We start from the raw sequence: 60,948 nt of genomic DNA, 5'->3' as shown, positions 1-60,948 counted from the left end.
GCAACAAATGTAGAGGTTGATGAAGTTATAGATGGATTGGAAGACAGTGTGGATGATTTACCAGTGAGAGGCATAAGGTCACTTGCTGAAATCTATGAAAGAAGCAATGTGGCAATGCTTGAACCATCTAACTTTGTGGAAGCTAAGGAGGATCAAAGGTGGATTGCAGCAATGTAGGAGGAGATTGCAATGATCCAGAAAAACCACACATGGGAGCTTGTTGACAGAACATCTGATAAGAATGTGATTGGGGTTAAGTGGGTGTTTAGAACAAAACTTAATCCTGATGGTTCTGTCAATAAACACAAAACTAGACTGGTGGTGAAAGGCTATGCACAAATATGGGGAGTAGACTATTATGAAACATTTGCTCTCGTTGCACGACTTGATACAATAAGGTTACTGTTAGCTATTGCAGCAAAGAAGGGGTGGCCTATATTTCAATTAGATGTCAAGTCTGCATTTCTGAATGGAGAGCTTGAGGAGGAGATTTTTGTTGAACAACCTGAAGGCTTCAGTATCAAAGGGCAAGAAGAGAGTGTATACAGGTTGAAGAAAGCTCTATATGGACTGAAGCAGGCTCCAAGAGCTTGGTATGGGAAGATAGATTGATATTTGCAGGATTTTGGCTTTGTAAAAAGCTTAAGTGAGTTCACTCTTTATGTCAAGAAGGTGAATCACAGTGTTGTAATTCTGTCACTTTATGTAGATGATCTATTAGAGACGGAGAATGATATGGAATTGATAGAGAAGGTGAAGCAAGATCTATTTGCAGTTTTTGAGATGTCAGACTTGGGAAAGATGTCTTATTTTTTGGGTCTGGAAGTCAAACAGGCTTCATATGAGATCTTCATCTGTCGAAAAATACATGAAGGAAATTCTAAAAAGTTTTAGATGGAAGATTGTCGAAGTGTAAGCACTCCTATGGCTGCTAAAGAGAAGCTGCAGAATAATGATGGAACAGATGCAGTAGATGCTTCTATGTATAGAAGTCTGATTGGGTGTCTCATGTATCTTACAGCAACCAGAGCAGATATTTTATTTGCTATGAGTGTTTTATCCAGGTTTATGAGTAGTCCTAATCAGTTACTAGCAAAAAGGGTCTTGAGATATCTCAAAGGAACATTGTTCTTTGGTGTGAAGTTTAATAAATGTCTGAAGTTTAATTTGCAAGGATTTTCTGATAGTGACTAGGCTGGTTCAGTAGATGACATGAAGAGTACGTCTGGATATTGTTTCAATTTTGGTTCTGCTTGTTTCTCCTGGTGTTCTAAAAAGCAAGAGATTGTAGCTCAGTCTACTGCAGATGCTGAGTTTATAGCAGCTACTGCAGCTGCAAATCAAGCTTTGTGACTGAAAAAGATAATGAAGGATCTGTGGTTGAATTCTAGTGATTGCATTGAAGTTAATGTGGATAATCAGGTTGCTTTAGCAATATCTCAGAATCCAGTTTTCCATGGCAAAACCAAGCATTTCAAAGTCAAATTTTTCTTTCTGCGTGAGGTGCAACAAAATGGCAAAGTTAAGTTGGTCTATTGCAGATCTGAAGATCAGCTTGCAGAAATGTTCACAAAACCACTTCAGGCTGGAAGATTTGAGCTGTTAAGAGAGAAAATAGGAATTTGCAGCAGCAACTGATCCAAGGAGGAGTTTGTTGGAATTGTTCAGCTGCTGTTTTCTGTAATATTTTCCTCTGTTTTACTCTGTTTTTTTTTATTTATTAAAAAACAGCCAAGTTCGTTTAGTTATGCATTTAGTGTTTTTGTTATTTTCTAGGAAGTTAATAGCACGTTTGTGTGCAGTTATGTGTTTTACGTACGTGATCAGTTTTTGTTTTGTGTTTAGTGGTTGTACTTGACAGTTTCTTTAGAAAACCGACGTACGCAAGTTTGTGCTCTGTTTTTTCTGTGCTTCTCTTCCTCATTCAAAAACTATAGCTTCTGGTTTTCTGTTTCTAGTTTACTGTTTTGATCAGTAACAACAGGCTTGCCAAAATCTGTTACTAATTAGAACACTCCGAAGGATTATGGTACAAAAATGTACTAGTACTTCAATTCTGTTATTGCAATAGTCTAAACAATACAGATTACCAGCCCTGACGATACAAGGAGAGAGAGGGCATTATGATACTGTCCATAATCCTAACTGACTATTAGAGAGGATAATAATGGACCCATCTCATAAACATTTCGTAGCATTCTCTTCTATAATATTCTGGAGCTGTGTGTCCAGCACCCTACAAAGGACGCAAAACCAAGTTGCTTCAATTATTCCATCCACTTGTGAAAGTAGATAATAGACATCAAAACAGCAGAAAAGGAAACAAGTAAAGCAACCCAAAAATTGCATACCTTGACTGTAGCATAAGTTAATCGATATCCATGTTCTGAGTATTTCTTCGTGTATCTGCAGTTCATTGATCTAGGACTTCAGCTCCAAACACATTAAAGCGGCAAAGACTACATTGAAAGAGAGGACTCACCCTGCAACTTGACCATCCACGAACCACGGTCGCCAGTCATTTACAACCGTCAAATTGAGACGTTTTATCCATTCAACCGTACCCACAAATGGAACAACCATGTCACGATCACCACTGCATCAAAAGGGGTATATAAGGAGGGGAGAAGCTACAGGTACCTCCTTGTCAAACAAAATGTTTGTTAAGCTGTAACCTATGCATTGTGATCAACAACGTTTTCCCTTCCACTTAGTCATGCTGGTATTTGGGATGAAAACCGATTTCCTCGGTACAAGATGAAAGTGATAAATGACTATGGTATAGTGGTGCCATGACGCTTAGCAAGCATACCGGACAAAACTTATGAGTAGTTTGAGAACTCAAAGGGGTGCCAGTAATTACCACTCCACCAAGACCTCCAAACCCAGTGTGCTGAGGTTTTTATGAACTTCAACAACGCTCTGAATGTCTTTTGTGTATGCTAAGCTTTTGTTGCACCTCTTCCAGTCCATTACTGTCCCCTGTGTTGATTATAATATAGACGTCTAAATTTTTGCAAGAATCAAATTGTCACTACTCCTATGAGTAGTCACCCAACCAAATATTTTAACTTACCGGTCTAACATTTAAAGCTTTCTGGACCCTTAGATCATTTGACCACGTATAGGACAAAGCGTAGTTAAAGGTCTGCAAAAAGAATCAAAATTATAGCCTAACCACACTCTTGATTTGTGAACAGAAAGAGAAAGTCATTTGCCGGAACATGTAATCAACTGATAAACAATACGACAATCTTACCCGGCACCAATATTCAGGAATTCTTGGGGGCGAAAGAATAAATTCCGTCGTATCCTCTTGTACAGATCGATGACCAATTTCTGGGTTCATTTTAGGGGATGCGAAGACACACTTTGGTTCCAAAATGTCATTCTTGAAAAGATCTTTAACACACTGTAATTCAAGAAAACAATTCAGTCTGATGCCTGATTAACCTTGAGAAAGTCTCCAATTTTGTAGGTCTTGATTTGCATTACCCTTTTGATTGCCCCAAGAGCAGTCCAGCACTCTGTATTTGATGGATCCACATTAACATAGGTCTCATTACAACTTATTTTTGCTGCCTGGAAAGCATAGATAACAGAATAATTCAATTAAGCTAACAGATGACTTCACTGTCAACATGGGAAACTATAGTCCATACCATGTGGCAAAGAAGGGAAGATACGTAGGAATAAGACATCCTGATAACTGAATTCATAAAAACCAAGCTATGATATGAAGCTTTTGAGAATGCTCATAGAAATTTCGAACCAAAGAGTCACTTCAAGACTGCATCAATGTAGGAGACAAGGAAGGTGACTTAAAGGAGACAGTTAAATCACCTCATAGAGTTCATCAGAGATAAGTGCCATCCTGTGAGCAAATACAATCTTCGAGTTTTCATCGACAACTGAATCTGTTCTTGGACTTCCAATGAGATAACCCTGAAGATCAACATCATATCAGCAGCTTAAGACCTCAATGCCATATAGAAGCTGGATCATGCAGAAGTGAGCACTGGAGCTCCAAAATTAAATTTTACCTTGAGATTCAGGCGTGGCGCCACACCATCCTTGTTAGCTAAAAGTCCATAGAAAGAAGCCAAAAATATTTAGCCTGAATTTTGTATGAACAGGAAAAAGAAATTGAGTGAAAGATGTACCTTCCACTACATATTGGGTGACAAGGGGAACCATCATGCCAGAGTAAGAATCACCACCAATGAATAGTTGAAGCTCGAGATATTGTGGGTGCTCAACCATCCACTGTGCATATAAGCATTGCTTGTTATAAGTCAGTTAGTTGATAATGAAAGAGTAAATTTAACTCGATTCAAATTAATGTGACAGAATCCTTCACAAGAATGGATAACAAGTTTTTTAATCACTTGGTCAGAAGCATCATATTGTTGCAGATCCTGTCTTACTAACCTCTCTGAGAAACTCATATGCTTGCTCTGCTGAACTTGAGTCTGAAGAATACCAACCTTCATCTGTCGTTGAATAAGAAAATCCAGTACCAACTGGCGAATCTACAAATATGATGCTAGCTGTCTGAAGAGCAAATAACTAGATTTATGACATCGTTCACAAAAATGCAAAGGAAAATGAATAGCTTGTGTGAGTATTGAGACCTTTGTCCAAGCGTACTCATAAGGTCGCAATTTCGGCAATCCTCCTTTATAATTCTCAATATCAAACTCCATTGGACCTGCACTTACATATAAGCTAATTAAGGCTATTTCCAGAGAGGAAGCCAGTGTAATGCATATCCTATTGTGTATCCAGCGTGAGAATGCAATGTCCTTTAACAATCAATTCCATATCTTGCTGATTTTTCTTTGTAATTAGGTCATGAAGAATCCTGCGATAGCTAAAACATGTTTGACTTGTCTAATTAGTTCTTGGGCATGAAACAAACTATGGGCAGTCACCATCCATAATTTGCATAATTAGTCAATAGACTTTGCTAGAGATCTCATGCAAATATTTGCAGATAATGAATGCTCGAGTGTGTCATTACCATGTTAGCAAGATAAATACCACCTTAAAAACAGATTTAGAACAATGTTAGCCATGTCCAAGAACAGAACACTGTTAAATTTTAGAAATTCGCTTCTTCCACGTAGTCTGGTAAACAGCATAAGTGAAGATCTGACAGCTAGCTAATCCAATGATTACATCCTAGCTAATATTATCGAGGTCCTGCTGCAAAAGAATAATTGAAATGGAGCTAAAACCTGCTTGATGATGTCTATGTGCTACTGAAACTTCTTAAAGACGACACATGGTCTAGTCCATTTAACACTTCGATTGCTACTTCTTCTTCTTTTCCTTTAATTTCGCTTTATTTCGTGACTAGTCAGATGGTTCATAAGCAGTTCTACATTTGCTTCAGCAGCCTAAAGCTGTTATGAACCTTCTCGATATCATGTCAGGTTTAATACTGTTGAAGTATCAGGTATGGACATATCATCCCTTCTTATAGACTTGATCATGGACTCAGTAGCCTGCAGGGCATAGCTAGGCCCTTGGATAAATAGGTGCACCTGGGAAAGTACTCTACATGTAAAAACCTGACTCAGAATCAAAATATTTCTTTTTTGAGATGAGGAGGGATTGTGTGACAAGTGAGGCCCAGCATACTGCTTAATTCTCAATCAAGGCTCCTTCACTGAGCTCTAGAGACTAGATACAACAATCACTACTGGCAATCAAAATCCCAAGAATGTATTTCCTTATTACTGCCCTGTCATATTCTAAAGTGCGAATAAATTTAAGAACTGTTATATTCTATCAACTTATCTACGAAATATCCACACAAGGAAGGGAATGACAATTCATTTCTCTTCTTTAGATGGTTGACTGTAGCTACAACCAAAACTGCTTACTTTCTCTGAGAAGTATTAGGGGAAGAACAAATAGATAGGTTGTTCTATAATATAATGACCGAGAAAGCAATTCCAAATTAAAAGTATAAAGGCAGGGGTCTCACTAGGAAATTGCACTCATTTAAACACAGCTTTACCGTCCATAATTGCATATCCAGGCACGTTCTCTTGAACTATCAAACATCAATACTTAAGCAAACTCAAACTAAGGAGAAAAAGAAAAGAGAACGCCTGAATTACAAATTATGAGTGAATTTTTTTGTAATTTACGAGAATTCAACTTGATCAGTCTACTATTTAATCTTTGGGCAAGGTGAATGGTCTTCTTCTGTGAATTGGGACTAATCTTTTTCCAATTCTCAACCGAAGAAAAAAAAAATTAGTACCCCGTGATCCAAGCTCACTTAACTCCAAGTTAAACCACACCTACCATTCTTCACGCTCCTCCTAACTAGGAAGGTCACACCTAAACGTAGACATCTCTCTAATCACGAAGATAGGAAAAAAGCTTCTCTCTGTGTCACATGCTCAACCCCAACCCAGCAAGAGTTCATGGTGACTCCCTGACAACAAATTCTTCCACGCTCATCTACTTTCGAGTTCAAAACTTAACAGTCGTCCAATTAGGCAAAATGGATCCTTTCTATGAAAAAAACTGGGTGAAAAATGGAAAAGGCAGATCTTTTTCGGCAACAGACCGTGTTAACGTCCCGCTCGTAAAGCACAGGTGAAATTGCAAGTTCCAAAAGAATTCATTATACGCGACACAAGAAAATGCGGCTCCGTCTGAAACCATGAAGGCACTCGTCAAAAAGAAAGCGTTTATGATAAGGAAAGAGACAGAATATGAAGACGTGCCTATCTCGTAGATGAGTCCATTGAAGGAGGAGCAACCAGGGCCTCCGGTGAGCCACAGGAAAATGGGATCCTCTTCAGGGTTCCCTTGCGATTCTATAAAGTAGTAGAACAGCTCCGAACTGCCCACCGTCAGGTACCTGACGATCATGACAGCAGGGATCTCCCCAAATTCAAATTCAAGAACGTCGTCCGCAAGAAGCCACCAAAAGGAAGCGTCGAGAGTTCAAGAAATATACCCGGTTTCGAGCTTGAACGGAAGCTCGCCCCCCTCGTACCCAGGAAGATACTGGACAATGGAACCGGAAAGGGCCGAACTTGCACAGGACAGCAGGATCAGCAGCGACAACGAGAGCACCCTCGTAAATGACTTCGTGGAAAACGATGATTTTGAGTGCGCGGCACTTGCCATGTTGGACATCACTGAGCACATGGCTGTTTTTACGGTTCTTCGGGCGTCTGAAAAGCTGTAAGTTGAAGTGAGTTTATATATAGAGTGTGGAGAAGGCGCAGAGAAGAGGGAGTTAAGTGGCACTCTTAAGTTCAGACAGAGAGTGGTTTTATTGTCCTAATGGAGAATTGGGTTCTACTTTTCGCCCCATATGCCCTTTCTAAATGAATCCCTATAATTTAATTTATCCAATCAAATACTTCTATTTATATAATTTTCTAATCAAATCCTTTGAGCACCAAATTCGACCAAAAATTAAACTAATGTGATCGTTGACAGCTAAAAAAAATGACGTGAATAAAACACATAAATGCTCAAGTGTATATGTGTGGAAAAATTTAGACATTTTAGATATGGCTGAAGTGTCATATGACGTCTATCTTAATCACAACACAATATCGTCCGATGGCAGTGCCTGCTGAATTTTATTGGATTTGGTGTCGAAAAATTCAAAAGATAAAAGGACTTGATGAGAATAATTAAAAGTACATGAAATTAAGTAGAAAATGTGCCAATGTAAGGTGGAATTTTTCTTTTTTAGAAGGATCAATAATAGCATATTATAACACACTCTCGTTGAATTTTTGTCTCTTAGTGTCTCATAATTGCATATTATTAGATGAGCATCCCCTTATTAGATGAGCATCCCCTCATCGCAAGAAAAACTATATCATTCCAAATGAAATATATTTAACAAATGCTCTAAAGACATTCATGAAGATGATTCATTTTAGCAAGAGAATGTATTTGAGGAAGAGACTGTGAGGAATTATCATAAATTGAATTAACATACTAGTTAATTTTTTTTCTTAAAAAATAATGTATATATGGGTTTTTAAAGAATTTCTTTTATTATTCTGGTATCTTGCCTAAAGTAAAGATTACCATTTGGAAAGAACGAGTAATGATTAGTATAAAGTATCAAGGAGTAAAAATTGTCGAATCTCAATGCACACATATATATAACAAAACTCGTGAACTTTGATTAGTTATGTGATCAGCTCAACCGATTCAAAGCTAAATACATTGATTTCTATAAGTTGAGAATTCTTTGGAATTCCATCGCCAATTCAATATCATCTGTGAAAAGAAATAGTTTGTATTAACAAGATGGTTTTAATAAAAGTCTGAACATTTGTAGGGTATACTTAATTTGGTGAGTTATATTAATAAACCAGTCTAGAAAACTAGTATACTGATACTAAGTACATTAATAAAGATTTTTAATATATATATGGGTAAAGAATGAGGGTAACAGTCTTGGTTCTCATGTCACTCGTTCCAGTTACATTCTCCCTCAGAAAAAAAGAACAATTTTAAATCTAGAAAGCAACCGATGCGGGGCTTAGAACCAAGTTACAATCAGGTTCAATTATATCTTCATCTTCCCCACCTACCCCTGGAGAAGCAGGTAACGGGAGCTTGGCAAGCGACACGTGCATCAATTCCTCGCCTATCCCCAAACAGTCAAATAGACGACAAGCTTAATCACTTCGTAGGTGTTCCTAACCATTTCTTGGGACGAATTCCAAACCTGCTCTACAATTGTTTATTCAAACTCACCCTTAAAACATTTGCTAAATCACGATTATAAAATGATTCAATGCCGTGTTCAAAGGGGCATCAGCACTAAGCACGAGAGAGCATCCAATTCCTTCTCCAGTAAAGATGTAATTCAATTTATTCTTGGACTTTGCTGTTTACATCACCGGTGAAATGATAAGATACTGAAAAAGAAAAAGAAGAGATTTTAATGATTGGAAGTAATGTCGACTTCAGTCCTATGTATTGCTTCAAATTGTCTGATTTCGGCCTCTGTCTTCATTCGTCGTACCATGTCGGGTCAGGACCATGTTGGTAGGTTTTCACGTGGTTGATCGACCAGATCCCGCGGGGGACTCACGCCATAACCGGTAGATACAACGGCATGGGATGCATCTTTGGTATCGAAGGTCACCGGTATTCACGTGCTTGGAGAGCTTACTGTTTGGTGAACGTTAAGGATGTACTATACACATGATAAAAATGCATGATTAGAAATTCTCTTTCCAACCCATCGTGGGAGTGAAGCAACAACTGTCAGCCGTTAAAATTAAGTCGAAATGAAAACTTTGGATCCTGCTATGTGTTTTTTATACTTTAACCAAGGCAGCTGAGTCAAACAAGGGTTTTTTTTATCTGTATAAAATCTATTCCTGCCCATCACGTTTTCAAAACGTCACTTGGGTACTGATCCTTTCATGCTAAGAGAATACATATGACAATTAAGTGAAGTCTAAGGAACCTTTGGGACGCAGCTGGTGCTTTAGCAAAAGAAAAAAGATTGCACTCTTTTAAACGATTGAGTGCATTTTGGCTGGTCTGAGTCGATAAATGAATACAGCGGCGGATTGATCTGGTTGTAAATTGCCAGCAATTTGTCGGTTTCTTGATTTGTTGTTTTTATGGCAGTTTGGACAAAATGCTGATAACAAGCCAATGACCCAATCCTTCAGACGATGTTGCACCAAATGGATTGATTATTGGTTTTAAGCAATCAAACCTCCAATTGCTTGACGTATGAACATTGCATTGTTGTAATATATTTATTATTCTAAATATGATCCCAATTTTATATTTCCCAATTAACTTAGATCTATTGCCCAATTTATTATCCGCGTTTATTACATGATATTTACTTGTTAATATGTTACAGTAATGGTCTTGATGGAAGACGTCGATAACGTAAGAAACGTAATAAAATATCAGGTCGTCTAGTTCAAACCCCATCACTACAAAAAAACACATTACCACGTTTGAGGGGTATTGACTAGTAAAACAGGACATACAGATCTAATTGTTCCATATTCGCAGATCGATCACGCTTCATACATCCGTTCAACGTTTGGAGATTTTTTGTATTTGCAGATTTTCATCAATGGCTAGAGGTATGTTAATTCTTACGTTTCCACAAATCATTCTCGAATTATGCACGTATTTATTTGACAATGATAGATCGGGATCATTAGGTTTAGTTTATATTTAGTCTTACAATTGGAATCAAAGCTTGTATATAATTTCTGTCTTGCTGAAAATTTTGAAATTTTTGCATGTTTTCACCAAATTATGTATGGATAAAATTTGGATCTTTTATAGCTTGGAACAGAATTTCAAATTATAGCCAAATTCGAGTGACCCACGCGTGATAATGGATCTGCATGGTCACATCATCATTAGGAAGAAAAATACTTAAATATTTCGACATATTACTGATTGTCGGAAGTAAAATGAGTGGTGAAATTTTGGTGGTTAGGATTTTAGGGCAGATCGTTTTATGCTTAATTTTGGTCAATATGTTAATCGTTTTTGCCGGATCTTGAACCTATGGGTTCATCTCAGCATTTTCTTCAAAACTCATTGATCAATTTGAACGGACATGGGCGGTGGAAGAAGACCCAAGCAGCCGAATCAAGGTAGTTCGCGGCGGAGGAATGGTGGAAGAAGAGAAGGCCGAAGAGAAGGCCGAAGAGCGTGTGCAAGGGGAGGCATGGGCGCGTGCATTGCACAAGCCTGAGAGCCGCGAATCGGCACATGTGCAACATTTTTCTGTTTTGTCCCCTCTATAATTGTAGAATTCTGATTCTACCCTTGTCCACATAAAATTCCGATTTTGCCCTTCCACATTAGGAAAATTGCGATTTTGTCTTGGTCGCATAAAATTCCGGTTTTGCCCTCCCTTTAGCGTGAAAATTTACTTTTTTGTCCTTTTGGGCGTAAAATTCATATTTTAACCCTTAAAAGTGAAATTCCATTTCTAGCCTTGCGTGTAACATTCAAGTTTTACTCCTTTTGCACGTAATTTTGCTGTTTTACTCTTACATGCAATTTTATGAATATTTTCTTATAAAATTAAATGTCTAGTGATCTGTATATATTTAATTAATTAAAGATTAGCCACATCATCTTTGATTATATTAAATTATATACATTAAGAGTTTTTGGATCACATATAATCAAAGACAATAATTGTGATTAGTCCCAATAATATTATGAATTTTATCTCACAGGAATTTTTAATATATTAATGTGATTAGTTAGGATGAAATATTATTTTATCTTTCTTAATTTACCTCCGGGGATTAAGGAATGAAATATAATTTGATAATTTCATCATGATGTATTATTAATCTATTTAAATTAGAAATTTTACCCACAGACAATTTTTGATGTTATGTGATTCATATTTTTATAACATATTTTACATTGATAAAATATGATTTAAGTTTATTTACCTCAAATATATTGAGACATAAGTTTTCTTTGATTATGATGCAGTTTTACCACTTACGATTAGTTCTAGTATAATTATTCACGAACTTGATGGAAATAACTATAAAGAATGAAGGGAATCGGTTATTCTCTAATTGGGGTGCACGCATCTTGATTATGCTCTACGGTTATATGAACCACCTGAACCTACTAAGAATAACACTCAAACTGAATATACTCTTTATACACAATGGGAGTGGTCCAACTATTTCAGTGTGATGTACATAAAAACAAAACTCTTTACTAGTATTTATGATTCAGCCATTCAACATAATAATGCTAAAGAATTGCCGGAGGCTATTGATGCACAATTTGAGTCTTTAGAGAAGGCATATGCTATGACCCTAATTTCTGAAGCTTACCAATGAAGGAGGTGTGCAGGAGCACATCATGGAGATGAGGGACATTGCAGCTCAGTTGAAGGATCTTGAGGTTGGGATATCAGAATCATTTCTCATATACCATATCTCGAACACTCTCCCACAAGAATATGCACATTTCAAGATCTCTTATAGCACACATAACATTGTTGACACCTAAATTTTTGCCTAAAAATCATTTCCAAAAACTGGAAACTTGTTTTTCCACAAAAATATTTCATGTCAAATTCTTACATGTAGATTATCAAGGTGTTTAGTATAACTTTTTTTAATGAAAAATGTTTTTCCTATATATATATGAAAGAAACAAAGAAACAAAGAGAGAGCAAAAAGAAGAAGAAGCAAGTTGGGGTCAATGATCTAAATATGACTAGCCAAGCCCAGGAGGTTAGATTAGAATTAGAATGACAAGTTGGAGCCAAAATGCAATTTCCAAAAGTTGAGGGACCAATTTCGCCCGAGCCCTTAAATCATTATCTTGGCCTTCAATTGAGTTGAAATTGAACTTGGGTCAAGTCTAATTAATTAAATCAGGCAAAAATGACCAAATTACATTGAATTGGATATTCTCGAGCAAAAAAATGGCCAACTTTGAGGAATTCTCTTGCAAAATTGGGTGGAGACAATTGCGAAAAATGGTCAAGATCTTAAACTACTATACATGAGCTTGCTAGTTGATAAAAAAAAAAAAAAAAAAAACATAGCCAAATTGATGGATTAAAGCACTCAAACTAGTTACCAAAACCCAGCTCACAGTTAGGCCTCAATTCGGAGTTGCTAAGTAAGCAACTTGGTGGCCCCACCATATCCTACTTAGCATCCCAATCAGTCTGATCTTTACACGTAATGGAAGACCATGATTAGTAGTGCAAGTGGAAAAAAATTAGCTAGGGATAAGCCGCTAAAAGCACTAGAAAATCACAGCGAATCTGCACACTCAACAGTTGCAAAAGTTGAAAATTTTGGCTAAGTCAGAAAGTGGGTGAACTAGCTCAGTTGGCAGGCTTAGTAGATGGACAAAAAACAGAACAAAAATCCATTAATTCAGGGAATAAGATCACTGAAGCAAGCTCTTTTGAGGCACGGAAATTATGAAACAAGGAGGAAAGAAGATAACTCACAATCGTCCCCCAAAGAAGCCCTCAGAAACAACTCCAAAAACACAAAAATCCAGAAATTCCAAACCGACCTTTGTAAAGAAAAGTGAAATTTTCATAAACTCACAGACAAAATTAACCAAAACCTTCAACTAGAGAGTGAAATTTCACTTAAAAATCTTTCTAACCATAGGTTGCACGTCCTAAATAGAGATCGGGAAGACCTCCTAAAGCCCCTTGAAACAGTACCCTCTTGGCGGGCCAAAAAAGTATGAAAATTTTTTCTTAAGTGTTGAGCCCGATTGGTCACAAGTGAAAGAAATCGAGTTTTTTTTTTTTTTTTTTTTTTATAGAAAAAGTAAGAGACAAATGAGGAAATCCATGAATTGTAACACAAAATAGAATACATATAGTTTGGTTCAGTGTTAATTTGGCTAACAAAGGAGGTTCTGAAGTCTAATTTTGGAGGTCAACGATAACCTTCGTTATCAGTTCTTTTCCCTACAGATCTCATTTCTAGTTTGAATGAGACAACTTCCACATGCCTAATCTAGGGCCGTTAGTCCGCCTCTTTAGGCAAATACCCCTAAACATTCTTCCTTTTCCCCCAGACGGAAAAAAGAGAGATCGCGACAAACACTAAATGGTCAATCAATAAATTCATAACCATGTGTGTTCAAGAAGAAGAGAGATTGCTAATGGAATTCATTGCAGGGTTTTTAGAACTAGTGCAAACTAACGGGAAGTGAACAGAACATCTATTCATAAAACAATATGTGATTGCACATGAAAACTATTGGGATATGCAGATTAGTTCTCAATAGTGGTTTGTTTTAATTTTATAAATGAATTTTTATATTTCTAATTTTTCTAGGAATTTAATTTCAGTTTCAAGACTTGTACCTTTGAAATACTTCTTTGAATTTTCAGGTTCAACATTCAGTTTATCGTATAAATCTGAAATTGTTGGGAGTGATATTTTGTCTGACAATCCCTTTCGAATTAACTTACAAGACAATGACATGTATAATGCGATGGACGTTCACGATAATGCTAGTATAAAGTGATGTATTGTGAATAAGGATTCCTTTATATTGTGACACCGAAGATTGGGACATATTTTTATGGATAAAATTAAGTGATTGGTAAATGATGGAGTACTTAATACTCTAGATTTTACTGATTATGACACTTGTGTAGACTGTATAAAGGGAAAACAAACAAACAAGTCAACGAAATATGCTAAAAGGAGTACAAAAATATTTCAAAAACATACATATAGATATTTGTAGTCCGGATATAGACTCAATTGGTCAGAGATACTTCATTTCTTTCATAGACGATTATTCACAATTCATATCTCTACTTGCATCATAATAAGCTCAAAGCACTAGATGCCTTTAAGGTAATTAAAATCAAAGTAGAGAAACAACGCGGCAAGTAAATTATGATTGTGAGATTAGATAGATGTGCATAATACTATGGTAGATACACTGAAGATAGATCAGTACCTGGTTCATTTGCGAAGTTTCTTGAAAAGTATGAGATTATTGTCCAACACACTATGCCTGGTTCATCGAACCAAAATAGTGTTGCAAAAAGAGAAAACCGAACGTTATTGGATATGGTACTAAGTATGCTTAACAGCTCCAAACTTCCTAAGTTCTTGTGGACTGAAACTTTTAAAACGGTTGTATACATATTAAACCAAATTTCAATCAAGACCGTTCCAAATATGTCTTTTGAGTTATTCAAGGATTAGAAACCCAGTTTGTGACATGTACGCGTTTGGGGATGTCCATCTGAAGTAAGAGCTTACAATCCACGGGAAAAAAAAGTTATATCCAAGGACTATAAGTAGGTATTTCGTTGGATAAGCCAAAAAGTCCAAATGATACAAGTTTTATTATCCATCTCACATCACTAGATTTGTGAAATCAAGAAATGCTAAATTTCTTGAGAATGACCTGATCAATGGGAGCAATCAATTCAAAGACCTTGTTCCCGAAAAAGATTATTTAGATACTCAACCTTCCACTTCAGGTATTGAATTTGTCATTGTTTACAATGCCCATTTAGTTCAACCAGTCGTTGAACAACCAATCATTAAAGATCTACAACATACTGATATTGATCAAGTAGACTCGACTATTCAGCAATTACTATATACTATTGAGCTTCCAGTTAAACAACAAACTCTTCAGGAAAATGTTGATGCAATATCAAGAATGTCTACTAGAATGAAGAAATTAGTCTCCTAATGACTTCATTGTGTATCTACAAGAATTTGATTATAATGTTAGAGCTGAAAGTAATCCCGAGACTTTTTTAGAAGTCATGAGTTGTGATAAATCCAATTTATGATACAATGCTATGAAGGAAGAGATAAGTTCTATGGCATCAAACAGAGTCTGGGATTTAGTTGATTTGGTTGATAGTGCGAGGCCAATAGTTGTAAATGGATCTTCAAAACTAAGAATGATTCATTAGGTAATATTGAGAGATACAAAACCAGACTCGTTGTCAAGGGATTCACTTAAAAGGAAGAAATTGATTACACTGAGACATTTTCTCCTATATCCAAGAAAGATTCTCTTCATATTATTTTGGTATTGGTTGCTCATTTTAATATGGAGTTACATCAAATGAATGTGAAGACGAGGGTTCTTTAATGGTAAACTAGAAGAAGTGATTTACATGAAACAACCAGAATGATTATTCTCTAATGCTGATGAGCATTTGATATGTAAGCTTAAAAAGTCTCTATATGGCTTGAAACAAACATCTCGCCAATGATACTTAGAATTCCATGAGGTCATCTCTTCATTCGGTTTTGTAGAGAATGTCATAAATCAATATATATACCAAAATGTTAGTGGGAGCAAAATTTGTTTCCTTATGCTATATGTAGATGACATTTTACTTGCAACCAATGATGAGAGGTTGTTATATGAGGTAAAATAATTTTTTTTTCTAAAAGTTTTAACATAAAGGATATGGGTGAAGCGTCAAGTTCGAATTTCAGCGGCGTTACTTGGTGACTTAACTGTTGGCGTGAGTGTGGTGGCCAGCTTGCGTTAGCCCCAGGTTCTTCCCGCCGGCTGTTGGCTTTCGGGGTTTCTTGGGTCATAAAAAAAAAAAGGATATGGGTGAAGCGTCTTATATCATTGGCATTAAGATCCATAGAGATAGAGCTCGAGGTATATTAGGACTATCTCAAGAAACCTATATCAATAAAGTCTTAGAGAGATTTCGGATGAAAGATTATTCACTGAATATAGTAGCCATTATGAAAGGGTGATAGGTTTAATTTGAACAAATGTCCAAAGAATGACTTTAAAAGGGAGCAAATGAATAACATCATATGCTATCAGAAGCTTGATGCATGTTCAAGTTTGCACTTGACCTGACATTGTTTTTGCCATGGGAATATTAGGAAGATACTAGAGTAATCTAGGTATAGACTACTAGAAAGTTACAAAAAAGGTGATGAGGTACCTTCAAAGAATAAAAGGATACATGCTTATGTATAAATGGACGGACAGCTTAGAGGTAGTTGGTTACTTCAAACTTTGCTGGTTGCATTGATTCTCGTAAATCAACATCAAGATATATTTTTATATTTGCTGGCGAAGCTGTATCCTGGAGGAGTGCAAAACAAACCTCGGTTGACACTTCCACTATGGAGGCAGAGTTCGTTTCTTATTTTGAGACCACCTCACATGGTGTGTGGTTGAAAAGTTTTATATCGGGACTTAGAGTTGTGGATCTCATTGTTAAGCCATTAAGAATATTTTGCGATGGCTAAGAATCACAACAAGGGTATGCGAAGTAAGCACATCGACATCAAATGTTTAGCCATCAGAGAACGTGTTAAAGAGAAGAAAGTAGTCATAGAACACGTAAGTACTGAATTGATGATAGCTAATTCTTTAATTAAAGTTATGTTACCAATGAGTTATAAGGATCATGTATTTAGAATGGACATTGGTATTTTCTTTATATAGAAGAATTTGTGAAACTTTATTCATTTGCAATGTTTTTCTCAATACAGTTATTATGAGAAAAATAATTACATTTGAGCTAGAGTAAACATAAGGTTTATTCATTAAGTTATTTGATCACATATGGGTTGATGGAATGTATTGTGATACACGGAAGATAATACTTGTTACGCCCGATCCTCGGGCACGCACCCATCCCTCACCTTGGTCGATTAAATAGCAATGTCCCAGGACGCATCGCCAATCCTTTCATTTTAATACGTATGCAGAAGCATATAAAATAAACCCCAGACATTAAAACAATAGGATAGGAAAGTAGAATTTTAAATTTCAACTTTGAAAACAACCACACTTATATACATTGCAAATCATAGTGCAAATATATACAAGTCGATTTGTTTAGTCAAGTTCTAAACCACAAGTTCCTAAAACGAAGTTTGCAAAAATGAATCAACTTCCATTAAAAGAGGCTTGTCCTATGACTAGCTAGTCTAATAGGATCGTCAATTCTTCAAGCTTCATCTTCTACACTTCAGGCCTCCGGTCCTTCACCCATGCCAACTAAGGACTTGAAAATGGTTATTTAATAACCAGTAAGATAATGTCTTAGCGAGTTCTACCCCCTAAGACCCGATTAGGAAGCCAATACACTTTAGAGGCTGCTTAAGCACAATACAAGTTAGAGGACTTACCTTAGCCTCAGTTCCTTCCTACAAGTCATTATATATATCAAATATACACGATCACATCACATTATATCAATCAGATCGAATTATCGATCAATCGATTTAGTCGATTACATGTCATTTCGACCATTTCTTAGTCGGCTCATCTCATACTATCTATAAGTCCGTTTATATTAGAACTGCTCACTACTAAGCTGATAAATAGATAGTATAGCTCGCTTCTGAGATGATCAGGTATACTGTTCTCTACTAAACTGCCATATCACCCGTAGGCTGATATAGTATACCAATAATGTTCAATCTAAGCTAATAAGGTATATTACTCTCTACTAAGCTGCCGTATCGCTCTTAGGTTGATATGGTATACTGACATTGCTCTCTGCTAAGCTAACAAGGTATACTGCTCTTTACTAAGCTGTCATATTGCCTGTAGGCTGATATAGTATATCGACATTACTCTCTGCTAAGTTGACAAAGTATACTGCTCTCTACTAAGCTATCATATCAAAGCCCGTAGGTCGATATGGTATATCATCCTAATCATACAACCAATTCTATCTTTTTATCATTCTTGATAAAAATAACCGTATAGGGGTACACGATCAGCCTTAACTAAAATATCATAATTTCACTTTTTCAAATATCTCACTAGTTTCAACAGCCAATTACATATTTTTGGCGCTGTAAACCAACGCCTGATAATTTTCCCATTAATTACCAAAATTAATTAATTTAGGAATAAAATCCTCAAAATCATAATTAATTCAACACAAATCAACACTCAAATAAATAAATGGACTACACCACAACAATCGGCATAAAATTCCGGTTGTTGGCTATCCCTGCCTAATTTCCGGAAAATAAATAATTAATTAAATAACTCCGAAAATTATTAAATAAATACAATAAATCTAATTTAGGCCTATAATGCCTAATTGGAAGCCGAGACAAGCTCGAAAAATTACCAAGACTCGCTTAGTAAATACTATGACTTATTTTCTTGCTAACTACATCAACCATTTGCCTAACATGCATTGATAAGTCTCTAATGTAATTACTCTAATTTAATCTATCAACCTAATTGCACTTAAATAAATCTAATCAATCACTATGAATCATTAGCATACTAATAAGGGATTAGTGATCAAAACTCATTTGATTAAAAGCGGAAACCGGTTCACCTCGACGACAAAACGACGGCGACTGAAATCCAAATTTTCGGCGACGTTGACAAACACTTGGACTGGGCCCAAAAGCCTTGCAAGCCCACAATAAGTGCTGGGCTTGATCTTGGGCTTAGGTTGCAGCAGGGTTGGGCTTGCTTCGCGGCCTCAAGAACTCAATTGATGGGCTGCTTCTTAGGCTGGGCTTGAGCTGTTGTTGAGGAAGTTGGGCTGCTTGGTGGGCTACACAAGAAAGCCCGAAGATGGGCTTTGCTGGGCCCGAAGTTTGCTGGCTTGGGCTGACTTGCGGCTGGGTTTCTCGCAAGCGGTTGATGAAAGTTGCTGAAGACGAAGAAGCGTGGCTTCGCTGGATCTTCGAGGGACATTGAAGAAGCTGCTGCGTGTGAGCTGCTTCGATTGACTGCACACACGGAAGACACGAGGAGGGGCAGGGAACGTGGACGGCTTCGGTCTCTTGGGGCGGTCAAACAAGAGCTTGCTCGGCTGACCTCGAGAGGGGAGAAGATGCCGCGGAGATCGAGCTGGGCTGGGCTTCTTGCGGCTGACTTCGTGCAGCTGGCGTTGATAACAAGAAGGAAGACCGGTTGAGGTGGCGAGCTGGCTTCGGTCGGCTGAATTCGTGCGGGCGAAGGAGAGACCGAAGTTGAGAAGTGTTGAACGTTGACTCGTGGGGGACAAAACTCAATGGAGATGGGCGGACGTGGAGAAGACTCGCGGCAGAGAGAAATCTCGATGGATGATGGAGTTCAATGAGGTTTGCAAGGGAAAGAGCAGAGAATGAAAGCAAAACAGAAAAACAGAAGGAAGAAATCGAGAGAGAGAGAGAGACCAAAGACACGAAGGGGAGAGGCAGCGTGCGGAGGAAGTCTCGGACAGAAAAGGGGCACCAAAAGTCAATGAAGTTATCTCAATTGCTTAATGCTTTGTCCCCCTAAAAGCCCTCAATCTTATCCAAAGTGTCTCCAATACTTTCTAGCTTTAACCGAGCTATGCTTGGCAAACAAGCGTGGAGATTGATGCAACAACCTCAAGCTTTATGGAGTCAGATTTTTAAGGGGCTATACTATCATTCTACCGATTTCCAAGCGGCGGCGAGAGGACATCGACCTTCTTGGGGATGGCAAAGTATTCTTGTGGGTAGGGATGCAATTTTGCCAAACGTTAGATGGTCAGTGGGGAATGGAAGGAATATCAGAATTCGAGAGGATAGATGGTTACCAAGAGGCATTCTTGGTGGACCTGCGACAAGAGAAGAACCCGAATTGGTGGCTGATCTCATTGATCCAATCCATAATAGATGGAATACTTCTGTGATGAATAATTTTCTAGATGACGGTATAATCGCAGAGGCCCTAACCATTCCAGTTAGACCGAACATTGCTGCCGATAAAATTGTCTGGACAGCCACAAAGGATGGCAGCCATACGGTGAAAAGCAATTATCATGCTCTGTCTTCTATGGACAGAATACACAGCAATAGTATTGCATCGACTTCTTATCAGCATCCTAAGCTATTGTGGAAGAAAGTATGGGCTATGCGAACTGCTCCTAAACTGCGTGTCTTTCTATGGTCAGTTTGTCAAAATGCACTCGCCACTTCCGACAATCTGTTCAGAAGACACATCACCGCCGAACCATTTTGCCGATTTGCAAACAAAACATCCCGAGACAGAGAACACTTATTTCTATCTTGTTCGTGGACTAAAGACATATGGGATCATCCTCAAATCAATATACAGGTAAGTTCTACATCGATTACTCGATTCGAAGTTTGGTTAATAGAAGCAGCTGTATTGACAAATTGCTTACCTGGTCTGGACCTTGTTGCCAATGTTCTATGGCAAATCTGGAAAATGCGAAACGGTTTTATCTTTCGTGGCCAACGTCCGGACCATACTTTAGCAAAGGAGAATGCCTTATCGTAGACGCAGCTTTTCGGGTTTCGCATCTCCCTCTCTGTCCCGACCTACAGCACAACCGCACCCACATCAGCTTTGGAAACCACCGGATCCAGGCACCTTAAAATGCAATATTGATGCTTCGCTCAAACCAGGAGATACAGATGGATCCATGGCATCGATTTGTAGAGATCACTATGGCCGACTAACTGATATATACTCTGCTCGTTTCCCAGTGCTTCGCCTCTTATCGCGGAGTTTCGGCTCTAACCTTTGCTCTTCAAAGATCATCGCTACATCGGGGGCTTCATCGGGCTCATATTGACCTAGAGTCGGACTGCGGCATCGTTGTGGCAGCTGTAACAGGAGGATCCGCCGCCATGGGAGACGCGTCTTGTTTGCGGAGGCGACATCTTTTCTCCCTCTTTTCCCTAACCTGAACGTGCGCTTCGCAAGCGTGAGGCTAATGTCAGGCCGACCGGGCCGCGAAAGCCCTACAATTCGGCCATGCAGGCCCAAGACTGGAACTTATCTCCTCCTTTCCTTTTGCTAGACCTTGTGTATGTTGACGCTTTAAAGGCTGGATGTAAGTTACCGAAGATATAATATTTTCTCTGTTTTCGTCCAAAAAAAAAGCTTAATTACCACCAAATAATCCAATTTTGGTGTCAAAATTCCATCCCCAAGTATAGATCCGAATTTCACAAAACTTTGGCTTCAATTTCATCCTCAATTTCTCCAATTCGAAGTCCTATTTTGAAGAAGAAAAAGTCTCTATAAGTTCTATAAATTCCCATTAGTACAAAGCCCGGCTTGGAAGTCCAAATTTTCATCGATTTAGCCCATCCGAATTTTTGTTAGTTTTCCGAATCGTCCGAAAAGATTTCCCGTAAAAATCCCGAACTTGATGGAATTTCTCCGAAAGACAAGACGACTTCCTATAAATAAACCTCGACATGTTTGAACGTTCGATTTCCGAAACCGAATTCAATTTCGTGGTTAAAATCAACCGAACGGGATACCAATTAGGTAGCTTTTAGGGATTTTACCATGGTTATATCCGTTAACGGCTTCATCCAATAGATTGGTTAACTTGTGAATAATCAGCTCAGAGAAAAAGATCATAGGCGCGCCGATGAGATGCCCATTTCATATATTTGGGATGGGTCAAAAATTTAAGATGTCATAATACTCGCTCTAAGAAGACTCATCGCCGTGATTCATGTGTTTTATTTCAGTATGAAATCTATGTGGGTTTGACTTAATATTTCATTTGATGGAATATTTGGATCAAGTGAGAGAATGTCGAAATATATTTTTTATTCTAAATATTATCCCAATTTTATATTTTCAAATTAATTTCAATTTATTGCCTAATTTATTATCCGTGTTTATTATGTGATATTTACCCGTTAATATATTATCATAACGGTTTTGATAGAAGACGTTTACCATAAGAAATGGAATAAAAAGTTCGTCTAATTCAAATCTTATCACTATAGAAAACACACAATCACGTTTGAGGGGTATTGACTAGTGGAATAGGACGTACAAATCTGGTGATTCCATATTCGCAAATTGATCACTCTCTATGCATCCGTTCAAGGTTTGGGGATTTTTTGTATTTGCAGATTTTCATCAATGGCTGGAGGTATGTTAATCCTTACGTTTTCATAAATCGATCTCAAATTATGCACGTATTTGTTTGACAATGATAGATCGGGATCTCAGGTTTAGTTTATATTTAGTCTTCCATGCATATGACTATTGCATTGGCATACCCCAACGTTGCAACCGGATGTCCCTGGATATCATACTCGGAGGAAAGATTCGTGGAGCTATCTGCTGGAATCGGCTTGAATTCGCTGCTTAAAAGGTTCGGCCTCCTAAGAGCTTGTCAATGCACGAAAGTAGAGAGAGGAGAGAACAATTCCAACTCAAAACAAGGGGGTTCTAAACTCTACAGTGCTACATCAAACCCACGAAGCCGTCAAAACTGCAGTGACAATTTCATGAAACAGCGCCGCGGTGGCTGCACATGGCACTCGACATTCATATGGCATGCGTGCAATGAGAGTACAGTCACAAATTTCCAATGCTAGCGATCTTTTTAGATTTCGGCTGACTGTCTAGCTCATATTGCTTTTATTAGCGACGGTTGGAGTGACTGGATTACTGAAATAAAAGGAAGCTTCTTGACTCATACGACAGGATTTAATAAATGCGCTGCTCAGTGCTCATTAGTACGCTCAGATGCAGTATGGTACAAGTATATTTATTTACTACTGCTGCTCTTCAACTTTTGTTATTGCGATGGTCGAAACGATACAAATTACTGGCTCTGATGATACAAGGAGACAGAGGACATTATGACACTGTCCAAAATCTGAACTGTCAACTGGAGCCGGATACTAATGCACCCATCTCATAGACATTTCGCAGCATTCTCTTCTACAATATTCTAGAGCTGGGTGTCCAGCGCCCTACAATGGACGCAAAGCCACGTTACTGCAATTACTCCATTCGCATGTGAAAGTAAACGATAGGCATCAAAACAGCTAAACGAAAATTAAAAAAGAAAGCAACATAAAAAGTTGCATACCGTGACTGTAGCATAAGTTAATCGGTGTCCGTGTTCTGAGTGTTTCTTCGTGTATCTGCAGTTCAGTGATCTAGGACTTCAGCTCCAAACACGCTAAAGTGGCAAAGACTACATTGAGAGGGAGAACTCACCCTGCAACTTGACCATCCACAAACCACGGTTGCCAGTCATTTACAGTCGTCAAATTGAGACGTTTTATCCATTCAATCATACCCACAAATGGAACAACCATGTCACAATCACCGCTGCATCAAAGGGGGTATAGGAGGTGAGAAGCCACAGGTACCTCCTTGTCAAACAAAATGTTCATTAAGCCGTAACCTATGCATTGTGATTAACAATGTTTTCCCTTCCACTTAGTCATGCTGCTATTTGGGACGAAGGCCGATTTCCTCGGTACAAGATGAAAGTGATAAATGACTACGGAATAGTGGTGCCTTGATACTTAGCAAGCATTCCGGACAAAATTTATCAGTTGATTGGGAACTCAAAGGGATGCTAGTAATGACCACTCCCCCAAGACCTCTAAACCCAGTGTGCTGAGGTTTTTATGAACTTCAACAACGCTCTGAACGTCTTTTGTGTATGCTAAGCTTTTGTTGGACCTCTTCCGCTCCATTACCGTCCTGCGTTCATTATAACAGAGACGTATCAATAATTTGGCAACAATCAAATTGTTACTGCCCTTATGAGTAATCGCCCAACCAATTATTTTAACTTACCGGTCGAACATTTAAAGCTTTCCGGACCCTAAGATAATGTGACCACATACACGACAAAGTGTAGTTAAAGTTCTGCAAAGAAAATCAAAATTTAGATAAGGCACTCGTGAATTTGTGAACAGAAAGGGTGAGTCGTTTCCCGTAACAGGTAATTAACTAATTAATGAAAACGGCACTCTTACCCAGCGCCAATATTCAGGATTCTTGGTGGCGAAAGAATAAACTCTGTCGGATCCTCTTGTACAGATCGACGACCAAGATCTGGGTTCTCTTTAGGGGATGCGAAGACAAACTTTGGTTCCAAAATGTCATCGCCGTATAGATCTTTAACGCACTTCAGTTTGAGAGTATGATTCAGTCTGATGCCTGATCAAAATTTTGAGAAAGTTTCCATATTGAAGGTCCTGATTTTGTTACCCTTTTGATTGCCCCAAGAGCAGTCCAGCACTCTGTATTTGATGGATCCACATTAACATAGGTTTCATTACAACTTGTTTTTGCTGCCTGGAAAGCATAGATAACAGAACAGATTAGATAAGCTAACGGATGACTTCACTGTCGGCAAGGGTAACCAAAGCCCATACCGTGTGGCAAAGAAGGGAACATATTTAGGAAATAGTCATCCTGAAACTGAAATAATAAGAAGCCAAGCTGTGATATGTAGGTTTTGAGAATGCTCATAGAAATTTTGAACCAAAGGGTTACTTAAAGACTGCATCAATGTAGGAGAAAAAGGAAGGCAACTTCAAGAAGAGGGTTAAATCACCTCATAGAATTCATCAGAGATAAGTGCCATCCTGAGAGCAACTATAATCTTAAGAGTTTTCATCAAGGACTGAATCTGTTCTTGGACTTCCAACTAGATAGCCCTAAGGATCAACATCCCATCAGCATCTCAAGACCTCAATGCCACATTGAAGCTGGATTACGCAGAATGATCACTGGAACTCTATGGTTAAATTTTACCTTGAGATTCAGGTGTGGCTCGACACCATCCTTGCTAGCTAAAAGTCCACAGACAAAAGCCAAAAAATATTTAGACCGAATCTTGTATCGTCAAAAAGAAAAAGACATTAATTCAGTTGAAAGATATACCATCAACTACATATTTGGTGACGATGGGAACCACCATGCCAAAGTAAGAATCACCGCCAATGAATAGTTGAACAGCGATATATTGCAGGTGCTCCGCCAACCACTGTGTGTATATGCATTGCATGTTTTAAGTGAGTTGATGATTAAAGAGTAAATTCAACTCAAATCAATTTAATGTGACGGAATCCTTCACAAGAGTGGATAACAAATTTTGTATTCACTTCGTCAGAAGCATCATATTGTTGCGGCTCCTGTATTTCTAACCTTTCTGAGAAACTCATGTACTTGCTCTGCTAAACTTGAGTCTGAAGTATACCAACCTTGTTCTGTCGTTGAATAAGAAAAACCAGTACCTACTGGTGAATCTACAAATATGATGCTAGCTGTCTGAAGAGCAGATAACTATATTTATGACATCATTCACAAAAATGCAAGGGAAAATGGATAGCTTGTGAGAGGTGAGGTTCAATCCCCGATTTTCGATTCTCAGTGCGGTTCCTTGTCCAGTTTTCCCAAGAATCAAAAATCGAATCACATAGTGTAGGTTTGTAAAAATGTGGAACTAGGAACTAGTTCAAGTCTCACCAAAACTTGGAACTAAACCAATGGGAATTGATTCATACTCACCCCTACTTTGTATGGTGATGGTATTGAGCTAGTTCTATTTTGGATCCATACTCACCCTTACTCCATATGATGATGGTATTGAGGATCCTAAATCTAAGCGTACACTGCCTATTGGGCAAGCCATAACTATTGGAGAATGCATTTATGGTGTGTGCTCATTGCTAATCATAATGTGAGATTTGGTGATCGATTGTCCTTTGTTATGTTTTGGAAAATGCATTTACGGTGTGTGCTTATCACTTATAATAATGTGATATTTGGTTGTCGACTGTCATTTGTACTGTTTTGATACTATGATAAATTTATTTTTGCGGGATGACGGTATGCTTTTGTCACAATAGTTTGCTACCTTACTGTTTGAAAATTGTTTTGTTTTGAACCTCTCATGTATTATCTTAAGATCTTGAAATATGAATAAAATATTTACTTTGGACAAAAAAATTGACAAAATTTATTGGAATGATTAAGTTGGTAATCATCAAAATATTTAGAATTAAAATTGGTCAAATTTAAAATTTTAAGATTATATTGACATAAGTATGATAACTTCAAAAAAAAATTGGTAATTTTTCTGATAAAGTAGATAGGCACTCACCTTGCAAATGTTTATTTAAATTAATCCTTAAAATTTGTGAAATTCTCCCTTGAGCTTTTATTTATTTATTTATTTATTTGATGACGTGTTCAAAGGGGCGTCATTGAAGATGATATTAATTTATTGTCAGTGACTTTTTATTGCTTTGAAAGGTCGGCATGGGCTGTGCCTCCATTCGGTCATACCATGCTGAGTAAAGGCCATGTCGGTTCGTTCCATTTCGGGTCAGGACCGTGTTGTGTCTTCATTGGTCGTAACATGTCGGTTCGTTCCATTTCGGGTCAGGACCGCGTTGGTAGATTTTCACGTGGTCCGTCCACCAAATCCTGTGGGGCTCGTGCCATAAACGACCGGTGGACACTATGATATGAATCCATCTTGGGAAAGTTCACAGGGGATCGTGCACTCGGACAGTCTTGCTTAGCGCATATATACTCATTTTCAAAGAGTACATGTCCTGCTCATCGGTCATCTGATCAATTACTAAACGAAAGTACGACTTGAGGTGGCCATATATTCACTCTTGCCCTCGCATACTCCAAACACGAGGCTAGAAGTTCAAGGCGAGCTTGCTCAGCCATCAACGAGGGTAAGGTCAACCTCACCTAACGATGGCAAAAGTGAGCTCATTGAACCACAAAAGAGGCAAGCCCCTACCAGATTAGCCACTAGCAAGGGTGAGGCCAACCTCACCAACAAGAGGAAAAAGGAAGAGAGAAAAAAAAAAGGAAAAAAATTAAAATAATTCAAAAATTCAGAAAAATATAAAAATATTATTAAAACTTATTTATGTCAGCGTCACTTGGGCAAAATTGGATGAGTGAACTGAATTAATACAAATGCAAAATATTTAAGACTCAATTAACAATGAAAATTATTTAAAATTGAAAGGATAAGTTTAGGATTATTTTGTTAAGAAAGAAGGCATCTTCAATTGGGCTATGAGAGATGATTACCCTGGTGTGAATGGACGGCACAAATCAAACTTATTACACGAACAATAGAATTCGAACTGTATGAATGTATATGTGAACTTGCGGCCATTGTATTGGATAGGGTATGGAGTTTGACGACACTTAAGGGCATGTTTATTTGTATTTCTTTTTTATGTTTTTGAACACTTTTTCTGTTTTTTGGGGGCAGGGTGCGTTTATGTTCCTTTTTTTTTTTTTTTTTTTAAATAAGAAACAACAAAAAGTTGTTTCTTATTTCCAAAACTTAGAAACATTTTTTTTTTCTTTTCTTCTTTTTCTTTCTTTCTTTTTCTTTCGCCAATCGCCGGCCTCGGTCATGGTCGGCGACCCGGCGACGAGGGCGGTGGCCTCGCTCGCCACGGCGAGGCTCGCCGCCCCCGGCGAGGTCAACCTTGCGCCGGCCGGGCAAGCTCGGCCTCGCCGGGCCGGTGAGCCTCGCCGTGGCCGGGCGAGGCCGCCGCCCTCGTCGACCGGTCGCCGGCCATGGCCGAGGCCGGCGACCGGCTAAAAGAAGAAAAAAAGAAAAATGAAAAAGAAAAAAAAAAAAAGGAAAAATAAGAAAAAAAATAGAAAAATAAAATAAAAATATTTAAAAATAAAAGAAATAAAAAAATTATATAAATTTACCAAACGTGTTTCCATTTATTTTTTATTCCCAGAACAAGTTTACCAAATGTGTTTTTTTGTTCAAAATTGTTCTGAATGCAAAAAACACTTTTTTCTATTTCTATTTCCCGAAACAATTTTTAAACGAAATGCAAACAAACGCACCCTTATCGGTTCCCCTTTCTTTCTTTTTTTTTTTTTTTTTTTTGCCCGGGGGTGGTTCTTGCTTTAATGGATAGGGTATGGAGTTTTTTTTTTTTTTTTTTTTGGCAGGGGTTGGGTGTCCTGCTTTAAATATTCAATTACAGCCTGCTTTAATGGATAGGGTACAGGAATTCGACAATACTTATCGGTCCCTTCTTTTTTTTTGGTTGTTGGGAGGGTGGGGTCCCTGCTTTAAATAAAAAAAGGACCACCGTAACTCATTGAGAGAAGTAGTCGAGTGATCTAACAGTGAATGACATGGTCCCTCAAGGTTCTTTAAAAGTTATTGAAATTAGCTGATAAAACCTCTAATAGGTGCAAGATAAGAATTAATTAAGTGGACAAGAAAGATGCTCACTAATAGAGCACACTTTCGAAAGGAAATTATATCTCGTTGAGAAAATAACACTATTGACCTATGAAATTTGGTATGATATGCATTTTATCCATAAACTTTTAATTTGTTCAAAATGATCCTGAATTTTTGGTAAATGTTCAAAAGAATTTCATTGAACATTTACAAAAAATTTAATGGCCGCTCTAAATAAATTATAATTTGGAAACTATTTATGTAATTATTCCCATCACATTTGTTGAGAAGTAGAGAGCGACTCCAATGTCGGTTGATTCGGTCAAAGAGATGTCACATACAAATATGAACCACGGTGACAATTCCTCTACTAACCAGGGGATGGACGGTTGAAAAAAGCGGCGAAGCCAATATAAACTCTAGAAATCCATAAAAAAAAAAAAGCCGCGAAGCACGTTGTGGGTCAAATCGATCGCCCTGTATATGTTTTTTCTGACCAGCGGATGGACCATTTAGAAAGCTCAAATTGCTCGCCCTGTATATGTTTTTTCTGACCAGCGGATGGACCACTTAGAAAGCTGGGAAGCATTTTATAACCCGTGAAATCCACACGGAGGAAGGGGGAACCTTACGGAAATCTGCCTATTTCTCTTTTCCTCACCATTTTTATTTGTTGGACGAGCCAAGGATGCTGCATCTCCTAGTTCCATTGCTGCTCTTGATCTCCAACATTGGGCGATCACAATCAGCCATCGTTGAGAGTCTCCCGGGTTTCCCTGGAGATCTTCCTTTCAAACTGGAAACAGGGTCAGCTCGTATCATATGATTAAGAGCAACTGCATTTTGGCAGATGACTTGATTCGCTATTTCTTTTCTTTATGTTCAAGAGTAATGTGTGAGTGTGTGTGTGTGTGTGTGTGTGTGTGAGTATCTTCTTTCTAACGTTCGTTGGAACGGGGGTGAAACAAAACTGGTGCAGATACGTCGGGGTAGGAGAGCTGGAGGAAGTGCAGCTATTTTACTACTTCATCGAGTCGGAGAGGAGCCCCAAGGACGACCCTTTGTTGCTTTGGCTTACCGGCGGTCCCGGTTGCTCCGCTTTGTCCGGCCTTCTCTTCGAAATAGGTCCGCTCTCTCTTGTTTACTTTGCTAATCGCGGTTGTCATCAAAGCAATCTTCATCTTTTCTTTATTTCTGCGTTAGTACTAAGCTCTTGGTAGCGTTCTTTTTCCTCTCTTTTGGAAGATTATTTGCTTATGCTGTATTATATTCTATAAAAAATGGTTAAGGTGGTCACCCATTGAGCTCCTGCGGATTCAAATGTACCAATGATGTCCTGAGGTCGGAGCTTCTTTTCAGGATATGACGTATACATATACGTCGATCTATTTTTCGAAGGAAAAGAATACAAGATACTTAACCGATACCTGGCGTGATAAAATCCCCAAAAGGAATTATCCATATTTTCTGGCGTTGTCGTCAAACCTGACGTTCCATGATAGGCATTCCTTTCATGTAGTTTTATGATCTCAAACCTGCTCAATGGCCTGTAATTAAACTCCTTAGAGACTGTAGTAAAACATTATGAAATTGACTCCGTTTATTTCACAGAAAAAGACAAATTTAAAAATTATTTTTATCAAAATGATCGCTCATATCACTCAAAATAATTAGCCAATAAAAAATATTTTCATTTTTGACAAAAATTTAAAGTCTAAACATTTTTTGATGATAAAAAAAAAAAATTGTTCATTCATTATTTTTGTAAATGATATAAATGACATTTTTCCCAAAAATATTTTTCAAATCATTTGTTTTTCCTATAACAAATGGATTCTAATCACACGAGTCCTTCTTTATAGATAATATTTGGACACTAATCCGATAATTACATAGACCATCACTAGTTGCGCCAAAAGAATCCAAAAAAGGACTGGTTATCACGAAGTGGTCCTATTAAGTCTCTCCCTGTAATACGGCGGAGGGAAGAACGTCGGGATTAGGAGAAACACAAAAAATGACTAGATAAGAACGTTGCGTGGGTTTACGTTGGCGCTTCTCAATTTCGCCTTGGCAGAAGACAACAATCAAGCTAAAACCCAAAGCCCATCTTTTCATGACGAAAGCTTCCATTCTTTCCATCAGATTTCGCACGGCCTGCCGCTTTCAATCCAATCATATGATAATTTAGCGATGCAAATAGGCTTCGTATTAAGTGATGAATTTGGAATTCAATATCATCACGTGTAACAATATCTCAATCGAAAGCAAAATCACACATAGTTTTGATCATCCATGATGTCAATGTTTATAAATTTTTGCACAGGTCCGTTACAATTTGATTATTCAAATTCCAGCGGAATTAGACCAATATTGAAGTTGAATCCCTACTCCTGGACAAAGGTGAAATACCTTTATTTTCAGCTAGGGTTTATATATTTGACTTATAAAGATCAAAAGCTGTCAGGTTTTTTTTTTTTTTTTTTTTTTTTAACGACAGATAGCCAACATTATCTTTTTGGATGCGCCTGTGGGTACGGGATTTTCATATGCAACGACATGGACAGCATATGACATTAATGACACGTCGTCTGCAGCACAATCGTATGAATTTTTAAGAAAGGTAACCCATTTGTATTAATACCAACATTATGTCACCTCAAGATAATCAAATGCCCCAAAGGCAATTACCATAGCTAATTACCTGGAACAGTAGAGTTCCTCAATTCTTTCGTTTTTTGATTTTTTATTTATTTATTTATTGATGCAGTGGCTTATGTCTCACCCCAAATTCCTCACAAATTCGTTGTACATCACTGGTGATTCTTATTCCGGTGTTGTTGCCCCCATAATTGTTAAAGAAGTATACGATGGTGCGTAATTGAAGTTTACCCGTATATGATATGTGTCAAGAAGCTACTTTCATTTCATGAAAAAAATGAAAAATAAAAACTCTGTTTGCTTTTCTGTATAGGAAATGAAGCTGGACGCGAGCCGCCAATGAATCTCAAAGTATTTAATAATGTCGTAGATTTGTTTTTATTTTAATAAGCTTTGGTGACATTTAATTATATTCCTGTGCTATTCTCCTATTTCACACCAAGGTTAAAACTCATACGTATGCTACTATTTCCTCAACATTTCAACTTCATATCTATTAATACTACACCATATATGTTAAGTAAAGTAACATTATTGTGGTCATATGAATAGGGTTATGTGCTTGGCAATCCTGTGACTTGTGAAGTAAAGGACATCAGTCAAAGAATTCCGTATGGTCACAAGATGGCTCTCATATCAGATGAACTTTACGAGGTGAATTTACTATATATCTTAACTAGAGTAAGATCTATATACTATAAAAGAATATAATATATTAGTAGTAATAATTACACATGACTCGACATTTATTTGTGATTTTTCTTTTGTATTCATGTTTTCAAGTCGACTAAAACTAATTGCAATGGAGATTATGTGAATGTCGATCCCACCAACGGAGCTTGTCTAGCTGACCTTGAAATGGTGTCAATAGTAAGTGCCATTCTTATACCATTTACCTCTCTCATATTTTTTCATGGTACGTATGTATGCGATAAATCACTGAGATATGTTTTCTCATGAAATTTTCTAGTGCCTTGAGAAGTTATATTTAGCTCAAATATTGGAACCCACATGTAGTACCATATCTCCTAACCACACGAGGCTAAAATGGAGCAGAAGTATACTTGAAAAGAATATCATTGATGTCGTTTCAGCGCCTCAACAATCCAGGCCATGGTGTCGGGTACATCCTAAATTAATTCCCTCAAAATCTATGAACTCAGTACTTAAAAGTAAAGCATTTTTTTATATGTGCAAGGCAATATACAATGAACATATGAATTTTGATTAAAAGCTGACATGATGGTTTCACTTATTTAAATTTCTCTCTCAATAGGCTTATAACTATTTGTACTCTTACATTTGGGCCAATGATAGGAATGTCCACGAAGCCCTTCACATACGAGAGGTATGAAGAAACATTTTATTTTCCGGCATCATCGACATTTATATATACTCATGTTGATTATGTGATAATGACATTCAGGGCACGAAGCCAGAGTGGGATAGATGCAACAACTCTCTATCTTACACTAAGGACGTCCTAAATAGTGTAGTATATCATACATACCTCTCTAAGACATCGCTTCGCGCCCTTATTTACAGGTACTGTGTTAGTTAAAGGGATGATAACACAAATGGTCTAGAAACTTTAGTCTAATGTGTAATATCATCTCAATATATTTAATGTGGTACTTTAATTTTGGCACAACGTGCAATTTTATTTTTGGATTTTTAATTTATTCAATATTACTCCAAACCCATCAGTAAATGTTTAATGTAGTAGTCTTTGTGTATGCTTCATTTTCATATAGACTAAGGGCTAGATTGAACATTTATCAATAATTCATTAACCACATTGAACATATTAATTGTCTAAGGGATGACAGAGTATATTGGGTTAAAATTTAGGGAAACAAATTTAAATTCTAGAGATGATATTACTTATTGGACCAAATTTCAATGATTATTTATGTTATCTTCCCTTAGCTAAACAAATAAGTTTCTCATTCCGGTTCTATTCTTTTAAGTCAATTTGCTTTTTTGACATAATTCAGCATTTTTTTTTCTTTTATTGGAAAAAATTACTTTTGTTGTAGTGGTGATCATGACTTGGCTATCCCGTACGTGGGCACTTTAGATTGGATAAGATCTCTCAATTTGACTTTACTTGGTCAGTGGGCGCCTTGGTTTGTTGAAGGTCAAGTAGCCGGCTACATCATCTTGATCCGAAATATCACTATACTTTCTTTTATTGAATTTAGTTTACCTGATCATCATCTTCTCACAAATGTTTATCTTCTACTTCGCTTGCTGACGAAAATATTTCTTCCACTGTGAACAGTGCACATCTCGATCAAACTATGCACTAGAAATTATTACCGTTAATGAAAGTTACTCATTAAACTCCATAGTTTGTGTTAAAAACCATACTTAGGATCCATTTATATAAAGGAGAGCCAAATCCTGAAAATTGGTTTTTGATTTATGGTATTTGGACAACGGAAAACTATTTGATTTAAGAATAACATGCTTCATGGATTAAACACAACAAGGTTAGATTGGGGGAAAGTGACTTCCCTTTCTAGCATTGTCTAGATAACCACACAAATAAAAGCTAAGTATTTTCCTTTAAAATGATTTCATGAAAAATATTTTCCTTTATCACGAAGTTTTCAGTGAAATGAACACATCCTTAAGCTAAAAACGTGTGTATCAATCGGAATTAGACCTATAAACTTAAATTAATTCACTCTTATTGTCTCCCGCTGCAATAAAGTACTTCATATTTGGATTACACGTTATTAATGGAAAGAAAAACAATGACAAATTGTTCAATGAATCTATTATAAATATTTTGCTTTATCCACCGGCAGATATATTATTTTTCTTAGTGATATACTGAGCAATCATAAACAGCCTGTGATCTGTGTAGGTTGCTCAAGATCATGAGTTTGGTTGATGATGACATTAAAATTTGAATCGGGCTGCAACTCAATTTTTATTCGCGAAAATTTCTCTTTCGACTTTCACTCGACTCTGCGCACTCTGCACCCTTTCCGGATTCTCCCTTGCTCTTCTTCCGAATCAGGCTAAGCCTTTGGTTTAGAAACGGGCCTTCCCCAATTCATAGTTTTAAAAGGAACCATATCAATGGGCTTGTTTCTTACTTTCGTTGGGTTTTCTGCAGAATTGATGTCATCACTTAATTTAATTATACCGTAGAAAATCCAAAATACCCTAAATCATGTCCGTTTTGTTGCTCAAAAGCCTCAAATGGCTAATTTGGTCAGTTTGAGTAAGAAATAAGCGACTTTGTTACAAGTTATCTTATTTGATATTAGAATAGAGTCCTTAATTCCAGATTGGTTATCTTATTTTGAGTTAAAAAAGCATGTTAGGCTCTTTTTGAGCCATTTTTTTTGAGTTTGTAAGGCTCTCCACGAACATTTTGCAATTTCTATCAGCCATCGAATTTCTTGTGTCTATTTCCCACGTACGTGGATCGCGTGAGCTTGGGGAGTTGTAGATGTTATATATGTTAACTTTTTTTTTTTTTTTATTTGGACAGATACTCTATATTATATTCAGAGAACAGTAGATACGATTTGACATTTACAACGATCAAGGTAGGACCAACTCTCTTTCACTATGTCTTATTTTTTATCCTTTCATATTCATATTCATTTCCAAAAATGATTATCTCAACTTATTATGGTCATTTTTCCTTTTTCTTTTTTTCCATTTTGCCGTGGTGCAGGGAGGGGGGCACACAGCTCCAGAGTATAAACCCAAGGAATGTCTTGCAATGGTGGATAGATGGTTCTCTTATTACCCTCTCTAGCTTATTTCCATTGGCCTCTGGGTTGATACTCGAAGCAACCCAAGTTTGTCGCCCAATAATAATGCGTTCGTGTCCTGTCAGATCATCCATCTCTGTGGGAGGTCAATAAAATCATTGCAGTTGGAAAGCTATTTCCATCTGGAAAGGTGTTTTAGTGAAAGAATTACATTCACGGGGTTTTAATTCATGCATCATCGATGGAAGAAACTTATTGGCTCGTTAGTTTCGGGATATTAAGCAAAGTTTTAAAAAATACTATCTTAAAGTTAAGAAATTGTAAAAACATTCTTATATGAATTTACATATTAACATTTGCGTTTTCCCAAAGTTTTTGGTACTTTGGGTCGATAAAAAAATTAAAATGATTGCACTCATTATGTAAAAAGAAAAATGTAAAAGTCAATCTAGACACATCCGATGATTTAAGCATAACCTGTGTGCCTTTCTTGATTCTGCATTGCATTTATTTTGACAAATAGTTAGATTTTGCGTACATTATTTTATTATATTACCATGGATAGAACAAAAAGAATGAAAAATGTTCCGAAGATTACTTGAGTGGGCAAATGTTTGGTTCAGATATATATGGCAGACAGCCCATTCCAAATACTAAACCAAAAGCACCCTCTGTAGCTACTCAATGTGACACTGGGGGTAATCGCTATGTGGTTTGAATTCTATTATTACACGTGGCCAAGCCGATTACATGCATGAAATCATGGTGGTGGCAATGATTCTTAGTGATCTAAGGACGCCAATGGAAGGTTTCAAAAGCAAAGAATCCTATTTAATCAAGAGGATTTCTGGCTTCTTCCTTTAGCTTATGCTCTCTTCTCAAATGTATGTTCTGTGTTCTGAGTTTTCAAGGGTCTGAAGATTTCCGACTTCTTTAGTCAGAATGAACAAATTGATCAAATTAGAAAACTTATGATTAAATTGATATAAGTATAGAAGGTTTAAAATTTTGTTTATGTTTTTTCCATCAACTAGATAGGCACTCATCTTGCAAATGTTTATTTAAATTAATCCTTAAAATTTGCGAAATTCTCCCTTGAGCCTTTATTTATTTATTCATTTGATGTCGTGTCCAAAGGGGAGTCATTGAAGATGATATTAATTTACTCTCAGTGACTTTTTATTGCTTTGAAAAGTCGACATGGGGTTGTGCCTTCATTCGGTCGTACCGTGTTGGGTAAAGAGTCGAGGCCGTGTCGGTTCCTATCCTTTCGGGTCAGGACCATGTTGCGTCTTCATTGGCCGTACCATGGCGGGTGAAGGACCATGTTGGTCGATTTTCCCGTGGTCCGTCCACCATATCCTGCGGGGCTTATGCCATAAACGATCAGTGGATACAATGACATGAATCCATCTTGGGGATCAAAGTTTACAGGGGATCGCGCACTCAGACAGCCCATAGTTTGGTAATCGCTTAGTGTATATATACTCTTTTTCAAAGAGCACATGTCTTACTTATCGGTCATCCGATCAATTACTAAACAAAAGTACGACTTAAAGTAGCCATATACTCGCTCTTGTCCTGGCACACTCCAAACACCGGACTAAGAGTTGGGGGCGAGCTTCCTCAACCATTGATAAGGGTAAGGTTGATCTTGCCTAACGATAGTAAGGGTGAGCTTGCCCAATCACAAGCAAGGCAAGGCCCCACCAGATCAGCCACTGCCGAGGGCAAGGTCGACCTTGTCGACAAGAGGAAAAAGGAAGAGGAAACAAATAAAGAAGAAAGGAAAAAGAACAAAATAATAAAAACAATTCAAAATTTCAAAATTTCAAAAAAAAATTATTAAAATATTATTAAAAATTATCCATATCAACGTAGCCCAATCAAAATTAAACGAGTGGACTGAATTGGTATAAATGCAAAAATTTAAGATTTAATTGATAATAAAAATGTTTAGAATTGAATAAATACAAATGAAATAAGTTTAGAACTATGTTGATACTTCTCCAATTGTTGAGAAAGAAGCATTTTCAATTGGGCTTTGAGAGATGATTACTCTGGTGTGAATGGACGCGTAGATCAAATCAATATAAACAACTATTAAATCGGAACTCCTGTTTTTGCATGGGAAAGGTTGAATGGTCAGCGTTGACTTAATGGGAGATTGCCTGGCTTGGGCCTTTGTAAACATGGAAACCGCGACAATGGTCAAAACACGAAACTCGTGTACGAACCTTTCCAATCATTATAAATTATCGCTTAAGAAGAGTTGTTCTGCTAAACATGAATTGGCAAAGATGGCCTTATATACATGAGTAAGCTTGGAAAGCTACTGTAGAACTCTTTTTTGGGCCAAAATACTGTAAAACTGACTAGGTACCATTCTCAAATATGATTTTTATCCTTCCCACATCGGGGAAAAAAAGAACCCTCTCGGATGGGCGCTAATGAATGATCCTCACCACTATTTGGCTAATCATAGAGCAATCAACACCAAAAAAAAAGAAAAAAAAAGATGATGTAGCACGTTCTCTATTCGCAATCAGATAATTTTTCGAACTTTTAACTGCTAAATCAGGTCATATATATCATTGACACTTTGTACACGTGTTGAACCACGCATACGTTAAATGTTAGTAATATACAACCTTTCTTTTCGTAGGATAACTTCTGCATTTAGTATACGATAAATCTCCCGTATCCTCTTTAAAGGAACAGCACTTATCTTCATCAATTCTTCCTGTCACACCAACCTTAACACTGTAACTCTTCATTCCCATTGCATAATTAGATTGCATAGTGTTCGCCCGCCGAATCTTGCTCGTAATTCCCGATTCCTCGACTTCACTCCTTGGATCGATCCCCGGAACCAATCGAGACAAACTCATACTTTGCGCGTCATGATCGTTCACTGAAGAGCAGACGTAGAAACTTTTGGGCAATAGAATTGGCACTCGAGCAGCTGGACCTCCGACAGCAGGTCCGCTGTAATCAACCCTAGTTGAGCAATCCATCAAGCTGTTCATATAGAGATTTCTAACCTTGTTTAAAACCCTAATGGGCGCTCCTATTATGTGCTTGACCTTGCTCTGCTTAGACGTCGCCATTTTTGCTCACCTACACGCACTCGCACAAACAGAAACTATAGCTTTCAAAGGGAATCATCTGAGCACAAGATTAAGGATTTTTTTGGTTTGAGCTATGAGAGTTTGAAGAGAAAGTTCAATATGATGATAGTACATATGAGAGAATATATTAGGTGGGTCTGACTTTTCACATCAACAATGAAACAGTCCACTAGTGTATTGAGTTTTGGTCTATATAACCTCACGAGGCTAACGTCAATGCAATTCAGACAAAACGGCAAGGAATAGGAACATAGGCAAGGCATGTACGTGACTATTTCAAAATTTTCAACGTGTAAAATGTCAAATGTCATTCCTAGAATGCCATTAATAGAACAACATAAAGCCGGCAGAATAACAAAGAACTCAAAAAAGGCACTAAACAGGTGACCGAATTCCCTCAAATAGCACTAATTTTGACGAGGGTCTCAATTCCGGTGATCAAAATCCGTTCAATGATGCTGTTAAAGTCCGACCCGTCATCCCACGTCTTATATTACCTCTTCGTCAGCTTCGATCAGGGAAATGAGGGCTCGTCTAGTCTTCAGTTGGGAAACTAGGAACTCAGTACACTTTGATTCGCCATTAACGTCGAACGCGAAAAAGAGATCGCTCAAAAAATCTCCGAATTTTCCTTCCTCTGTAAATTTTTTTCCGTGAAACAAATAGAGGTATGTTAGCACTCGATTTTCTCACCAAGGCTCGGCTTTAAAACACCCCTCCTTCCGTTTTGACGGATGCCTCCAAGCACGGATACCGCATCCGCGGTGTGGAAGACAAATCGAGGTGCGAGGGAGGGGGAAAGAGTCTACAAAAGAGGCCTCGTTGAATCCGCAGAAAGGATAAAGACTCTCTTCGAGTATTACACTCTGTATTAGCTACGCAGTAGATGCCACTACGGTGATTCCTGCGTAATATGCCGTGATTCGGCCATTGAGGATCCTGACCGTGATGGGCCGTCATTCAGACCGAAATGACGTCGTTTCAGTGCCATAAATCGAGTCAACAAGTGACCCGGAAGTAATGTGCATTTGGAATGGTACGTCGGACTTATAACCCCATCACTGGACCGAAATTTAGCGGGCGCTATATTTGAATACTGGGTAAAAGTTTGTGATCCTTTAGACAAAAATATATATTTGCGCTAGAATCGAGACCCGACCTAAAAAATTTAGTTCTTTTTAAGGGGATTTGACCCAAAAGAATATATTTTTTAAGGGCTGACCCACCAGAAGTCTTTGTAGTTAGTTTGAATTAGGATCTTCTCTGTAATTTTGAACTAGCTGGAGTTGCAAATTGTTTACTATTTCTTTGGCGCAACAGAAGACCATGTCTGTTTTTGCGCAGTTTTTACTGTAAAATTACCTAATAGGTGATAAGCTTATTGTACGGATGACAATTATATCTTAGATCTTTGAATGAAATTTCAATATAACTCTTCCAGGAATTTTTGGCGAAAATCACTGATGTGATGATCTAGTCATCATCGGCCGTCTTACGTGACACATTGCTATATTAGTAATGCCCAGTAAAAATTGACCGAGAGAATTATATTAGAATTTTACATTAAAGTTTAGGACTAAATTAGCAAAATTAAAAAGTTTAGCACTAAATTGACATCTATATAATATATTTAAAACTGATTGGATAGTTTCTCCCGGTGTTTTCCTATATGTTGAAATTTTATGAAGAAATACTATAGAAAGAACTTTGTTATTATTATAGGGAACTCTGGTGTTTTAATTCCGTTTGTGTTAAAGATCGTTGACAAACAAGACATTTTCAATTGGGCTTCACTGATGATTCCTTTGATGTGAATGGACCACATAAATCAACTCAACACCAACCACTACTGAATCGAAACTTCTTTCGCATGTCAAATGTGAATGGTCAGAATTGACTCAATTAAAGATCACCTTTGAAGAATATGGAAAACACGATGTTGCTTATCATTCCTTTTCATTATTGCTTTTGAAGACTTGTTTTGCTCGTAGAGTTGGAAAGATGGCATTGGATGTATGATTAAACTTGGAAAGCTCCTCTAGAACTCACTTAGTCAGCCTCTGTTGGGAAAATATGGCTTTGAATTGAGTAGAACAATGAAGACGGATATTTATAGTACGCAAGTCGGACTTTGAGATGTGATATCACTTTCTTTAAAAATTTATTTGCCCCACAACGTTACTAATGGTCACGGCAAATATCTTCCATGATACAACAAAGTTTCAAAATCTAGATATCAATTCTAGTATTTCTCCAGGGTTTCTCTAGAAACAATCAAAAATTAGCTACGGTTTTTCAGAAAGAATGTTCGAAAAATGATCACTCTAGTTCTTCCGAAAAATAACAAGTATATATATAAAACAGTCTTAAAACACATGCAAGTCTTCGTGAAAATTTGCCAAAAAATGAACAAACGTGTCCTTTCAAAATTGCCCAGTTGAACTAAGGCGTCTATTCATAAGAAGTTGAAAGAATGATCAATTGCAACCCTTCAGGAAAAGTTGCAAACTGAACAAGCATCTTTCCAAATGTTGTCTTGAAAAGATACAAATAAAAATTTGGAATAATAAATTTTTAAATAAAATTTCGAATTTTTTTAAAATAATTTCCGAAAATTCTCAAAATAAAAGCAACCTTTGAATTGATTAAAATTAATAACATAACCAAAAAAAATAACCAAAGGATTAGTGCTAATTAAGGCATCTATTCATAAGAAGTTGAAAGAACGATCAATTGCAACCCTTGAGGAAAAGTTGCAAACTGAACAAATATCTTTCCAAAGGTTGTTTTGAAAAGACAAAATAAAAATTCGGAATAATAATTTTTTTTTATTTTAAATAAAAAATCGAAAACAAAAGCAACCTTTGAATTGATTAAAATTAATAACATAACAAAAAATAAAATAAAGGGATTAGTGCTAATTAAAGTGCTAAGTGCGCTAAATAATCGTGCACCCGCATGCGGGTAAGGTGGGGTCTAGCCCCACCCAATCATTCATTTAGGTATACAAAGGAAACCCCCCACATTTATTAATCAACTCACTTCCTTCCACTTTTCTTATATGGGACAAGGAAAACGCACTTAATTTGTTTTTACAAACAAACCTCCAACACCCTCTCAAACATGATTGTTTGGCCTCCGATATCGCGAAAAAAGAAGAACCATCTCGAACGATTGTTGACAGAGAAGCTTATCATTGTTTTGCTACTTTAATTACAAGCTACTTTAATTACAAGCCACAGAAAGGAAAAGAAAAAGAAAAAACAGATGGTACAGTGCAATCCCAATACGCAATTACAAAATCACTCGAGTTTTAAACCGCCAAATCAGGTCATATATATCATCGACACATTGTACGCATGTTGAACCGTGCATATGTGAGAAGCTAGTAATACATAACCTTTCTTTTAGAGGCATAACTTCTGCATTTTGGATGCAAGAAATCTCCTTTATCCTCTTCAAAGGAACAACACTTATCTTCATCAATTCTTCCTATCACACCTACCCCAACGCTATAACTCCTCATTCCCATTGCATAATTAGATTGCATAGCGTTGGCTGGCTGAATCTTGCTCGCAGTTCCCAATTTCTTGACTTCCCTCCTCGGATCGGTCCTCGAAACCGATCGAGACAAACTTGTGCATTGTAACTCACGATCGTTTGCCGAAGAGTTGACGCTGAAACTTTTGGGCAATTGAGTCGGCACTCGAGCAGTTGGACCTCCAACAGCAGGTCCGCTGTAATCAACCCTACTTGCGCAATCCATCAAGCTGTTCTTGTAGAGATTACTAATCTTGTTTAAAATTCTAATGGGTGCTCCTATTATGTGCTTGAACTTGCTTTGATTAGATGCCGCCATTTTTGCTCGCTTGCACGCACGCGCACGTGGAGAAACAATAACTTAGAAACGGAATAAGACCGAGCACAAGATTAGGGTTTGATCGTTCAGGCTATGAGAGATTGAAGAGAAAGATGACGATAGTACAAACGAAGGTGTCTTGGGTCTCGGACTATATAGCGGCATAGCCTAGCGAGGTTAGCATCGATGCAGATTAAATAAAACGGCAATGATTGATGGAATAGGAACGTTGACGTGGCGTGTGTATGACCTTTTCAAAAGTTTCAACGTATGAAATGTCAAACGAGACTTCAAGAACGCTATTAATAGAAGAATGTAAAGCTGGCAGAATTGAAAAGAACACGAGAACACGCGACACGATTTACTTATTTAGGGCCGACCCATCAGCGGTCTTCATAATTATGTTGAATTAGGATCTTCTTCGTGATCGAAAACCGACAGAAGACCGCCTCTATTTTATACATTTTTTTCCTATATGTTGAAATATTGTAAAGATCAAAATTATAAAGAGAGCTTTCTTATTATCATAGGAAATTATTCTGGCCTTTAACTCCTGCTGTAGTTCCGTAGCCTTTCATCAGTCATGATGATTGATGACCCATTTGTCGAGTTATACATTTGACGAACTTTTGCATTGGCTTTGACCGAGAGAGAGGATTTGACAAGCCAAGTGGAAGATCTATAGAAGCTAAATTAACCTCACTGATTAATGATCAATTGCAAATTTACGATACGTACTTCTGAATTTGGAAATAGAAAACTCTTAAGCAGATGAAGCGAGAATTCCTAAGATTTTCAATTGCTCATAAGTTTAAGTCATATCTGATTAACAAGATAATTACAGTTCTTATTCGGGATTATTTTTTGCCTCTCTATGTGCCTGTCCTTACTTCAAGATGATAAATGATAATGATGGTGACGGTGATGCTATGCAATCCCCAAATTGAAGATCATGATTAGACGCAGAGCAATTTCATAGTTTGTTGGAGCTGTACAAATAATCGAATCCACAATTAGAATAGAGCAAACTGCAAAATTCGCCAATCTATAGTGAATTCCTGGTTGCTATATCCAAAATATCTCCCAAAATATCATAAAGATATCCAGAATATTGTAGATAATCTAAATATATCTAACCGATTAGGTATGAGTATTCTGCCAATTATCAAGAAAATAGAATTTTCATTATTACAATTTTTTACTCTTAATAATCGCCTTATACACACACCAAGAAAACCCTAGAATGCGATGTGGAGCTTCAAGCGCATCGGGTTTTATAAGGTGCACCTCGAGGAGCATGGTGCTCCTACGGTTGATACACGGCAGTTGGTGAAATGTGATCAACATCTTCTATGTTGATAAATAAAGGTGAAACACGCTGACATTTCCCTTATACTTCACATTGATTTGCTATAAGAACAATGATTCATCGACCAGAATCACCCTGTGCAAGAATGGATAGAGCTTGACGGAGACATGTTACCTATTGTCCTCTGAATAGTCATTACTTATATGTTCGTTTGTTCTTGTCCCATTATCATCCGGGAGGTGGAATGGAAAGACAGAGTGCCATTTAACTAAAAAAATAACCCATTGATCGAGTAGCAATCACAGCTACAACTCTCTAAACGACAACCATGAAAACAAACACCTACACTAGAAGAATCACAAATTCGACACAAACCACGAAGGTAAAAAAGTCGAAACGACCACACCCTGATTATGTACAATTTGATCTTCGCCAATTCAAACATCTTATCTCCACCAAAGTTTCTTGGCCTTTTTGCATTTAATGGAACCCAACGTTTCTCCTGCCTACAGCGTGGCTTCTGCTTCTCGGATACGCCAAATCTGCCAACCTATCTTCCTCAAACTCATTAGCAGCCATGTTCTCATCAATCCTCCCAATTTTCCCCAACCCCACGCTTTGGCTCCTCTCCACGCCATAAACATTATTGCTACCACTACTGGACCCGTACCCGTTCTGGGACTCGAAACCCGTCATGTCCAGGCCTCTCCTCCTGGAAACAGCCCTCACGAGCTCCCGGAAGTCCTCATCATCGTTGCTCACCTTGGATGAGTTCACGCTGAAGCTCTTGGGCAGCGTCGTGATCTGGCGGCGGCAGGGCCGCCAACTCCGCCGCCCTGGCCCACCCTGCCGGCCAAGTCCTCCATGCTTCTCATGTAGAAGTTCCGGGCCTTGCTCATGATCCGCAGGGGCGCCGACATCACGTACTTGATCTTGCTTTGCTTGCTGCCCGCTTTGGTGTTCCTCATGGCTTCTTCAAATTGCACAATTAAGCAATTCCTCGACAGACCAATATAAACGAGAAACAAGAAGAAGGAGAAGAATGCAGGGAAGCTTTTCCCTTTTCTTTTTTGGGAACACGTTTTGGGTGTGAGTTTCACGAGAAAGATTAGATGAGCATATAAAGGGTGGTTGGATTGGGTTTTAAAAATCAGGGTTTTGGCTTGTGGGGTTTCTTTCCCGGAATCAAGGTAAGCATGAACGGTTTGAATTCGAATAAACTGGGAAGAAAGACGTAATTGAAAGTGTAATTTAATGCATGAAACGCGTGGACTTTTCCAAAACCGGCATTATATAAAGACGAAATTGATGACTTTCACGAGCGTGTGAAGAGGATGGGAGAGCGACGTTAGAAGGCCAAATTTGAACGGAAGAAAAAAGAAAACGAATTAATAAGAGAGAAAACGATGCCGGCTTGACCCCTCAATCATATGTGCTGCTTTCACATGTTCTTATCTCCGTGCATACGTGTGTGTATGGAGCGGAGGTTGTTCAAAGCTGACCTCCACTTGTACTGTATATATTTCCGAAGCTAGCTAAATGTAACATACGCGTATTATACGATGGGTAGATACAACATAGTCAAACCATACAAAATAAAATCGCAGCATCGCGGGAACAAGATGAACGACCAAAACTCATTTTAAATTGCTTTGAAAGATGCCTGATATTGACCAAGGAACTTGACTGGTTAAGCCTTCAACTGCCCCTTTTTGTTTGGCGCAATGCGCCGGTCAAGTTGAAATACTCGTAGGAAATTATAATATAACAAATGCTATGTGATTAATGGTTTTTGCTTATATGGATATCCATTTTACTGATTAAAGTTGCCAATCAATATATTGCCAAAAGTATTGCCAATTTATTCGCTCTGTAATTTCAATTTTCATAGTGGAAATTGCTGCACGAAGCTATTATGAATGATCTATCTAAATTTTTTAATTTGTGCAATAAAGTTTGACTTAGAGATGAGGATTTGCCTTCCTTATCTTTCAAATAACTAGACATATATAGAAGATGAAATAATAGGTAAAATAGAAAAAGTAAAATGAGGGATCACTGTGGAAAAGTGGAAGCAAGAACGCAATAATAATAATAATAATAATAATAATAATAATAATAATAATAATAATAATAATAATAATAAAATCAAATGAACCGCTATTTAATCTTCCTATGCTTGCGCAGTTTGCCTCTTGATTGTACAAATTTGAAGATGCATATTGCAAACATCGTCAATGAAATGGAGGTGATCATTGGGAGGGACGGACTCGTGCTATTGCCATCGGGAGCAGAGCCTAGCTCGTTGCCCAGTCCAAACATCTAACAGAAAAGGAAATATGACGTGTTTTGGATTGGATGGGACTTGCTCAGGCCGACTAGACCAGACGAGGCCTTTATAACTTAAGTGTATTCACACACACCTACAAGGCAAATGCAAAAGGACATGACGACAAGTATTCCACAAATTAGTTGCCAAACATTCCTTAATGTTGTTTAGGTTTCAGTCCTCATCATTAGTTCTTCCAGTCAATCGGTGGAAATTAATACTCACGAGTTGTATGAGCTTGCATTTTCTATGCTTTGGCCTAAACCAGTCCAATCCTTGGCCCAATTCTCGCATCAAATAAGGATGTTTGAATTGAGGATGTTAGCTTGACACTACACTAGCAACATCTAAGTCTTGTTTGATATTGCTAGTATAAACACCTAGAGGGGGGGTGAATAGGCGCACAAACAATTTGTCGATATACGGAAGCAATTCTTAACAAATTGAAATACGATCAAGATAGGAAGAGAGAAATTGGAACACGGGATTTATAGTGGTTCAGCTTTTCCAAGCCTACGTCCACTCTTCGCACCGACAGCCCCACCGGCTGGATTTCACTATGATCAAAAGAGTAGTTACAGCACAGCTTTGCCTTGATTCCACAAAGTGTAGATGTATTGCCACACCTCCTCAAGGTCTCTCACAAATATAGACTCTCTTTTGTATACAAGTATTCGCTCAAAGGATTTATCTAAACAAATAGGAGCTTCAGACTTTGGAATTTTTCTATCGCACACTTCCTCAAACAACTAAGGACGTCTTCCTTATATACTCCTTTATGCCATCATACCCGTTGGCACTTACCAAAGGAATTCCTCCAATCTACCCGTTGGACGGAATCAATTAGGAAGATCATTCGAGCTATTAAAGGAACGTGTTGATAGCCCATCAATCTGTTCGCCCATACAATCGGGATCTCGGTTTCCATAAGTAGAACCTTCCAATAATATTTAGACAATCATCGAATCTTCAGTCATTGAATCAAATTTGATCAATCAAAGGATTCTGATACGTCTTCTCCAACCACGAGATCTTCTCCGGATGATAAGGTTAAATCATGAACAAAACATTCAGTTCGGGATAACCTTTCTTCAACGGATCGTGACTGTCAATGAGGATAGACTTTGAGTCTTGAGTCCGGCTGTCCTAAGTCTTCGGACTTTAACCAACGAGTCTGCCGACCTTCAAACTAGACTGATGGAAACATTTTGTCAACTTCAAAACTCTTCACGAGGATTTCTCCAACAATCTCCCCTTTTTGATGGTGACAAAACCTTTCTGCAGATTTGGATAACTTTGACCTGCAAAACATTTCTTAACCACATATGCATATCTTATAGAAATAAATGGCTAATAGAATAACACTAGAATCTGCAACCACAGAAAATAGGTTAGTCCAGTATATGATTAAGCCATTAATAAGATATCAATATTGATCAATAAAAGCAAAGTAAAGTCAAGTCCAAGTCTAGGCGGTTCTTATCCGGACACAAAACAAAGTCAAAGTCTGTCAAAACACAATCCAACAAACGGTTAAAAAAGATTGAAAGTTTTCAAATCATGCATCTCTCCCCTTTTGTCATCATTTAAAAAGGATGAGATGAAATCAAGATTGCTTGGGAACGCGGACAAGCTGGAAATCTTCCATAGACCGAACAATGCCTTCCGGCCTTTTAAAGTCTTCCTTCAATTGTACAACCTCCTCACTCTTGGCATTGGCCTGATTCGAATAGAGAGGGCTTGCATCTTTTCATTTAATGAACGGAAGAAGCTTGACCTTCATTCTTCAAGCTTTGAACTTCGCATCCCAAGGCATAAATCTGACCTTTCATCTCCAAGAGAATATCCATGATTCTGCGAAAATCTGCTCCATTATCAGTCTGAGTACTTGCTTCGGCTCGATCTGGAGTATAAGCAGACGATGGTGGATCAGCATAATCTCGCAGGTTTGGCGATGAAGCTTCATGACCTTCTTCTGGAAATTGAGATGCATAAACATCTTCTGGGTCTGCAGGCGAGCGACTGACTCCTTCACTTGCATCTGGATGTGAAGACGTCACTCCTTTCTCCTGATCTCCCCCTATTTCCATGCCTACAGGTGGAGAAGAGATTTCCTCAAGTTCTCCTTCTTCTCTTCTTTCTTCTTCAGATCTTTCTTTCTCTGCTTCTTGCTCTGCTTCTCTTTCTCCTTCTTCCTTCTCCTCTGCTTCTTTCGTCTTTTGTTCCGATTCTTTTTGTGGAACAGGACGACCTAAATTCCTCAAAGCCATTGCAGAGATTGTGATGTCTTCGTCATCATCTTCATCCTCAACAAGGAGAGCTCTTCTTTTCTTTGATGAAGCGACCATGGGCTCCTTCCCTTTTCTCTTAGCAGAGAAGAGAATTGATGAGATTTGGTAGGAGTCTTCTCCTTGAATTTCTCCAATTCCTTGCTCGGTTCCTTCAGACGCATTTTGGTTACCATTTTCAGTCCTACCACCATATGATCGCATGATCGAACACAAAAGATTTGCGGAGGCTGAATATTCGAGATGTCTCGAATAACTTCGTAACAAGGCTTGGGTAAGGGAGTTGACATCTCGTCCTTCATCACTACTCTATACATATGAAACATAACAGGTATGAGGGAGAGAAAACTTCTTACCACGAGAGGATGGCATACATCAACTTTGCCTCGAACTTGACACATCGCTTTTGGAAGTTGATTTCGGCCGAAGGCAATTGATCACAATTTTGTGAAGCAAGATGTTGAATGCATTCATCCGTGAGTAAGTGATCTTCTCATCTGTTCTCCTGTCCTTCACCCGGTTCAAGTGTAGCCCCAAAGAATGGAAACTTTGATTGGTTGATATCCGCCTCTCTCAACTTCTAGCACATCTCGCCAAAGATATTCATATCCACAACATAGTCTTGTTCTTTAACACCAAGGAGAATCTATTCGCATCCAAAAGCTAAGATTTGAATAGAAATATGCAATCAATTCAGTATAAGCCTCGGTGAGAGTCGAGCAAAACTTTTCAAGTTGAAGATAACTGAACTTTTCCCTCAAGTTCACTTTCACAAAGATCCAGAAAATCAAAGTCCACATTTCTAGGGTTTATTACCCCACGCTTCAGCAATTTCGAGTACAGATCCTTTTGTTCCTTTGATCTGAACAAATCTCCCATTTTTCCTTGAATTTCAGCCGCAATACCCATTTTCGGTTGAAATAGACTGAACATTGTCATAATCATTCCCATCTACAGATTCGGCCCCCGATCCACGAGGATCACTTGGGATATTCGCACGGGTTTCCTCACCACCCCTTTACGAGCGATTCCCAAACTTTCCATTTTTCGCGAAAGATATATTCGTTCCTATATCCTTTGTCTCTAAGAAACTCATCAACATAGTTCAAAGGAGTACGAATTCCTTTTAAGGCACGATATAGCTTGTAAATAAAAGCGGGCTTTTGAACTCTTACTGGCCCGCTCCTCGATGATTTCTTCCGATGCTGATCAACAACGCCTTGAGGACTAGATGGTGGAGAATGACGCTGAGAAATGTTGTGGGCTCGGTTGCTGATCCGGAGTAACTTCATCTTCGTAAGATCGAAGTGCGTAGGCCCCTCACTCATTCTCTGTGGTCCCCTGCTTGCGATTCTTGACGACTTTCGTGAAGAAGACATCTTTAACAGTGTTTAGAAGTTTCCTTGCTTGACTTTCCCGAAAAGATGACAACTTTTTGAAGATTTAGCGAAGAAGACAAACGGGAATGGAGGATTGATGCTTTCTAGGGTTTTTGAGAGAGAGTAGAAAAGTGAAGAGAAATCGACGGTGCTCGTTCGGTTAAAAAGAAGAGTAAACAAACCGTCACAAAGGAAATAAAAATATGCCTTTTCAAAATAACTGTCTTTATCCGCAAAATAGTTATTTCAAAATAACTTCCCTTTTGAAAATGAATCGATGCAATATTTATGTTAATTAAATATAGCAACAATTTAAACACAATACGATGATCGTACCTTTTCAAGATAAGATTGGAGAGAGAAAGACTTACGATCAAGGTCGAGCCAAGACAGGAATAAAGTCTTGTAAGCTCGAGTTTGAAAGTCTTTAGACTTTGATATCCTCATACCTCAAAATGTTGAGTCTGACCGTATAGACTCAAATTGATTTTTCTCCAAAGGCTTTGTGAATATATCCGCCGATTGATTCTTTGAGTCAACAAATTGAATTGAAACATCTCCATTTTGAACATGGTCTCTTATAAAGTGATGTCAAATCTCTATATGCTTTGCTCTTGAGTGGAGAATTGGATTTTTGGTGAGGTTGATAGTGCTGGTGTTGTCGCAATTAATCTCCGTGCATGAGTCTTCAATTTCAAAGTCTCTTAGCTGTTGTTTTATCCATAGAATTTGCGAACAGCAGCTTCCAAGAGCTACATACTCTTTCTCGTTGTTGAAAGAGACACGGTGCTTTGTTTCCTTAAAAACCAAGACACTGTCTCGTTTCCAAGCAATCGGCAAGTTCCCCAAGTGCTCTTTCTATCAACTCGCAACCGCCGGCCAGATCTGCGTCTCGAATATCCCGAAGATTAAAGTCTCCTTCTTAGGATACCAAAGACCGATGCTTGATGATGAAGCGACGTATTTAATGATGCGTTTCGCAACACTGAGATGAGATTCTCTAGGATCTGATTGAAACCTAGCACAGATGCAAACACTCAACAAAATATCAGGTCTAGAGGCAGTAAGATAAAGAAGTGATCCAATAATGCTCCCGTCATGCTTTTGATCAACTTTCTTCCATTCTTCATCTTTGTCTATTTTTAAAGAACTTGACATTGGAATGTCGACCTTTTTGCAATTCTCCAGTCAAACCTTTTGACAAGATCATTAACATATTTTCTTGATAAATAAAAGTTCCTTCCTTCAATTGTTTTATTTGAAGACCAAGAAAGAATGTTAATTCTCCCATCATACTCATTTCAAACTCATCCCGCATAGACTTAGAAAATTTCTTGCACGATTCTCATTAGAGGATCCGAAAATAATGTCATCCACATATATTTGAACAAGTAAGAAACTTTTGTTTTCCTTCTTGATAAATAAGGTCGTATCTACTTTACCTTTGACAAAACCATTTTGAATTAAAAACTTACTCAATCTGTCGTACCAAGCCCGAGGTGCTTGCTTTAAACCATACAAAGCCTTTTTCACCAAGACCGAGTCCGCTTCTTTGGGTCTTCAAACCCAGGTGGTTGTTCCACATATACTTCCTCATGGATAAATCCATTTAGGAAGGCGCTTTTTACGTCCATTTGGAATAACCTGAAATTCTTATAACAAGTAAACGCAAGTAATAGTCGAATAGCTTCTAACCTTGCCATTGGAGCGTAAGTCTCATCATAGTCTATTCCTTCTTCTTGCGTATATCCCTTGGCCACGAGTCTTGCTTTATTTCGTACGACTTTTCCTTTCTCGTTCATCTTGTTTCTGAAAACCCATTTAGCTCCAATAACAGTTTTACATTTAGGTTTGGATGTCAATTTTCAGACATCATTTATGCTGAACTGTTTGAGCTCTTCTTGCATAGCTTCAATCCAGCTTTCATCAGATAAAGCTTCTTCTATGCTCTTTGGTTCAATTTCAGAAACGAGTGCCACGGCACTAGACTCTTCTCGCCTTTTGGATCTCGTGCGAATTCCTTCATTAATTTCGCCGATTATAAGATCTTTGGGATGACTAGACTTATGCTTCCAGTTACTCGTTGATTTGTCCGTTGATGATCTCTTTCTTTGTTTAGATCTTCACGAACATCTTGAAGCTGGTTTTCCAGTCGAGATGCTTCTTGAGTTGTAGACTTTGGAGGGTGCATGAGCGGGTTCGGACTCTTCTTGATGAGTCGACTTGATTCATCTTGCGTTGAGTCTTGAAATTTGACATTCATTGACTCCTCCACGGTCCGGCTCTTCTTGTTATAGACTCTGTAGGCTTTGCTTGAAGTAGAATATCCAAGGAAGATACCTTCATCCGATCTTTCTTCAAACTTACCAACTCGATCTTTTGCATTTTCAATATGAAACATTTGCACCCAAATACATGAAAGTATGAAACAATAGGCTTCTTATCTTTGAATAACTCATAAGGAGTTTTCTGAAGAATAGATCTTAAGAAGACTCTATTGATGATATAGCAAGTTTGTTGAAACGGCTTCAGCCCAAAATCGAGAAGAAATTTTACTTTCAATTAAAAAGTTCTAGCCATTTCTTGAAGAGATCTGTTTTTTCTTTCCACAACTCCATTTCTTTGAGGAGTATATGGAGAGGAAAACACATGCTTACAGCCCAGATTCATCACGGAATTTTGTAAAATCTTGATTTTCAAATTCACCTCAATGATCTGTTCTTATACTAGATATAACACATCCTTTTTCATTTTGAATCATTTTAGCAAATTTTTCAAAATACGAAAAGGTTTCAGACTTACTTGCAAGGAAATATACCCAAGTAAAACGGGAGTAATCATCAACAATTACTAGGCAATACTTCTTACCCCCAATACTTTGAGTTCTGGTTGGTCCGAAGAGATCCATATGCAGCAACTGTAGTACATGATTAGTAGAGACATAATTAATTGGCTTAAAAGAATTTCTTACCTGCTTTCCCAAAATACATGGTATGCATGAATCGATCTTTTGGTATGGCAATGGGTAGTCCTCGAACAAGCTGTTTTGAAGAAATTTTGGCTAATTGCTTCATGTTGACATGACCAAGCTTTTGTGCCATAAGCTTGCTTCGTCTTGAATTGAGATAAGGCATTGCGATTCATTTGGTTTCACATCCGAGAAGATAGATATTTCCATGTCTTCGACCCATGAAAGATTGAGTAGAGTCTTTGCGATTCCGTAACATGTTCCTTCTTGAAAGAAGATCTTGAAACCGATATCACACAATTGACTAATGCTGAGAAGATTGTAATTGAGTCCTTCCACTAGGGAGACATTACTTATTGTGAGAGTACCAATTTTCACGGTTCCAAATCCCACAATACTTCCTTTGCTATTTCCTCCAAGTGAAACTTTTCCACCATTTACTTGAGCAAGCTTTATAAAACAATTTGAGTCTCTGTCATGTGTCTTGAGCATCCGCTGTCAAGATACCACTTTACCTGTTTCTTGACAGAGACCTGCATTTAAAATAAAGTCTCAAGCTTTCTTTGGTACCCAAACTTTCTTGGGTCCTTTGGTGTTAGTAATATAAACATGGTATTAGCCCATACTTTCTTAACAGGTTTCCATACCATAGGAAACTCTTTTTCAAAGTGATCCGGACTATTACACTTTGAACATTTGAGAGCATTTCTTCCTACGGGTTTAACAAAAACTCTTTTGAAGTGATTTTTGTAAACTTCACTTGAAAACCTTTTCTTGATTCTTTCTTTTACTTTAGGAAAATCAATCAAGGGAATTGTTTCTTCTGTCATACCTAGACCAGACTTATTGAAGTAAGGTCTTTGCGTTGAAAGAATTTTCTCAAGTTTTTCAGACCCCATAGAAAATTTCTTTGATATATTAGATAAGTCTGTTTTTAAACAAGCATTTTCTTTTAAAAGATTGGAAACATACATGTCTAGACTTTTAACTCTTTCTTCTAAAACATTTTCTTTTTGTTTTAGAGCTGAGTTTTCTTTTTTTTTTGTTTGGAAATTCTTTTGAGAGAAATCTTAAGACTAAAGCATAGTTCATCAATATATTTAGAAACTTTGACAGGAATTTTAAAATTACTTGCCTCAAATTCACCGGCCGAGTCGATCCCGAGTCGATCCCGAGTTTGAGTCTGATTGTGCCATCGACATAGATTGGTATATTCATTATCACTTTCTTTACACTCGCATCACTCCAGTTTCAGCTTTGAGAGCTTTTCGAAATTTTTCAGCTTTTCCTTTCTTCTTCTTCAAAAGAGGACGGTTGGGTCCGATGTGTCCCTTTTCTTGCATTCAAAGCAGACTACATCTTTATTTGGTTCCTCATCATCAACAGACTTGGTCTGCTGTCTTTGAAAGCCTTGTTTCTTTGAGTTGAACCTTCTTCCTTTTCGTTTAGTTTTCTCAATCTTCTTATCATGAGAGCAAGCTCCTCATCGTCCATATCATCTTCAGAATCTGTATCATCGGAATCATCATTTGATTTTAATGCAATGGATTTCTTACCTTTTGGATCTTCATCTTCATTGATCATTTCCACTTCATAGGGTGAAGAGTTCCAATCGGCTCGTCGACAGATAGTGGCATGATTCTTTGCGTCTCTCTTATCGAAGTCTTTATGTGATTCCAATCCTGGAGAGTCCACGCAAAGAGCTTGTTTACCTTCATGGGATCAGAAGTTGGTTGACCTTGATTTTCAAGACCATTCACAATATCTGTAAAACGACTAAACATGTCGATATTGATTCTCCTGTTTCATTAGAAGGCTTCGTATTGACCGAGAAGAATGTTGATTCTTGTTTCCTTCACTCGACTGTTCCTTCATAGGTGATATGCAATCTGTCCCAAACTTCTTTTGCTGTATCACAAGAAGATATTCTATTATATTCAGTTTGTGATAAAGCACAATATAAGGAGTAAATTGCTTTTGCATCGAGTGTTTGTCTCTTGATTATTTCTTCCCGAGACATTCCGGTTTCTTCGCTTTCTTTTCCTCTTTCGAGAGGCGATGCAGCTGTAGGAGTAATTCCTTTTTCTACAACATCCCATTCCGAGGATCCTTTGATCGTAGGAAAACTTTCATTTTGTTCTTCCGGATGTTGTAATCCTTTCCATCAAAGTAGGGTGGTCTGGTATTGCTTTGCCCTTCCATCGCCCCAGGTGCTAACATACTAGCCATGGATCTTTTACTATGAAGTAAAACACTTCAAATAAAGTAAGTACACAAGCTCTGATACCAATTGATATTGCTAGTATAAACACCTAGAGGGGGGGTGAATAGGCGCACAAACAATTTGTCGATATACGGAAGCAATTCTTAACAAATTGAAATACGATCAAGGTAGGAAGAGAGAAATTGGAACACAGGATTTCTAGTGGTTCAGCTTTTCCAAGCCTACGTCCACTCTTCCGCACCGACCCCACCGGCTGGATTTCACTATGATCAAAAGAGTAGTTACGGTACAGCTTTGCCTTGATTCCACAAAGTGTAGATGTACTTGCCACACCTCCTCAAGGTCTCTCACAAATATAGACTCTCTTTTGTATACAAGTATTCGCTCAAAGGATTTATCTAAACAAATAGGAGCTTCGGACTTTGGAATTTTTCTATCGCACACTTCCTCGAACAACTAAGGACGTCTTCCTTATATACTCCTTTATGCCATCATACCCGTTGGCACTTACCAAAGGAATTCCTCCAATCTACCCGTTGGACGGAATCAATTAAGAAGATCATTCGAGCTATTAAAGGAACGTGTTGATAGCCCATCAATCCTATTCGCCCATACAATCGGGATCTCGGTTTCCATAAGTAGAACCTTCCAATAATATTTAAACAATCATCGAATCTTCGAGTCATTGAATCAAATTTGATCAATCAAAGGATTCTCGATACGTCTTCTCCAGCCATGAGATCTTCTCCGATGATAAGGTTAAATCTGAACAAAACATTCGGTTCGGGATAACCTTTCTTCAACGAATCGTGTCACAATGAGGATAGACTTTGAGTCTTGAGTCGGCTGTCCTGGAAGTCTTCGGACTTTAACCAACGAGTCTGCCGACCTTCGGACTAGACTGATGGAAACGTTTTGTCAACTTCAAAACTCTTCACGAGGATTTCTCCAACATTGTTTTCATATAATTTGCCCACTACACCTGCCGGAATGAGTTTCTCATTTTTTGAAACCTGAAACTTATCATTTATATTCTAGAACTTGGAATCTGTCATGTCATAGGTTCTAAGGTCAATTTCAAGGTACACCAAGATTTTACTCGTGTTATTAATCGAACAATTGCACTAAATCATCACTTTTAATGACCACCACTTACTGTTAAATTCAATTGACCACATTTATGTAACATCCAGATTTTCGGGTCCTGATTTCGATTATATAAATTGGGCATTTTATTGACGCGACTACAGTGTTTTTCTCCGAGTTGGCCACTCACGAGATAACTAGATTAGCTGGGTAAGTTATTAAGGACTTTAAGATAGATAGACTTGAGAATTCGATCAAGAATCGATTTCTCGACCGTGCTCATCTTTAGATATCATTACAGCACAGTATAAAATCGATTTGAGATCAAATATAGATTGGTTCGACTGAGATGTGTGACTGATCGTGGGTGACTCCACTAAATTGGAAAATTCTCGTCAACCGGTACTAGTTTGATTTTATTGTTGTTTTGGTATCCTGTATCCGTATTTGGATGCTCGAGATTTTCACGACAATCGAGAGTCGCCAATGTGTCGAATGGGTTCAGTGTGGTTCGAAGAAAATTGACCATGGGTCATTTGCATTAAAAAGTTTTGAAAACTACCTGGTAGCCTAGGTCACGCTAAAAACGCGTCGAAGTGAAATTAACTGCCAATCTGAATCCGATTTCAGAAATTGAAAATTCTGTCATGTCACAATAAATTTTAGAAATGTCGACTCACCTTTTGAAGAATTTTCGGTGAGTTTGGAATTTTTACGGAAAATCATTACGGACGATTCGGAAAATGAGCGGAAATTCAGATTGATCAATTTGAAGAGACTTTTGGCATCTGGTGTAAGTGTTTTGACGAATGGAAGTTGTTTGAGCTTTTTCTGAATTTAAATTGAACATCAACCGGCTTTGTTTGTTCAGAAAATCGGATTCCGAAAAGAAATGAATTAAAATTCGGAATTGAAGGAAGCTACCGTTGTTGTTGCCCAAAACTTGTTGTTTGTGGGAAATTTTATACAAGAAAACAAGTGAGGGTCAAGTACTTTAGTATGGGGATTTTTTAGGATCAATTTGGACTAATCAAAAGCAAGTGTGACAAGGATTTTTGGACTATAGGATTTTCCTTTGATTTCTCCTTTGATTTTTTTTCTTTCTTTTCCTTGGCCGAATGCCCCCTCCCTAGCCGACGTCACCTGAGGAATTGGGTCTTCATTTTGCTTTCTTCTTTGACTTTTTATTTCACCCTTCTCTTTCTTTTCTTTTACTTCCTTCGCACGCCATGGCAGCCGAACCTTTCCCCTCCCGCCTTCTGCTTTCTTTGATTTTTTCTTGGACCGAAGCAAACCCACAGAAGCTAGCCCCATGATTCCTCTTCTCCTCTGCCATGCAGCACTCACGCATGCCTCATCCCCACCGAGAATTTTCTTCCCTGTAGCTCACCCACGTATTTCATTCCGTCAGCAAATCAGCAACTTCTTCTCATGGTTAACTCCAGCAGCGACGAAAAGGATTCCTCCGAGAGACCTCACGTCCCACGAGCCCCGCAGCTGCAACTCAGCCGGGTTCCGGGTCGTTCCATCACCGCGGCCACCGAACCCAAGTCAAACCGTGTCCATTCAGCCACTGATTTCATCCCTGCAGAACCGATTCAGCAAGGTCAGAAGCTCGGGAGCAGAATACCCAGCTCAAACAGCGAGCTTGTAGGCCGATTTCGGCCCCGGTTTGGCCCCGCTTGGCGGTCCCGCTTTCAGGTTTATCGGCACTCGTCGCATGCTCGTCAATTTGATCCGAGCGGATCTTTAATCGAGTGAGTTTTACTCACTAATGCCTTCTTAGTTTGCTAATTATACTTAAAGATTGATTAGTGTTAGTTAAGTATAATTAGGTGGTTAGATTAGAATTGATTAGTGAGTATTAGTTAATTGCATTGCATATTAGTTGTTTGATTAGTGTACTTAGATAGAGAATTGCCTATAGTATTTATTGGATGCTCCTTGGGATTTTTCCCGACCCTTATCGGATGTTAATTAGGTGATTCAGGCCTAATTGGAATTTTTAGGAATTAAATATTAATTTTCGAAATTAATTATTTAATTATTTATTTTCCGAAAATTCAACTGGGATGGCTAGTGACCGGGATTTTATGCTGGTGATCGTGGCGCAGTCCATTTATTTAATTGAGCTTTATATTGTGCTAAATTGAATTTATTGTATTTATTTATTTTTTTTCGAAATTAATTATTTAATTATTTATTTTCCGGAAATTCAACCGGGATAGTCGGTGACCGGAATTTCATGCTAATTGTCGTGGTGCAGTCCGTTTATTTATTTGAGCTCCACGTTGTGCTTAATTAAATTGATCATGCAATTTAAGGAATTATTCCTTAATTGATTGAATTTGAGTGGAATTGAATGACTGATTGGTAGGTGACCGAGTATGGCTATTTAGTATTTATAATGCCTTGATGAGCTGTAAAGTGGAGAGAGTCGTGAGAGTGAATTGAGAACTCTATTGGTTGAGATCGATCAGATACGATGTATAGATAGGCGTGGTTTGGTGATTAAGGATATTACTGTGCGAAAACGGCGCCTTAAAGAACGCATGTAGACTGCCTATGAATCATGACAAGCGTGGTTCGGTGATGAAGGACATCACTATGCGAAAATGGCGCCTTAAAGAATGCACGTAGACTGTCTGTGATCTATGACGGGCGTGGTTTGATGATGAGGAATATCATTGTGCGAAAATAGCGCCCAAGAGCATTGATGGAGCTCTATGACTAAGTGTATTTTGGAGGTTATATGGGATGGAATGAATGACCTAGAAATGATCCGACTAACTTGTTATCGACTAGGTCGATTGATCATTGCTTGAGTCTGATGTTGTAAATTAATTAATTGAATTGAAATGACCGTGAGTGGTCTTATTGGCATGTAATATACTAGGTCGATTTGATCGATGCTTCGATTAATGATGTGATTGTTGCGGTGCCTATTTGATATGTGCTAATATGCAGGTGGAATATGAGGTCAAGGTAAGTCCTTTGGCTCGTGTTGTGCATAGGTAGCCTTAAGGTGTATTAGTTTACTAATCGGGTCTTATGAGGTAGAACTTGCTGAAATGTTATCTCAGTGGTTATTGAATAACCATTTCAAGACCCGGATGAGAAGCCTAAGGAGGAGGAATCCAACGAGGAGATCCCTGTTGAGGAACCCGAAGAGGAGGGAGGAGTACGTGGAGGAGGACCCCGAGGATGACCCCGAGTACAACCCGGATGAGGACTGAGATCCAGTCCTGTCTTGTCAGACCTTGTCTGCATGGGAATAGATGTTAGATCAGACTTACGTATATATATTATTGTAGAATACTATGAGATGTGTGTAAAAAGGTATGGTTGTGAATTTTCAATATGAAAAATATGGCCTGCTTTTCTATCCCATTGTTTTATTGTCTGGGGATTTATAATTGCTTCCACATGTGCATATAAATGAAAGGGTCGGCGATACATAGTCTTAGGATATCGCATTTTAAAATCGACCAAAGGTAAGGGATGTGCGCGTGCCTGAGGATCGGGGCGTGACAATTTATATTTAGACACTCAAAAAATATGAAACATTAACAAAGAAAAGGTCTCATTAATAAAAATGGAAGCTCAAACTAGTGTTTCTAGATTAAAATAGAAGCTCAAATTAGTATTTTAGATTATACATTTATCATCGGACATTGCGGAATATTGCAGGATATCGCAAAGACAGAGAACTAGAAGAATACAAAAATTTATTCTAGGTTCTAAGTTTTAAGTTTTAGGTTCCACTTACCTAGTTATTCATCAAAATAGGTTACCCAATTTGGAACCTATCCTACATACTTTGGTACTTAAAATCGAATAAATTTCCACCAATTCAGTTCTTAGGTTCTAAGCTCTATCTTGGAACCATGCTCACTCTTACGACATTTGCAACATAAATTTTATTAGATCATGTTTGGACTTTTGAATTTGGATTGGAATAGGATAGGATAAAGGGGATTTGAAATCCTCCACAAATCCCCAAATTATAGTAATATCTTATCATATGTTTTAGCACAACCTAAGATAGAATTTGAAATATTTGAAAAGAAAAAATCTTCAATAATCTTCGAAAATCCACAACTTAAGATAGTATTGAAAATATTTTAAAAAATAATTGAAAATCACATCTCTCAACCAGCATGAGTTCATGTAATTTTAGTTAGACCTCGTGAACAGCAGGAGGCACTTCAGTGGGTCATACGGTCATACTCCAATGCCGAAGAAGCGGCTAAGAGAGGTGACAATGGAGAAGGTGTGCATCATGGGATAGGCCTGCAAGAGGGGGTTTTGCACTACGGTGCCATTGCAATGTTCTTGATGATGGACCTCAACACTTGAGATCGTGATTGCCAAAAAGCAAATGGTGTGCTAGCCATTCTTCGTTGACCAGCGGGTGAATAGCTGGATTATGAGTCATGCATGAAAAGTCAAGCTCCACGTGAAGGACGTATGCAAATGGGATGGAAAGGATGATTTATGTCGCCCTTATCACCCTCACTCTTCAAAACACGATCATCAGCCGATGGTGATGACAGGTGTGGTCTTAGGTGATGATGATCATGTGATGGTTGGAAGTGACGATGATCGGTAATTTTGGTGGTAGGTCATTGGGTGGGCGTCGTCACAAAATGATAAATTTTAAATTTTTTGGTTATTTTTTAAATTTTATATCCAATCCGGGTTTATTCCATTCCTAAGGCCAGACTTTTTGTTCAGCATTTTATCCGGATGTTTCTGAATTTATTCGGTGTAAAGATCGTCACCAAACACTAATAGGATAATCCTATCCGGACTGAAATTCAAGCTATCAAATATATAGCCTTAGTCAACCCTAATGAAGTGTTTCAATCAAAACATCCCAAAATTATAAAGACCATTCAAAAAACTATACCATGATTAGTACTAGCACTCATCTCAAAATTTGCCAAACAGCAAAATCAAATAATCACTCAAAATTATAGAAAATCATTCTACAATCAATCCAAATTACTTATTCGGCATTTTATTTGGATGTTTCTGAATTTATCCGGTCTGGAGAATGTCACCAAACACTGAATAGGATAATCCTATCTAGACTCAAATCTAAACAATCAAATATAGCCTTAGTCCATATATGTTCCCTCCAACTTTTGTCAGCCTTGAAGTAGTGCTTCAATCCAGACATCTCAAAATTACAAAGACCATTCAAAAAACTATACCATGATTGGTACTTGCACGCACCTCAAAATTCGCCAAATAGTAATCTCAAATAATCACCCAAAATTATACAAAATCTTTCTACAATCCATCCAAATTTCTTATTTCGCATTTTATTCGAATGATTCGAAATTTATCCAGTCTGCAGAATGGCACCAAACACTGAATAGTATAATCCTATTCAGACTTAAATTTGGGCTATCATATATAGCTTTATTCATATGTATTCTACCTAACTTTTGTTAACCCTAAAATAGCGTTTCAATCC

The 60,948-nt window shown here is 37.9% G+C and overlaps 3 protein-coding genes and 1 long non-coding RNA gene across 4 annotated transcripts; 1 reads left to right on the top strand and 3 right to left on the bottom strand.

Moving 5' to 3' along the window:
* Positions 1–1,986: 1,986 nt before the first annotated feature.
* Positions 1,987–7,272, bottom strand: LOC104418640 (serine carboxypeptidase-like 18). The gene is made up of 14 exons (XM_010030035.3): positions 6,986–7,272; positions 6,750–6,886; positions 4,635–4,711; positions 4,432–4,554; positions 4,164–4,266; positions 4,044–4,081; positions 3,844–3,945; positions 3,496–3,582; positions 3,260–3,412; positions 3,077–3,148; positions 2,864–2,982; positions 2,483–2,596; positions 2,352–2,406; positions 1,987–2,236 (listed from the first exon to the last, which is right to left on the bottom strand). Exons 1-14 carry the CDS (start codon positions 7,177–7,179, stop codon positions 2,153–2,155), a joined length of 1,458 nt encoding a protein of 485 aa, XP_010028337.2. The 5' UTR covers positions 7,180–7,272; the 3' UTR covers positions 1,987–2,152.
* A 10,027-nt stretch (positions 7,273–17,299) lies between these two features.
* LOC120288170 lies at positions 17,300–19,731 on the bottom strand. Its single transcript, XR_005546462.1, has 2 exons — positions 18,854–19,731; positions 17,300–17,547 (listed from the first exon to the last, which is right to left on the bottom strand). It is a non-coding gene; the product is annotated as an uncharacterized LOC120288170 (long non-coding RNA).
* Positions 19,732–23,215: 3,484 nt separating this feature from the next.
* On the bottom strand, positions 23,216–24,874 carry LOC120288467 (serine carboxypeptidase-like 17). Its single transcript, XM_039302456.1, has 6 exons — positions 24,845–24,874; positions 24,496–24,582; positions 24,261–24,412; positions 23,866–23,982; positions 23,488–23,601; positions 23,216–23,237 (listed from the first exon to the last, which is right to left on the bottom strand). Exons 1-6 carry the CDS (start codon positions 24,872–24,874, stop codon positions 23,216–23,218), a joined length of 522 nt encoding a protein of 173 aa, XP_039158390.1.
* A 4,071-nt stretch (positions 24,875–28,945) lies between these two features.
* Positions 28,946–33,430, top strand: LOC104420475 (serine carboxypeptidase-like 18). The gene is made up of 12 exons (XM_039302455.1): positions 28,946–29,296; positions 29,469–29,614; positions 30,816–30,892; positions 30,990–31,112; positions 31,260–31,362; positions 31,464–31,501; positions 31,703–31,804; positions 31,934–32,020; positions 32,121–32,273; positions 32,427–32,498; positions 32,577–32,695; positions 33,190–33,430. The coding sequence occupies exons 1-12, from the start codon at positions 29,178–29,180 to the stop codon at positions 33,428–33,430; spliced, it is 1,380 nt and encodes a 459-aa protein (XP_039158389.1). The 5' UTR covers positions 28,946–29,177.
* The last annotated feature ends 27,518 nt before the right edge of the window (positions 33,431–60,948 follow it).

This window comes from Eucalyptus grandis, chromosome 9 (assembly GCF_016545825.1).
Source record: "Eucalyptus grandis isolate ANBG69807.140 chromosome 9, ASM1654582v1, whole genome shotgun sequence".
NCBI lineage: Eukaryota > Viridiplantae > Streptophyta > Magnoliopsida > Myrtales > Myrtaceae > Eucalyptus > Eucalyptus grandis.
The sequence above is the reverse complement of the archived record's forward strand: the minus strand, read 5'-3'. Positions and strand labels throughout refer to the sequence as shown.

Bases quoted from the DNA above. Each gene is read 5' to 3' on its own strand.
- LOC104418640 (XM_010030035.3), bottom strand. From the start codon at position 7,179: ATGTGCTCAGTGATGTCCAACATGGCAAGTGCCGCGCACTCAAAATCA. The intron at 6,887-6,985 runs GTATATTTCTTG...CATGATCGTCAG, and splicing joins CCGTTCAAGCTCGAAACCGG to GTACCTGACGGTGGGCAGTT. The intron at 2,597-2,863 runs GTAATTACTGGC...CTTTTGATGCAG, and splicing joins TTGGAGGTCTTGGTGGAGTG to TGGTGATCGTGACATGGTTG.
- LOC120288467 (XM_039302456.1), bottom strand. From the start codon at position 24,874: ATGGCACTTATCTCTGATGAATTCTATGAG. The intron at 24,583-24,844 runs GTGATTTAACCC...TATGCTTTCCAG, and splicing joins TCTCTGATGAATTCTATGAG to GCAGCAAAAACAAGTTGTAA. The intron at 24,413-24,495 runs GTAACAAAATCA...CTCAAACTGAAG, and splicing joins CTCTTGGGGCAATCAAAAGG to TGCGTTAAAGATCTATACGG.
- LOC104420475 (XM_039302455.1), top strand. From the start codon at position 29,178: ATGCTGCATCTCCTAGTTCCATTGCTGCTCTTGATCTCCAACATTGGG. The intron at 29,615-30,815 runs GTCCGCTCTCTC...ATTTTTGCACAG, and splicing joins CGGCCTTCTCTTCGAAATAG to GTCCGTTACAATTTGATTAT. The intron at 31,363-31,463 runs GTGCGTAATTGA...TTTTCTGTATAG, and splicing joins TGTTAAAGAAGTATACGATG to GAAATGAAGCTGGACGCGAG.